The sequence below is a fragment of the Vitis vinifera genome, chromosome 16 (genome assembly GCF_030704535.1).
Source record: "Vitis vinifera cultivar Pinot Noir 40024 chromosome 16, ASM3070453v1".
In the NCBI taxonomy this organism is placed as follows: domain Eukaryota; kingdom Viridiplantae; phylum Streptophyta; class Magnoliopsida; order Vitales; family Vitaceae; genus Vitis; species Vitis vinifera.
In genome coordinates, this window is record NC_081820.1 from 16905094 (window position 1) to 16977182 (window position 72089).

Here is a 72089-nt window from a genome sequence, read left to right on the forward strand (position 1 = left end):
GATATGGGAAATGGCTTCTGCTGATATTCACCCTTACCCATTAGACCAACCATAATTCTTCCATCTCCATCCCATCGTAACCTATTTCATTGAGTTCCTCTACATTAGCTCCGTTTGGTTGCTGAGAAATCCCCCGAGTCCTGTGGCAACCAAACATGGTCTTGCATTATTTAATTCTTGCGGCAAGGCTGCCATATTCAATCCTTTGTCATGTCCTGGTGTGGTATTTATTCAAAAATTTTGAGATTTTTGCGAGAGGCAATGCGGCTGGTTGGTTGGAAACTTGGATAGCCTATTCCTTACCTGCCCAGAAGCTGAGTTTGCATTTCATTGGAGAAAAGCTATTTGGTATTATACTATTATGCATGTAGTATTTGATATGATCATTCTATTGCTTGTTCTACTTATGTAAACAATGTCATTTATGTAAAAAGAACAAATAATATTTCTTTTCATTACAATTTTTGCTAATATAATGTTTATTGTGTTGTTGCACTTAGGCTAAAATTTTCTAATGATTTGATGGAAAGAAAGAAAATCAAGGGACTTGTAAAAAATGTTCAATAACCCTAATTATGGTACATGTACTATCTAGATTTTTGACACTTTGGTGTCACATGAAAAAAAAAAAACGTGTCTTCAAGACATAATTTTAATATCAAAATAACAGTCACAAGAAAAATCAAGGCAATTTTTTCCTTTACATCGACTTGTAGAGTACCTTTGTTTCATCCTAATCCATATCAAAATTGTTGGGCTAAGTTTGTCAAGCCCATCAGCCCATGTATTATACTATTTTATATTTGGGAATTGCCTAAGTCCAAACATATATAGCATTAGGGTTTTGATTTGTTGGGAGAAAGGTGATTGAGAAAAGGGAAAAAAAAAATTAGGGTTGGTTTTTTCATGTTATAGATATATAGATATATTTTCAAGGTGAAGAAACCAATGAGAACTTAATTATTTGTATTCCCATTTTATTGAAGTGAAATTTTTTTTCTCCTTGATGTTTTACTTCCATTTGTAGGGGTTTTTCATGTTATATTTTGGTATCTTTTTGGATTATTAATGTTCATTTTTGTTAAGTTATTATTGTCGAGAGGTTGTTATTTTAATTAGATTTCCTCTTTTTACCATTTGCAAGCCTCTACTTGGTCTTATAGCCGTTCATTTGGACTTCCAAAATGAGTTTTGTAAACTGTTTTCATGGCAAAATATTTTGGGATGAAACAATTAATCTCTTTGATGGCTTGATCATGCATCGAATCAAGCAATCTCTTTCATGGGTTAATCTTGGGCCTTATTCATGTGTTTGACGGTTTTTCTAGAAAGCATTAGAAAGATTAGAAATACTTCATAAAATCATTACCAAATGCACTTTTAAAGAGGGATCCAAAGAGGATGGACCATTTTGGTAATCTTTGGTTAAAAGCCATGAGCACTACTTGGGTCATGTATTATTGTGATTTTCTTATTGCCGTGAAGGGCTGACCACTTATGGTTGGGTCAAGATCATTTCGAGTTAGCAACTTAGCTAAGCCCGGCACGCGATCCTTTCTTTAAGGTTGATCATTTGCATGAACCCTACTTCTCCTAGAGTTGTTCAAGATTACTATGATCAAAGGAAGGAAACCAACCAGTGCCTCAAACACTTCAAATGAGGCCCAAATGAAAAGTATTATAGTTTCTTCAAAACTTGGGTTGGTCTTGGCCCAAATGAGGCCCAAATTTAAATGTCTCAGCCCAATCAAATGAACCTTATTCTAAACATTTTTGACTTTTAAGAAATCCTAAATTTTGAACTCCCAACTTCAAATCTAATTGGCAATAAATGATATATTTCTGATTTTTTTTTTCAAATATCATGTCAAACTATTTCTCCAAGAATGTAGTGCAAACACCTCATTTATATTTTATCATCTTAAATCTTAAAAATTAGTAAAAGGAAAAAGTTATTTAGATTTGAAAATTATTAAAGAAAAGTTTACAACTATTCATAAATAATTTTTTAAGTTTTCTTATTAATGAGTTAATTATTATTTCATTTATTTTTACACTACGTTTGGTTTCAGAAAATCCGAAAGAAAATGTAATAAAAAGAAAATATAGAAGAAAAATAAAAATTAGATTAAAAATTAATAAATTATTTTATATATTACCTTTAATTTTTCATAATAAAACTAAATAAAAATAATTTTTTTTCTTTCATACTTTGACATAACCAAACATAACCTAACATTCATTCATTTTTAATAGTATGGGATTAATAATTCCACACCAGACCGATGACTTGACTTGAGGTCACGTATTCCACCTTGTAGTTTGAAGGTGACCGTTGGCCGTGTAGAAAATATTTGAATCTAAAATACACATTCCTTGGCGGTATCAATGCAGCCAATTGCTGCTTGATTTGTGGATGCCGGTCTTCTTTTACTTTTGTATATTATTTATATAGCTTGGGCTTCCTTGGGACAAGTATTTTTGGGTAACTTCTTTTGAATTCTTTATCAACGTATTTTGTCCTTTTGTGACACTTTCTTATCCATATAACTTTGTGATCAACTTTGAGTTTCACACTATGAAAAGAATCCAAGAACTCCAAATGGAGACTTTGTTTTAAAAAATATTTTTTTTGGTAATTATTTTAAAACATGTTATTTTTTAAAATAAATTTGATGTATTTCTAGTTATTTTTTTATAATATTTTGAATAAAAATTTAAAAAATAAGAAATAATTTAAAAACTTTTACATTGTTTTTATAAAAAATAAGTCAAAAAATTATTTTTCATATTTAAGTTTTTTTAAAAAAATTTATTTATAAAAATAAATAAGAACTATTTTTGACAACGTTTTTAAACATGGACCGATTAAAACTAGGCGAAAAGAACTAACATCTAATGGATAAATTAAAAATATATAAAGAAAAACAACAATTAAAGCAAAAAATGCGATTGACTTTAAGTTCGTAATTGAACAGATTGAGCATGTTCAAATTAATGTACTTATTAATCTAAAAACGTCATGAAGAGTAATAAAAGTCTACAGACCACCTAGTTGACATCAAAGAGTCAAATCTCGTTGTTAAGCCTCAAAACATGCCAAATTGTCAAAATCATATAAATATTTGTTTTGGCAAACATAACGCCATGTTTCCCTCTTTAATTATGTCACAATATTCATGTAGCACATGAATAAAAATGATAAAAAAAGAAGGCCAAAATCCAAAAACAACTGTCATATATATTAAAAACAGCCAAAAATTGAGAGTTTTTTTTTTAAAATAATTCAAAAATAATTTAGGAGAAGAGAATAGAAAAATGTAACACTAATTTTCCAACCGTCTAAAAAAAGTCAAGAGTTAGATGAAGAAATGAAAGTAGAGAGCATGTGAGGGTTGGTTGTGGCCTAGAGACGAGGAAACTGGAACATGACAGCTCTATAACGTTTCTATTTATATATAGTTACGAACTTACGACAGTTAATAAAGTGGTATAATGAGGTCGTCACTTAGGGGTTAGGGATAGCGGATAGGGTGGGTTTTTAAGGTCAAGAGCAGTTGCATATATACATATCCTGAATGAGAGCTCGTGATATACACCCTATAAAGTATGCCTAGAATCCCACTTCAATGTGCTCATCAATTAACCACTCAGATCATGCTTTGATTTTGGGAAGCAATCTCTTTGAAATTTAAGTTGACTACTCTTAATAATAATAATGGAAAATTCTTAATTTAAAGGTAAAAAAATTAGGGGATGAGTTGGGATGATGTTATCTTATTCACTATCTATTTTGAAGTAAAGAAAATAGAGGCTCTATTGTCGGTCTCATCCCAATCCCGTCCCGTTTATTCAAAATAATTCTCATCCCCGTTCTATTTAAAAAATTAAACGGGACGAGACAGGTATGATAAATTCTCATACCCGTCCTGCCTCGTCCCGTTTAATTTTTTTTTTAATTTAATTTTTTTAAAAAAATTACTTTTAAAATTTTTAATTACATTAAAATAAATATATTTTATAAATAATTAAATTATTATATTTTTTATAACTTATTTTATTAAAAATATTTTATTATTATCTATATATTAAAAATAGTAAAATAAAATTTAAATTAAATTAATTTTATATATAATTGGGATGAGACAGATAATATCGGAACCCGTCCCGAGTTTTGAAAAAAATTTCAAACCCGTTTATCAAAATTGAACCCCGTCTCATTAGGGGTGGGTACCCGAAAAAACCTGTCTCATTGCCATCCTTACTACTATTTTGGCGTTTTTCTTTCTATATTTGTGTCATTAGTTTTACATTAGATTGAAATAACTTTTATATAACAGGAAATAAAAATTTCACCAAAAATAATTTTTATATTAAACTATTTTTTAAATTAAAAGTTTGTTTTAACAATATATAGAGCAGTGAAAAAGACTAAAAAGAGCATATAAGGAGAGATTGAAGAGAGTGGCAGTGAAATCAACAAGAGATTTTCTTCAACTTTTATAACTTTTAAGTTTTGATAAAAATTGATTATTTAACGTGGTAAGAGAGCCTAATTTAATGTGCATGTTTATTTCTCCGATTTTTAGTGCTATGAAAGAATAACTCTCATAAACATTAATAGATTAATAATGATTTGAAAGCTTTTGAAAATTACATGTGTTATGAAAGCATAATGTCATTTTTTTTCTTTCTATTTCAATTAAGACACGTTAAATGAGTGTTAATCCCACTTCAATGAATTTTCAACTCTAGTCATCAAACAAAGACCCAAAGTACTTGATGTTGGGAAAGTCGGCTCAATCATAGAGATATGTCCAGTGTATTATAAACCCTTGAACTTTGATTCCAATTTGAGTAGACATGTTAGCATTGGGATGCTATTTCAGAGGTGACATCAATGAATAGGATTATTCTTCCTATAAGAGAAAACGAAACAATCAAAGTCTCTTTGATGCACATAATGTCATCTTAACTAAAAAATAGATAGACAGACATAAACCCTTCTCATCATCCAATACGAGTGGACATTTATATTATATGTGATAAATATTTAAACAACATAAGATCACATATAGATATTAAAGTATGCATAAAACGGGAATAAACGAAACGCTCACCTTAATTAATGTCGTGGAGAGCCATTTTCTCATTCCCCTACCTCCAAGATGAAGCTCAGTCCGTGATGGTATGTGAATTCGGGTTCAATGAGCTCTTCTCTTTCCTACACCCAAGATTCAGTCCAAGTGTGCTTTCTCCAACCAAAGAAGAAGAAGACAGAGAGATGGAGTGAGAGAGAGAGTTGTCTTTTTTCACTTATATATCACGTATTATACATATTATTTGGACTATTTGACTTAGTGGGTCAATCAAGTGAATTAGGATGAACCCATAAAAAATCAAGCAATAATATGTGTCCAACCCCATTATGGACCACAATGAAAAATTAAAATATTATTGATTTATGACATTATTATATTGATTATATAAGTCCACGCATAAAAAATTTCAACACTGTGAACATGGACTAAGTTGAAAATATATTTGGATATGTCTATGCCAAGACAATACAATGCTATCACATAAGAGCTATATAAAAAAAATACATGAATTAATTTGTCCCACCTCAAAGATTTAGTGCAAGAAGCATGTAGTACAATGTACTAAAAGAAGTGGCACTCATGATTGATCACATCATAACATAGATTAAACAAGTGGTACATTATGATTGGTACATGTAAACTTTGAAAAAAAGGATATAAAAAATATTAATAACTCAACCAATCAAATTTCCATTTAATTCAATGATATTCCAATTAGTGTCTTGTAGTAGCAAAAAGGGGGCAAAAGGACCCTTAAATTTTCTTATTTAATTTGTGATATCAAGAAAAATAAAATACAATAGAAAACACATTTAAAAACTTGTACATTTGAAATTCTCTATCCTCATTACAAAAGAACAAAAAAATTGGAAGATGTTAAAAAAAAATTATTAAAATCAAATTTAAATTTATTTTATATTTTTATTTCTATTTCTTCCTTTTTGCTTTCTATTTTATTTTTCCCCTTTATCATTCTTTTCAAACTTTTCATGGTGAAAATATATATATATATATATAGGTTGGAGAAGGTTCTAGAAACATCTTCTTGCCCAAGCAGCTTCAAACATTACCTACCAAAAAAAAAAAAGTCCACAAAATTGTCTCAAGATAGATTCATTGATGATTAAGTTATTTCCTTTCTGTTTAAAAAAAAAAACAATTTTAAATTCATAATAATAGGAGATTGTTACTATTTGTCTAGTAACCCTTTGCACATATATGATGGATCCAGTGGAAGGTAAATTTTCTATAGCCTTTACCAGGTCCTAATTTGCTTCAATTTGCTCCCTTAGTCATAGGGAATCATAAGAATTTTCCTTATTTCACTCCAAAGGGATATTTGCTTAAGTTTAGTTTCATATCATATCATGATGATATTTTATATTGCTTTCACTTGTTTTATGAAATTTATTTAAAAAATAATTATACTTTAGAATGAATAAAAATAAAACATTACATATAAAAATTATTTTTAAAACATATTTAAAAATATTTTAAATTTTCAAATAGACTTTTGTTTTACAAAACTTAAAAAAACTGTTATAAAAAATCGTTTTAGAACTATTTTAAAAAACAGTTATCAAATAGGCCTTGAATATCTATTATGGTTTAAAAGAGGGCATGACTTTATGCATGTTATTCCATGTCCCCTAATTAGGTGGATTTATAATAATGACTCTAATGACCCTATTCAACCTTTCTCTCTTACTAATTAAATATCGATTATGTATATAATAGAATTTTTGTAATGGAAATAAATTAACTTAATCATTCATGTCTTGGAGAAATTCCTTTGAAGAAAACATAATTTTGCTTCCAAGGTGAAGAATGTATTCTAAAACTAGTATAAAATTCTTTTGGATTAGTAATTTGCATTTTATTCCTTTTGTAATGATTGAGAAACATGATTTCACTTAGACAAAAAAGCATAGTTGATGATATTCAAACTTTTGGATATTTACTTTATGAATCTTGCTATAATAATTGTAACACAATCCCACCTACTACTCACCATTATCACTTCATTCATCCCCATTTTCCAGCCATCCAATTGCACTCTCATCACCACTCCACTTCCACTTCCACTTCCACTTCCATTTCCATTTCCATCATGCTTAGCCATTACTACCCCCACCCACTATTATAATCAAATATTATCATCCTCCCGTCACCAACTTGACTATTTTCAATACACTTTTAATGTCATTATTACTAATAAGGAAGTATCCATCTCATTCTCTTATATTCAAAAGAGGGTAAGAAAAGCATCCAAGTAGCTCCAAGTCAGTGCTCAAAATTTGAAAAGGTCATTAAAGCGATGTTACTTTGTTCCAAAATTGATGTGATGGTTGGGATACCCAAAAAATCTACAACTTCATTAATGCACCCAACGAATGGTCCGAGGATTCCAAATTGTGCATTTGGATTGCTGAATTTTAGCCAAAATAATAATTATATATTTTTTCTTTTCTTTTTCTTTTTAAAATTACATGGTCTGAACACCCATTACAACAATCCTTTTCTTGTGGTATGGTGTATGAGTATTCAATCTAAGCCTTTTCTTTTATTTCTTTAACTTTATTTGTCTTCAAAATTTTGTGGGACAAAAGAATTAGTTTTGGGTCTAAAAAAAAGAAAAGAAAATATTGTATGTGTAGTAAGATGATGTTGAAGGTTTCTTTTTCTTTTATTAAAGTCTCTTTTGTTTATGTTTAAGTCCTATTTTTATGATTAATTGGTTGAAAAAAATGAAATGATCCTCCTATTTATAAATTTAATCTTTTTCATATTTTTGTTTGAAAAGTAACCTCTATTTTTTTTATATATAAATATCCTTAACTATTTTAAGAATTTACATATATATATATATATATATGTTAAAAAGAGTTATTTTTTCAAGAAAAAATTGAGGACATTTTTTTTCAAAATATAGTAAAAAAAGGAAGGGTTAAATTTACAAAATTTTGTTTTCAATGGTCATTTTAATCAAATAACTCTATTTTTATATCTATTTAATGGTGGAAAATTAGACAACGATACTAAGGATTAGGATTTTAAAGTTTGTTTTGTAGTAATTATAAAAAGTGCTTTTAACTTAAAATATGTTTTAAAAAGAAAAATTAGGTATTTGGCAAATTTTGGAAACACTTTTAAAAATATTAAAAATCATATGTAGAGTTGAAACATCACTTATAATATTTTTTGGAATTGATGACTCTTCTAAAAACATTTTCAAAGGAAACACTTCTAAAAAAATTTGAATAAAAATATTGCCAAACACATCATGAAAGTTGTACGTGAAACTTGATATTATAATATCTAATATATATGAAATTTTTTTTTATGAGTTTAGTATATAGTATAATTTAGTAGATATTATTCAATGACATAGCATCATATTTTTTATTTATTCTAAAATATATTAATTATTGCTATTAATGATAAATAAAAAAGATTTATCATGGATATAATGTTTGACATGAAAGAGATTCTTTTTGTCTTCTGAATTAAGAAAACAAAAATGTTGGTGTTATGCTAACTGGATGTAGGTTCGTCTAGCTTAACTAGAGTCAAACGGACTTCTTCTTTGTACAAAAGAATGTCGGGACAGGTGGTTCGGGCACGCTCCTCCGAAGCTTAAGTCAGAATCTAGCGAGAGTGAATCCAACTTTTTTTGAATGACTATATGCGTGCGCACCTTTTTTGTGCTTCTTGAGGGGTTTTTGTAGAACATATGACACCGTTGTTGCAACGTCAATTGTGCATTCATGGCTTTCTTGTGTTGATGATCGCCGTCGTGGTGGATGATATGCCTTATTAAGGTAGTCAACGCTATTATCTTAGTGTAGATTGGACAATCATACCAAACAAGAGATGTTGATTGGTGCCATTTGTTGGCTATCGCGCAAGAATCTCAGACCATATTATTGATTGTGCATTTACGTTTGTCAATGCTGCTGATTGCGTGTAACAATTGATTGACATTAATTTTTGGGTGTAAATATTGTATTGATTGTCGCTCAGACATTAATGGTGATTAATGATCCGTCCAATGCCTAAAATTTTCAATTGACTTGGTTTGTCTGTTTGGAAGTTCCCAATCTGCTTGGTTTGTCAATTATGTTTGACATTGGGGAATAAGGAAATATGTCTTTCCTCTGATGCTAGACGGAACTTGTCTTGGTCCAAACGGATTGCTTCTAGATGAATTATCTCCTTACCTTGGATGACCGAAAGGTCTTGAGCCTATGAAGAACATATGGAGGGAAGCTCCCCACAAAAAATGCCATGTATTTCTTTGTTATTATTAATTTTTTAAATACCAAATATGATAATGAATTATGGTTCTCATGGAGAAAGAGAAGAAAGAAGACAAATATGAAACACACATTTTCAGAATTTGTATCAATTGCTAGAGACAGGAGTAGACCTTAGAGATCTTGTTGAGGACCAAATTTAGTATGATAGCTTAATTGCCATTTTCTTTTATAATGTGAGAGTTATTTTCAAAATCCTAACAATGGCTTGAAGATGATGAAACTAACAAGTTTGTGAAGATATTCACATAAAGCAAAACAAAGTTCTAAAGTTGAATGAGATGAAATTGATTTCCAATACTGCCTTTATTTAGGAGAAGATGACTTGAAGATGAAGAACCAACAAATCTATAAAGATATTCACATAGCATGTTATTTTTCATTTTTAGAACAATAGCAAAATCAAGGGAATACTCATTAAAGGTGTTATTTGAAAACATCGTGCTTTGGGAATAATTTCCTAGAAACTATTTTTAGAAAATTTTAGAGCCAACCGAGTTTTTTTCTATTCAAAAAGAGTGTTTCCTATTCTAAAAAATAAAAATAAAAAACTATTTTTGAGAATGAATATCAAATAAAGTCTAACTCTTCCATTAACTGGTCTCTTTGTTTTTATTAATTGACAACTTATTTTGGATTTTAAAATCACAAAATTAACTTTCAATGTCTAATGTAGAGAGAGATACGTTTCGATTTTTTTTTCTACAATTAAATATATTGGACTCAAATTATATGCATTGTCCTTAATCTAATTTTTGTGCAAAAGAGTAAAGAAAAAAGTTTTAAATATGTTATCCTACCTTTTACCCTATCTTATTTTTCGTTTAAAGATGGAATAAGATAAGACGTGAAATAATATATCCACATTCTTTCTCATATTCCTTATACATGAAATTTAATAATCTCATAGGGAGCGATGGGATGTATATCCCATGGATTATGAATTATTTTCTCTCATTTATTTTATTCATTTTGTCTTATACTAAGTATTATTGTGGCAAAATCGATACTTTTCGACAAAAAGTGAGACTAAATCAAAATAGATTGATGATCTAACATGTGGTGTGACAGAACAATTTCTATACAAGGAATTACTTATCATTCCCAAATATTCCAATTTTTTTTAGGCAAAGTGTAGTATACTTGGGAGGTTACTCTCATATCTTTCTTCCTACTAGGGCTCTTTATGTATACAAGGTCCTTTTCTATGAACTTTTAAGCCAATAAACATTCACTAAAACCAAAATTAAGAAAAAAAGAAGTTATTCATTAGAATTATTCATAAGAAATCAAATTGGCTAGTGGAGTAGGTTAGTTCAGTAAGAATTCTTATGAGTTTGACTCATTATAAACTAGACTTATAGAGATTGAATAAAATATAATATTAGACTTTTCATTAATTCAGTTGGAAAATTAGAATAAGAATACCGTATAATATTTATTAAACTACATTACACAAAACCATTTCTTCAGTGGTGATCACCCTAATGTGATGCCTTTAATATTACTCTTACAATATCCTAATTATAACCTCTCTATTATGAAGCTTTATAACGAGCTTTGGAACCAATTATTATGTTATTGATCAATCTGTAACTTATGGCTAGTGAGTGTAGGATACGTTCGCTGATCCACTAGTCGCTCCATTGATATATGTATTGGATAATGTTGTAGTGGTAGTTTATTGGAGTGATGTAGTGTGACTGACCGAAATTTCTCTATTGTACCAAAATACTTAGCCTTTTTACGTAGTAACTCTGGTCAAGAAAAACTAGAGAAAGAGTCACTACGGCTTTTGTAGTATTCCGGGTATCGTTCTCAAGGACTGGCTTATGAAAATTGTCAATACTAGAATAAATGAATTGTTTTTGTTTAAATCCTTAAGTGAAAAAACAATATGTGAATAATGTGAAACTAAGTAAAAGAAATTGGATTAATAAGAGAAAATGAATATTGATTTTTAAATTCAATTGATTCAAGTTTGGGGTTTTCCACAATCCAACCTAGGGTATAGAAATTATAGAAAACAAGGGTATTTTAAGTAATATGATCTTAGGGTTTTGGGATCCTTGGCCACTCGCGATCAAGTTGGGTTCTATAACTCAAAATTGCATCCGAAACCTAATTTTTCCTTTTTCAAACAGATCCCTAAAACCATCAAATGAATGAGATTGATTATCAATTTAAGATTTGGCTTTTTAACCCTTCCTACTCCTTATAGCTTTGTTTAGGGGCAAATAACGGTAGGGAAAACGAGGATAACTAATGATCAAGAATTACCAAGAATCACTAGTATCAAGTAATAACCTATCGTATCATTCCCTAAACGAACTCACAAGGATAGGATAAAAAATATAATAAATTGTCACCCAACCAATAATTAATCTCATTGTTATAGTAATTTACCCATTGTCCCTATAGGTTTCCTAGCCCTTAAGTTTTCATGCTTCAAGCCCCAAGTTGGCTCTTAGCCTCTCATGGGGGTGATGTCACATTCACAATCCATAGTAGGGTAAAAATCCATAATTTAAATCAAAAGAAACTAAAAACAATATATTCAATAAAGAAGAAAAAGAAAACAAACCAAAGTTCTCGTCTTCTTCCTCCTTCAATGTCAAAAACTCCAGAAAAAAATCCAAGATTCAAGATCCCTAAAACCTAGAATTGAGAGAGTTTATATAATATCCTCACTTACCTAACATGTGGCACACTCTCATTGGCCACTTATTACAAAATAATTTCCTAAAAATGATTAAAAAATAATAAAATTGTAATTTCTAGTCGTGTGGGGTCCACCTAGGGCGGATGGAGTGCTTTAGATGCAATTCCCGAGGTAGAGAAGGCGGAACATCAAAGTGGCAGTGGGTGAATTCGGAATTGGTGTCATTTCGAAGTGGATTTCGAATTCATAAGTTGAATTTCGAAATCATTTCGAAATGATCCTCCAGCTTGGTGCAGTTGTCTTCAAATGGCCATAACTTCTTCATTTCAGCTCTGATTTGCAAACCGTTTGAAGTGTTGGACTCATAACTTCCCGAGCTTCGAAACGATATATAGTATGTATATAATGGACTCCAGAAAGTGCTCCAAATTTGTCCTCAAAGTCAAAGTATATAATGCCATCAGATTTTTGAGTTCTAAATTTCCATGCAACTAAATCTTGCTTCATGCCTCATTTCCCATTCTTTCTTGCCTTCTTTCTTACTCCATAATGGTCATTTATCATCCTCCAACCTCATGATATCCTTGTTTTGCCTTTCCTTGCATTCGATGAATCTTGACTCGCTTATTTCCTCATTTAGCCCTTTCTTGATCTTTCAAAATCTAAAGTCATTCAATTTGCACAATTTTCTTCCCTTGAACCTGAGATAAATCTCCAAAGAATAGATTAAACCCATGGCTAGGGCCTTAGCATTGATTTAGGTCAAGTTGGGTGATTTGAATGTCCTTTGGTGCACAAATCATATCGAATATGTGCCATTAGAGCACATATTTTGGCTCCAATCAGTGACCCATGCTAGAGAAATCTTCTTACCGAATTCCTAAACAATGATGCTAAATTAATGATTGAACATTGAGTGGACTCTTTTCCTTGAAGTCGAGTCATGACTAGATTCTTTTCTTTGATTCATTTTATTGATTTAAACTTAGGAAATAAGAATATACATTGGGATATTCCTTCATTGATGCAACTATAATTGATCTATTGTTACTCTACTCTTACTTAGAAGATAGAAGATTGTCATGATTGATAATGAAAATAAGATTTTTATGGGTTATGTATGTTGTGTGTTATTAGAGGTAATTTTAGGTGTCAACCAAGATTACCTCCCTCTTAGGTGTAGAAAGTGAATCTCATTATAATTATCATTTACCTTACTTAGCCTAACCATTTACCTTATTTAGCTTAGCTAATTTTGTACACATACGTAATGTTTCTTACCAAGATAATAAGAACAATATACTCATTCACTAAATTTAACATGGTATTAGAGCAAAACGGTTGAAGCGATTTTGAAAACTTACCATGATTGAAAAACAACCCGTTCTTGATGTCACCAAGGCTCTCATAGATGCCTCCTCCTCATACTTCCTACACTCCTCCGATTAGCCCAACCACTCCCTTGTTGACACACCCTTGAATGGTGACAATTACACTGCCTATCGGGAAGCCATCTCTTGTGCTCTCAATGCCAAGAACAAGTTGGGTTTTGTCATCGGCTCTCTTTCCAAACCCAAAGACGACACCGCTGCTGCCCTTTAGAGTCGGTGTTGCGACATGATTATGTCATGGCTCCTTTACTCCATTGACAAACAACTTGTTAGCAGCATGGTTTATCATGCCACTCCTGCTAACCTCTAAATCGAACTGGAAACAAGATTCCAACAAAACAATCAGACACAGATTTTCCGCATCAAGTGGGATCTTGCAACCTTGACCCAAGACAACCTCTCGATCACCCAATATTATGGTTGACGGAAGACCCTCTTGGAGGAATTGGTTTTTCTTCCGTCTGTTAACCTGTGCACCTACGTAGCCACAATCAAATACTTAGAAATCCAATCCGCTGATCAGGTATATCAATTCTTATTGAGTCTTAATGAAACTTACCATCAACTACACTCACAAATCTTGGCCATCGACCTTATACCACCTCTGGCTCATTGTTACTCCATCATACACCAAGAGAAGACCCAACTCTTGGTAAGTATCTCCACAGCCAAAACCGACACAATGACTTTCCTTTCCCAAGCGCCCAATCACAAATCCACTTTGAAACAACAACAGAAGAGAGTCTGGCCTTTGGGTTCACCAATCTACTCCGATTGTAAGAAATCGGGACATACCCGCGATTGTTGCCTCGTGGAGATCGACTATCCCGAATGGTGGCCAACCAAACCCAAGGAATTGTTGACAAGCTCGACTCCAATGGTGCATAATGTGACGGCTAGCTCAATGGTCTCCTCCACGAGCCCTAGGCTCTCACATGAGCAATATGGCCATTTGCTCGAACTTCTGCAGCCCCCCACACTTGTCTTCTCAGGTCTATCACCATGTGCACTCAACCAATTACATCTTTCCCTTGGATAATAGATAGTGGGATCACCTACCATATTACCACGTCCAATTTTATTTCAACTTTACACCCTATCACTCACCCTCTCTCTATCAGTGTTCTTACAGGAAATACAGTTAATGTCACCTCCACGGGTGATGTTAAATTGTCCTCCTCCTTTACTTTACATAATATCCTTTTTGTTCCTGAGTTCAAATTTAATTTAATGTCTATTAGTCAATTGACTAAATCATTAAATTTTGTTGTTTTCATTTATCTTAAGTTTTTTTTTTTTCAAGACCTAACCATGAAGACACTGATTGGAATGGGTGAAGAGCGCGATGATCTCTACTACTTCAAACCTGTTACAACCATTTTTTTTTTTACAAACTTTGGGGTCCGTTTCTCTTGAGGTGTGGCATAAGGTCTTGGTCACCCCTCCATTAATAATGTTCCTAATTTTATTTCTCGCCCTTAAACCTTGGATATTTGTGATAGTTGTGCTCATGGGAAGCATACTCGTTTACCTTTTAAATTGGTTTTAAATAAAAGTTATATGCCTTTTGAACGATTATATTGTGATATTTGGGGTGGATACCATATTGCTTCTTTATGTGGTGCACATTATTTTTTGACAATTGTGGATGAATATTCTAGGGTTACTTGGCTTTACCTAATGTGTTTCAAATAATAAACCTTGGCTTGTCTTAAATCTTTTGTCGCTATGGTTCAAACCTAATTTAATGCAAAAATTCTCCATATTCGCATAGATAATGGTCAAGAGTTCTTTGCACACTCCACACAAATTTTTTTTTTCAAACATGACATTTTACATAAACGTACTTGTGTGGAGACACCTTAACAAAATGGTGTAGCTGAACAAAAAGATCGACACATCCTCAATGTGGTTTGATGTCTCCGTTTTCAAGCTCATCTACCCCGATACAATCACTTGTGAGTTTTTGGTTGTCTCTATTTGCTCAAAATATTACTTCGCATTGAGATAAATTCCAACCACGTGCTGATCCATGCATATTTTTTGGATACCCTCCCAATCATCATGGTTATCGTCTTTATAATCTTAAACTCAAAACCATTACCATATCTTATGATGTGACTTTTGTTAAGTATATTTTTCCTTTCCGATCACATGCACCACCTACTCATCCTTCACTCGTCTTACATCTCCCTATTTTAGATACAATCTCATCATTTTACCCTCATATTACTTCCGAACCTTACCTACCACATTCTACCTCACCACTACCTCTCCTCCACCCTCGTCGTACCATAAACAGACCCTCTCACTTACGTGATTACTTATGTCCTACCTTACCTTCATCCACTGCGCTCTATACTCATTTTGACACGTCTTTCGATATGGCTCATCCTTTGTATCATTTTGTTTCCTATTCTAAATTTTCACTTGCTCATTACGCTTTTTTATCCATGTTATCACAATCAATTGACCCATCCAGTTATTCTCAAGCTATTCACATTGGTGTGATGCTATGCAGACTGAAATCTAAGCCCTTGAGGCTAATAACACATGGACTCTTACTTCTCTTCCCTCTGGAAAGAAACCCATTGGTTGCAAATGGGTGTTCAAAAACAAATTTCATGCAAATGGTTCGATTAAACGCCATAAAGCTCAATTAATTGCCAAGGGATACACTCAAGTTGAGGGCTTCGACTACTATGACACTTTCGCCCCCGTTGCCAAGCTTATTATAGTTCGTTGTGTTCTTGCCATTGTTGCAGCTCGTCATTGGCACCTTCATCAACTCGATGTCAACAATGCCTTCCTTCATGGTGACATGGATGAGGAAGTCTACATGACCTTACCACTTGGATATGGTCAAAAGTGGGAGTCCCGTGTGTGTCGCTTACTCAAGTCTCTATACGGACTTAAGCAAGCCTCATGCAACTAGTACTCCAAATTATCATTTGTGCTCCTTTTGGTCGATTACTCTCAATTCGATGTTGATCATTCTTTATTTATAAGGACTCAGGGTTCCTCATTCACTGTAGTTTTAGTATATGTTGATGATATTTTAATTACAGGAAATAATCTTACTGTTATCACTAACCTCAAGAATTTTCTAGCTGACCGGTTCAAGCTTAAAGATTTGGGGATCCTCAAATACTTTCTGAGTCTTGAGGTGGCACGTTCTCCTTCTGGGATTTTTCTCTCTCAACACAAATATGTTCTAGGCATTCTAGTCGACTTTGGTAAGTTAGGATCTCGCCCAGCTTCTTTTCCCATGGAACAAGACCTGAAGCTCACTTCAGAAGATGGGGTCTTACTCTCTGATCCTAACCCTTATCGAATATTGGTGGGTCGTCTCATTTATTTGACCATCACTCACCTGGACATATCTTTTTATATTAACATATTAAGCCAATTCATGCAAGCTCCATGAGAACCGCATTATTAGGTTGCCTTACATGTGCTTCGCTATTTGAAGAGCTCACTAGGCCATGGACTATTTTTTCCATCCACTTGTGACTTTCAACTTTCTGCATACTCTGACTCTAATTGGGCCAGTTGTCCTACCACTCGCTCTTCTACTACAGGCTTTTTCATCACACTTGGGACCAACCCTTTTTCTTGGCAAACAAAGAAACAAACATTATTTCGTAGAGGCCGAATATTGTGCTATGGCCACCGCTACATGTGAACTTGTTTCACTCAAGACTGCTATCTGATCTCATGGTATTACATCTCAAGCGCATCATCCTTTATTATGATAATCAAGTTGCACTCCACATTACACGCAATCCAGTCTTCCATGAGCGTACAAAAATCAAGAGATTGATTGTCATTATTTACGTGAAAAATTCCGCTTCGGCCTTCTTATGCCGATCTATATCTCCACGTAGCACCAGATCACTGACATCTTCACTAAAGCCCTTGGAGAAGACCTGTTTCATCATTTTGTTTGCAATTTGGGCATTACGGACTTTCATGCTCCAACTTGAGGGGAAGTATTAAAGGTAATCTTAGGTGTCAACCAAGATTACCTCCCTCTTAGGTGTAGAACGTGAATCCTTCCTTGTAATTACCATTTACCTTATTTAGCTTAGCTAATTTTGTACATATACGTAATGTTTCTTACTAAGATAATAAAAACAATATACTCATTCACTAAATTTAACATGTGTGTTCATTTGAAAGCCTCTTATACTGTTATACCCAAATATCCATGATTTCCTATTGTCGTGGTTGTAAAACCCTTTACTCTTCTTATTTTTCTCTTGGCCCTAATGTACTTTTAACTTACTTTATTTGGCATGTCTCTCACTAAGTACAATTTGGCTTGGGATACTTAGACTTCTAATGCATTTGGGATATGACAACTAATATTTGCCACCCTTTTTCCATGTCATGCCACATCACTCTTTTTTCTACCATTTGAGTCCAAAGAGTAACTTTGCAAAACAAAAAATTTTAATTTAAAAACTAACTACTCATTGGAATACATTTCTTATTTCTATTTTTAGAAGTAGAAATTAGTAGCAATTTGTATATGAAATATAGTAATTTTTATATAAAAAGTATGAACTCGCCTTATTTACTTAAAAAATACTTTAATTTTTTTTTAAATTTGAGGTTGTAAAAATTTTTAATACCTCAAAATTTTAAATAACTTTTAAAAATTCTTGTCTCTTTAAGATAAGTTTCAAAGAGTTTTTACTTTTTATATTGGAATTAATATCATTTTTTGTTTTAAAAATAGAAACAAGAAGTCCACCAACCACATCCAAATCTTTGGTTCCAAAATTTTAAATATTTTAATTATTAATATTATTATTAAATAAATAAGTTACCAATTGAAAAATAAACTATAGAGATATTTCCAAATAACGTTAAATATGAGAGTGATTTAAACACAAGAACATTGATTGTATTTTCTATTTGTCAAATAACTTAATATTAAAAAATATGTTTTCCATTTTTCTTTTATTCATTTGATAGAATAAAAACTAATATGATATAATATATCCCACTAAATATAATATTCTAAAATTTTATTATCCATTAGATATAATATTAAAATGTTAATCTAAGGGTTTTCTTAATTATGTTTTGATGATAACCGAACAAAGTTAAGTGCCTCTAACATGTTTAAATCAAGTGAAATTTTCAGATTTTATCATTAAATTCAAAAGAAAGCTCAAGTATGCTTATAAGAGATTTAAATATCATGAAGAAACATATCCTTGAAGATTCAAGTGCCTAGATATCTATGTAAGATGAATCTCATAGGTGCACTTAGTATAAAATAATTTTTTTATGCACTTTCCTATGCATTTAATTCATTCTTACGCTTAAAAGTAACCTTTTGATTTTAACCTTAGGAAGCATTCTTTAAAAAATATCTTAGAAAAGTTATACAATGAAATGCTCAAGTTACTAGAAGAATGAAAATGAAAATGAAAGTTTTTTTAGCTTATTTTTGCCCAATAGGTCAAGGGACCTTGAATTGGTCAAATCGGTTGAGGCATGGGTTCAATAAAATTGAAGATGGAAGCCTTTTGGGCTCATTTTTTCCTAACCAATCAATGGTGCCCTAAACCAATTTAATTGGTTGGAGAACCAATTCAACTAGTTAAGCTTTTCAAGTTAAGGACCAATCAAGCTTGCGTAAAGTTCTCTCTCTCTTTCAATAGTTGATGTCTAGTTTATCGAGGTCTAGTTAAGGTTCGATTAAGACCTAATTGAGCATTAAAAACTCCAACAATCACCTACAGTGCATTAATTACCTTAATAGTTATCCAATTGGTTGAATTGGAGTGTGCCCAATTGAAACTCTCTTGTGCTATATATTTTGGATGCCCAAGCTTGTTTTATGAAAATTGGAGAGTTCCTTTGCATTTATCAACAAGATAACACCTACATTGAATTGTTTTACAATTACTTTCTCTCATTCAAAACTCTTCACTTAAGTGCATTGAATTTGCTACTTGCAAATCCTGTAATACACTAATTAAAATTATCCTAGTTCTTTCTTTCTATTAAGTCATATTTTTACTATGATTGAGAGCATTACATCATCACTTTATTATTCAAGGTTGAGTGTTTGAGACTTAAAGTTGGTTGAGAACTTGAAGGGAGTGATGTAGTACTAATCGGAGTCATGAATCTAAGTGTAAAGTATTAAAGGCTTGGGTTTAAGCCTCGATAAGTGAAACCCTCAATTAAGAAGGAGATTAAGGAGAGTAGTGTAGGCGAGAGTGTTGAACCACTATAAAAGTATTTGCATTTCTTTTCCTTCTACCATTTAATTACTTGCTCTATGAATTTATTGTTTTGTTGTCTTAATCATACAATTTTGAAAAGTTTTTAATCACTTAATTCATCTTCCCCCTCTTGGGTGTTTTTGTTAATTAGCTTTGTTTCACACATAGGATATTATATCCTATCGAAAATATTATAAGAGGATATGTAAATACTATCTTATTTTATCTTATCCATTTAATCAAATTAGACATATATGTTATACCATAACAATGTTTGATTTTTAAGGTATAAAAATGGAATGAAACCATATTTTATCCTAAGATTTAATATTTTTAAATAAAAATATATTACTTGCCAATGATTACTATGAAAAGAAAGTATAAAATCTCTCATATTTATTATTATTTGAATATCTTTTTACAATTTACTTTTAATAGGTAATTTTTATTTTTTTATTAATAATATTAATGAGTAAAATATTTAAAATTTTAAAAATAAAAATCCTACATTTTCAAACAAAAAGAATTTATTTCTAAATAATATTTTTGTTTTGTAAAGTGACTAATATAACAAAAAGAAAATGAAGAAAAAATAAAATAAAATGGAAGAGGATATATGAGACAATGGAATTTATGGTCAAGGAGATACATATCCTATCATTATTAAATCATCTATGTATACTATATGAGAAAAAAAAATTATCCTACACTTATTATTTTATCTTATAAACAAAAGATAAGATAAGAGGTGAAATAACATATCTTATTTTCTAAATATAAGATAAGACATTTTATCTTACTTTTAGCCGTATATAAGGTCATATCAAGTAAATAAAACATGATTTTAATTAAATTAGTTTAAGAGTTAAAATAACCATAATTTTTAGATTAAAAATATTAAGGATGTAAATAGGGTAGATTTGGGATCACCTCATAAGACCAATTCCATACCCATCCCACCCCCTTTAACTCTATTTGAAAAAAATTTCAATTATTTTTCTAATTTTCTAATTTTTAATTATAAGAAGTAAACTTATATTTTTATTTTATTTATATTCAAAGGGGAAAAGGAACAGGAAGAAAGGAATAAATTAAATTAAAATTTTATTTTATTTTATTTAAAATATAATTAGGGAGGGGACAACAATGGAAGTTGTCCAAGTTGTTTAAAAACTTTCCAAACCCCATCTATACTCCAATTGGACCTTATCAAAGGAGTGGGAGAGGTTGTCTTTCTTAGATCATGATTTGTAGCATTGCTTTTATCACTTTTTTTTAAAGGAAAAATTATAGACAAGGTGTACAAATTCTTCTCAAGGATATGAGTTATTCTAAGAAAATTTGATCAACTACAATTTCAATTATATCATTTATTTGTCTTTTCCTTCATTACTATTTAAATTTACTTAACTTTTTTTTTTTTAATTTTTGTTTTTGTTTTTATGCTATATTTACTATATTAAAACGAACTGTATCATTATTAATATTCTTATTTATGTTATTAGCATTATATTTTATTTTTATTTATGAAAACCAATCATTAATTTTTTATTTACTCTTCACTTTTTTCATTTAAAAAATGTCCTAAAGTTATAAATTTCAATCTCTTTACAACCACACAATTAATATAATTAATACTATAAAATATTATCATTAAAAGTTCGAAAACATTTCAAATTTCTCATCCATTATAAATTTTATTCTCTTTAAAGCTCGATTTTTTTTTTCTTCTCATTTTCTATTCCTTTCAAAATTTTCACTTCAACTCTTCCAATGAGTTTTGTCTCACAATGCTATCGGTTTGAGATTATTATTTTTTTAAATATTTATTTTAATCTATAGATTTCTTACTCAAATTAATTCGTTTTTGTTCTTATTTTTATTAAAAAGCTCTTATATAAAAGGGAAAAAGTATTTAAACATATATAAAATAATTAACACAACACTTTTTTTTTTTTTTTTTTACAAATTTAGTGTAAAAGAAATAAGTAATATGTTTAAATTAAAATTAGTAAATGTTATGACCAAGGACCAAGGTGGAATTTTTTTTTAATATAACAAAATTGGTTAAAAAATAATTTAGTATCATAAAATTTGATGTCAAAAAGTGTAATCTTATTTATATCTAATCTCAAGTATTATTATTTTTAATTTGGTTTATTTTTTAATTCAATTATTTGATTTTGAATCTCTACTTGATTTATATAGAAGTCTTGAAAAAATAAATTCATTGATGCACTTACTAGTATATTAAAAGTACGAACATTATAACATACGGCCTAATTTCTTTCTTTTTAGAATTATTAAATATTATTTATTATTATTATTATTATTATTATTGTTATAATATTTTTAATTAAAAATTATGAAATTAATGAAATTTTGTCATTTAATTATAAAAATTGCATAATAATTTATAAAAAGAAAAAAGTTACATGCCACTCATTCAAATAATTTTCCCTTTCTTAGGGTGTGCTAAGTAAAGGTAAAGAATATAGTTTAAGTATAATTTTTCTTAATGTAGAAAAATTGCATATACTTTTTTAACTTTTTTGAAAGACCTTGCGTTTGATCCAAAAAGGAATCATGGGCAGCAAGCAGAGAAAGGAAACATTTTCTTTCTGGATAAGAAAACCCCTTGCAGTTGCAGAGAGGCAGGCCCACACAATCGGAAGAGGAAGGAAAGTACAAGTGGGGACACCAAGATAAGAATATCCTTGTGGGCCCATCTGTAGTGGGGCCATTGGCTCTTTCTCATGTAACGTTCAGAATCAGAATAAGAAGAAGAAGAAGAAGAGGAGCCCGTTGAGAACGCCGAGGCGCCGAAACTTGTGTAAGGTTCGACTCACCGTCTGCTGTCAGTTTTCATTATTCCTTTAATAATTTTAAATTATTTTTGGAATTTAAACTTTGTTATCAATTTATCATATATTTTCAATTTGGAAACTATAGAAATTATCGGAATCAATAATCAGGCCATGTAAATTAGAAATATTTTTTTTGAATAAAAGAACAAATTACTCAATCTATTTTTATATCGCTTATGATATATTTAATGACTCATATATCTATTTCAAATACATATCCTATTTTTATATAATAAGATTATAAAAATTCACGATAACAATTGAATATATCATATGTATTAATTATCATTTATGACCGATAAATAGTATTTGAACAATTGATCGAATTTCTTATGATGCACAATTGAAACGAGTTCTTACTAATGGTAAAAGAAAAGCTTTAAATGTCGGGAAGCATACGAAATATTAAAATCAAATTTATGAAGAAAAATTTATATTATTAAAAGTTACCGTTAATGTTTATGATGGTGCATGGTGGCATAATTAATTGTGGTTACTCATTTGGTATGAAATCGAAAAGATTCGCATGGATTCATCCACGTGAAATTGAGTTGTAAACAACTAGGAATTAAGATTTATTAATTTATTTTTTATTTTTAACTTTCTTGGAAAACAAGCAAAATTAGTATAGGATTAAAAAATATGTGTACATATATGGGTGACCGGCTGAAGGAGTTGCAGGTGATTGGGGGGCGGGTCTTTTCCAAAGCCGTTTCTAGGGCAACAGGGTGTGTATAGTCTGCGTTTTTTATTATTACAAATTACAAACGAGGACTCCACAAAAAAAAGAGCCGTTTTCTCTCTCTACGCGTCTTCTCTCTTTCTTCCAGACTCTTCCCCTTTCTATACTGCCTCTTCGATCATATGTAAACCCTTCTAAAATCTCTGAAAATTGGGTTCATTATTCACTTTGATACAGTGATACACGCCCACAGTAACCCATTTCATGGAGTTTCTTGGGCACTCAACGTGGGTTCTTGTGCACATTGCGCTCTTCTCTGGCCTCTGTTTCGCTGCAGACCCATTTGTGAATTTCGAGCTGACCTACTCTTTTATCACTGCTTCTCCTTTGGGTGTTCCCCAGCAGGTTTGGGTTTTCGACCTTTTCTGCGTTTTTGTCTTTATTTTTTCATGTGGGTTTGTTTCAGTTTCTTGACAGAGTGATGAACTGGTTGGATTTTCTTTGTTTCCCTTCTCCCCTTTTTTCTTGTGTGGATTTAGTTGTTTTTTGGATTTTTTTTTGGACTGTTATCTATCGGCAATGAGATTCTGATGATTTTTCTTAATGGTTTTTGTGTTTTTTTTTTCTGCATAATCTGATGTTTATGTTCTGGATGCGTTTGCATCGTCTAGTGGGATTTAATATCGCCGGAGTAGATCGGGGTCCCAAATTTTCAGTATAAATAATTTTTTTTGCTCTTTTTTTTATTTTTTTATTTTTTTATTTTTGAATCAGATACAGGGGATTTTTTCCTGTTGGTGAAGCAGATTGGGAGATGTGTAATTGTTGATTATTACGGTTTTTTTTTTTAAATTTTTTTTTTCCGAGTGCTTAATGTTCTACTGGTAGTTAACTGAGAATCTGGGTTTTGGTTATAAGTAGATGAGAGTCCGAAGATAGAATTACGGTTGTTTTTCTTTAATTACCTGGTTTGTGTTTTTTCATTTTTTTTTCCCAGTCATTTATATAGTTGAATCTGATGATGGGGTTTGTGTGTCAATGAGGTTGACTATGGCCTAAATGTCTTCATTAAAGATGTTTTTTCATATGGATTAAGTGAGCTCTCATGATTTTTGATATAGGATGTCTAGTTCCTAATGGACAGAGGAAAAGGGAAAAGTTCTATATGTAGTAAATTGAGGGATGGGGTTTAAGCAATGTTGAAGTCAATCGGGTTCAAGCTTGTGCCTTGGCTTTGTGTTTTTTCCATGTTTTTAAAGTAATTTGTGGCTAATATTGCATATTTAGTCAATTTACGAAGTCTGGTTTTGAAGTTACATTGAGGCAGATAACGATTCAGTCATTTATTCATTTGTGTTACTTTTGTTGCAGGTTATAGCAGTTAATGGAAATTTTCCAGGTCATCCTTTGAATGTTACAACAAATAACAATGTTGTTGTTAATGTGACAAACAAATTGAATGAAGACCTCTTGATCACTTGGTAGGTTTCAACATATTATCTATTCCATACATTGTTTATTTCCTTTAATTAATCTTAGAATTTGCGGAGAAGTAATAATTGTAGTGGATTTGGGGTTGATAATTTTGCAGGCCAGGGGTACAAATGCGCCGTAATTCTTGGCAAGATGGTGTTCTAGGCACAAATTGCCCTATACCATCTAACAGGAAGTGGGATTACCAGTTTCAGGTTAAGGATCAGATTGGCAGTTTCTTCTACTTCCCATCTCTCAATTTTCAGAGAGCAGCTGGTGGCTTTGGGTCATTTATTATTACTAACAGACCAGTTATCTCACTGCCTTTCGCAGCCCCAGATGGGGATATCATACTCCTCATTGGTGACTGGTACACACAAAACCATACGGTGAGTACCCATTTTAGGTAGTGAGTCAAAGGGGAAATTTGATCATAGAATTCAAAGTATAATGTGTGTCTGTGCTTGAATTTTAGGCTCTGCGGCAGACCCTTAATGCTGGAAAAGACCTTGGGATGCCAGATGGAGTTCTCATCAATGGGAAGGGACCTTACAGATACAACACTACTCTTGTACCAGATGGAATAGCATATGAAACAGTTTCAGTTGAGCCAGGTAATACTTTTAGGTTTCATAGAGAAACTCATCTGGTCTAGTAGTCTTTACTCTTTACCATTTAATAAGCATGGAAAAAAGTAATGTCAAGTATTTTATTCTGTTTTTCCTTATTACGAATGACTGAATTTCCTTGGCACTTACGATATCAGGTCCTTAGTTAATTTACATTTGGTGAATACACAATGATCCATTGATTTGATCTGCTATGTGGATGCATTTTTTCATTCAAACCTAGAATCATTCACACATCTATATTGTTTCATGAGGTCCTCAAAATGTCTCACTCTGGGCCTTTAGACTATTGGCATGCTGATACTCAGAGGCTAGAAAATAGTGCCCATTCAGCCATTCAAGAGGACAGTCATCTAACTATCTTTGAGAGCCAACTATTCCTTGATTTTTGTAGCTGTTATGAAATAGTCTCTGATCTTCTTTTGTTTGATTGTGTGTCTTTGAGTTTGCATTTTGTGTGGATAGTTGTTTGATTCTGTTATTTACTTCTGAATAGTAAATATTTTACCTGTGGTTTAGTAGAAAGAGGTGATGTTATTGATTTGATGACACCAAATAATCTGTACCTATCAAAAAAATGACACCAAATAATCTGTGATATGCTTTTGTTTTTTTATATACTTTAAGTTTAGACTTTGTACCATGAGTTAGTATCTACTATTTTGTATGTAATGGTAAACCCATTATCCGTGGTCTGCTAGAAAGATGCCATAAGTTTGATGGTTAGACCAATTAAATTTGGTTGAATTCATTTCTGCATACACAATGGATTGGACATCGCTGATGGTATAGACTCAATATAGCAGGATTATTATGCATTCAAATCTGAGCTTTATCATACTTGCACCATTTGCCTTCTAAAATTGTGCTCTTGCTTTGACACATAGTTTGAACTGTTTGAAATCTTAACCAGTGAGGACATGACATTTTGCAGGAAAAACTTATCGAGTTCGGGTTCACAATGTTGGAATCTCCACTAGTCTGAACTTCAGAATTCAGAACCATAATATGCTTCTAGTGGAAACAGAGGGACATTACACATCACAACAAAACTATAGTAACTTAGATATTCATGTTGGGCAGTCTTACACCTTTTTAGTTACCATGGATCAAAATGCAAGTACCGATTACTACATTGTGGCCAGTGCCAGGTTTGTGAATGAGTCACTTTGGCAAAGAGTTACTGGTGTCGCTGTGTTGCAGTACTCCAATTCTAAAGGAGCTGCAACTGGTCCTCTCCCTCCTGGGCCAGATGACTTGTATGACAAGACATTTTCAATGAACCAAGCAAGATCTATCAGGTTTGTTCTTATACTGCATGGTGTTTAAGAGTTAATTCCTACCATAGGTACATATTTTATTTTCACCTTTTTATTGGAATCCTGATATTGAACTCCCCTTTTGTAGTTAGCCTCCTATAGCTGACCTTTTTATTTTTTTCTTTCAAAGTACATTTACTTTAACCATACCCCTACTAGGTACAGGGCAGTTAGATGTACAGCTGTTCTACTGGTCCCCTCTTTTCTTTTTCATTTTTCGCTTGAGATCAAATTTTGCAGAAAATCTGGTTATCGTTTAATTAACCATTTACATTAAGGCATTTTCTATTCCCCTGCTCCCCTTTAATTGTTTTTCTTGTTTCCTTCTTTTTCTTTTTTTCTTTTTCCTAAAACTTTTTCTATTCCCTTTATTCTTTTTGGTTCTTCCCTTTATATCTAATTTACAGTAGAACTGGTTTTATTTAATCTAACATTCATCATCTCAATTTTTGTTGATCAGGCAAAATGTATCTGCAAGTGGAGCTCGTCCTAACCCACAGGGGTCTTTTCACTATGGTTCAATCAATGTGACTGATACATATGTGTTAAGGAGCATGCCACTAGTGACAATTAACAACACACTTAGGGCTACATTTAATGGGATCTCATTTGTCAATCCCGAGACACCAATCAGGCTGGCTGACCAGCATAAAGTTAAGGGAGCTTACAAGCTTGATTACCCGAAAAAGCCTCTTACAGGAGCACCAAAACTTGATATATCTGTTATCAATGGTACATATAAGGGGTTTATAGAAGTTATATTGCAGAACAATGATACAATAATGCAGAGCTTCCACATGGATGGTTATTCATTTTTTGTGGTCGGGTAGGAGCTCTCTTCTTCTTGTTTACACGATTTTCATCCAAGTTTCATGGGTGTTGACCCTTTGATTTCTACAGGATGGATTATGGTAACTGGACAGAAAGCAGTAGGGGCACATACAATAAGTGGGATGCGATTGCTCGCTGCACAGCACAGGTGTGGTTTTGTCATTTTTATTTATTTATTTTTTATTTAGAGCCATGTTATCTTCTGTTTATTGGAAGAACAGAAAGCTGGAGTTAGTCTTCTGCTTGAAGCTCTCCTTAGGATGAAGTTGTTTAATTTTCAATATTGCCATAGAGACCTTGTCCTCAGGAGATACTTCATTGGTCAGTACTGCAATGTTGACTGCATTTTCCCATTTAGACAAAACTATTACCTGATGATCTGACGAGTGAGTCGAACTGCTTGACCTGTGGATCATAAGAATCTGATGACCGAATAGTGTGTTGCAATAGCTACTGTTGGAAGGATCTAGGGCTAATGATGATATGAACATTTTTTTTTTGAGGATCTGGTGATTAAACGAGTGTTATAGTGTTCGATCATTATGCTTACTATATATGTGTTTTATCAGAGATGCTGTGCAACAGTTAGAATCTTTAAGGATGAATCCTGAAATTCATGTAGGTTTTCCCTGGGGCATGGACAGCAGTGTTAATCTCTCTTGACAATGCTGGAGCATGGAATCTTAGAGTAGAAAACCTTGACAGATGGTATCTGGGCCAAGAAACATACATGAGAATCGTCAATCCTGAGGAAAATGGTGAAACAGAGTTTTCTGCTCCCAGTAATATTTTGTATTGTGGCGCTCTTAAGAATTTGCAAGGGTATATATCTCGAACCTTGTTACATTGACCTCTCTCTCTCTCTCTCTCTCTCTCTCTCTCTCTCTCCCTCTCCCTCTCCCTCTCCCTCTCTCTCTCTTACATTAATGACTTGTACTTCTGTTGTTTTTGTCTTCAGAAGCCAGAATTCAAGTAATGCTCCAATGTTGATCACCGGGTGGAAACTGAAGCTGTTTTTCACACTACTGCTGACACTATCTGCTGCCATTTCCATATCCTGCTAATCCGCAGCAACCTTTCAATGTGTAGGCACCATGGCTATCCTAGTATTGGTTGTTGGAGTTGGGCTTGCTTTGGTTACAGTTTTAGTTTAGGTCAAAACAAGAGTCCTGACTGCAAATTTTCGTGGTGTTATAGACATGTTTTCATTGTCATGTGATTCACCCCATTCCTTGTAATACAGGCAATTGGGAATCCATCATTCTTTGGGTACCTTAGAGTTACACAGATGATAATATCATTTGCAATATGAATTAATTTGATACCCATGTTTCAATGTATTTTCTTTGATGATTCGCTGTCCCTGTTTGCTTTGGAATCAATCAGTTTTGTTGTTCAACATATCACATATTTTTTTTGGTCATTAATCTGGTGATGATTCAACTTTGAACATTTTTTCTTGACGGGTCTAGAAACAGCTTCAGGAGGCATAATCTTGATAAAGAATCAATCAACATCCGATTAAAGGGACATAGCACATTGTTTGATGTTACTAAAACTTATTTTGAGAATTTTATCTTGTAAATCTCTTCTCGTTTCTTCATCTTCTACTAGAATCCATTTCAATGGATGCTGCATTTTCTGGGTTTTTGAGGCTAAGACATTTCTTTTTGGCTCAATGCGAAAGATTTCATTTGAATGAACTTTGTTGATGTATCATTAGTCTTACAAAGTTTCTGTTAAATATTTATCAACAGTAGAGCCCATGTAGGACAAGAGGGAGGAAATTAGCTTAAGGCTTGAAGGATTCATGGGTTTGCCAAATTGTTTGAAAGCTAACTGCTAAGGCCAAGACTTCCGTTATACATGCTGCTTCTTTCTTGTGCATTCCTTCACTTGTGGCTTGTTTATACCATTGTACCTTTCAATTTTGTCAACCAAAACACGCGTACACATAGAATGCACCAACACTCGAGAATCCATTAATAAAAGGGAATGAGATGGTGAAACTCTAAAAAAACCTCTCAATGTGACTACTTCAAAAATAAAACCCGAAAACATATTAATATATAATGATGGCAAATTCGTCATTCATAATATTAAAAAATTACTTAAGGGGCAACTCGACCACTGGAATCCATAAAGAATTTTTATATATAATATAGAGATTTCTATTTGCCATGTAAAAAAAATCTAAATTCCTAATCCTTCTTTTGAAAGTTTTTCAATGAATGCATTACACCTTCACTATACCCCAGAAGAACTTTTCAACCTATATATATATATATATATATATAAAGGGCCTTAACTCCCAACTTCATTAGTAGGGAATTCAAATCTCAAACCTCTTACAGCTTAAAATGCATCAAATTGGAAGCCTTAGTTAGAAATAAATAAAATATTAAACTCTTTAAAAATCAGAACAGCTTTTGGGGAGTGGAAGGGCTGGGCAGAATAAGGGGCTGACCCATTCTATTTTACTCTATCTTGGAAGAGCACTCAAGGTTTTGGGCATGTGCTTGTCTGAACATCGCTAGGTATTGAAGTTAATGAAAGTGTTTTGCCTGTTCTTTTTTAGAAACTCAACAAGTTCAACCTTGAAGATCAAGGAAACATCAATCAGTAAATAAATTAATGGCTGTCTCCTTTTTGGCTTTCCTTTACTTGCAGTGAAAGCTCTCTCTTTACACATGAGAAGGAGCTACATCAGAACAGGGTTTTAGTCACGTGAGTTCTGAGAAATCTCTCTCTCTCTCTCTCTCTCTCTCTCTCTCTCTTTCTCTCTCTCTCTCTCTCATAACTATATAGATGATTAAAAAATTTATGATTTATTCTCTGTTGGGTCCAGGAAATTAACAACATAAACTTGCATATTTTGAACTTCAAATCCAAAACTAATCCACCCTCAGTAGCTAAATTTCTTAATTATTATGCTAGAAGATAATGGTCAATCACCCACTAACAGATTCAATGACATGGGCATGCAAATTTATGCAAAATAAAGAACATCTTATATAGAATATATTTGAAAAAGCGGTTTATTGTGCCAGTTTGATAGTTGTAGGATCAATTTATGCTAGAATGGAACTCCACACCTACTTAGCTGTAGTCTGTTAAGAAAGTGGAATACTAGGAAAGAGCCTATTGTTGAAGATATGTGGTGTTTGGATTTCTAATTAAATTGCAGCCTAAAATGAAGAATCCCCTTTCTCAAATTAGAATCGTGGAATCCTTAGCCTCGAAGATTTATAGGAATTGGATGTGTTGGGAAAAGTGGGGAAGAACATGATATGTAACAACCAAAGACAAGCAATCAAATAGGTATATTCTTCTATCCTTCTGTTTGTAACTGGCTTTTCAACATATAAGCCTCCTGTCTCCCAAGTTAAAAAAGCCTGCAGATATATAGAAAAGGGACGCCATTTTCCAAAGCAAAAGGAGGTTGAGTACAGTCCTTACTTATGTGGAAACCCCTATATCAATGAGAAACTAGGGTTTCGATTTTGACACAAAAAGTAATGTAAACTTAAAGATTGGTGGGGCACAAGTGTTTGGATTTTGTGTGTGGAAAGAAGAACATAATAGCAGTCACATGGAGTTGTTTGAGGGTGTCAATGATGGTGTCTTCCCATACAAACAACATATTCATAAAACCCTAATTATTCAGTCACCCCCCAAGTGCCCTTCTTCATGCCACATTGCCATGCGTATGGCTATCCTTTTGACTCTCCTTTACAGACAACAAAACCCAAATTGGAAGGAAGTAAACTCCACCTCAATTTTAGTCAGCATTGACTCCAAAATCCCTTTTCCTCCTAAAGAAGCATTGACTCTTCGATCCTTTCTTCCTAGGATTCCTTCTATTCATGATCTCTCTCTCTCTCTCACTCACTCACTCACTCAATGAGTATGTCAAATCTTATTCCTTAAAGGGACTTCCAAGCATGACTTTGCGACAGTAAACCAGCTCTCCTTTCACATTAATAGCATCACTGCATGCTCTATATTTTCATACTCTTACACAAGTTTCGTTCGTAGTGTACTTCTCCTAGTAAAACCATCTAGGCTTCTTGGTTCAAATTCTATCTGAATTGTTCGTCTTTTGTATCCTTCAAATTTGCTATCACTTTCTTCCCCTAACCTCGCAGTTTAGGAATTCGTTCTTGTTGCTGTTCTCTTTTTCTTCCTTGCATGAATGGTTGAAGCTGAGTGCTTTCATATAAAGCTTATCTTGGCTTGTCATTTGCTTATCTTTCCTAACTGTACTTGTCATTTGCCTCTGAGCATAGCTTCAGCAATGCAAGTAAAAAGCTTTGGAGTCCTGGAGTCCGATAAGCAAAGATAAGTTCAATGTTATTCTCAATGTCTTACACCTAATGAGCTCTGCATTTTGTTTCTGTTTGATTCATACTCTTTGCAATGGAACACAGTCGGTCTTTTATAATTTTCTAAAGCTTAACCTAAAGGATTAGCTTTTGCTCTTCCATTTTTCTTTTAGTATGTCCACAGCTTTTGCTCTTCCATTTTTCCTTTAGTATGTCCACGAAACAGAAAGCTGTCTTAGGAAACCAGCACTACATACTCTTTCTTCCCTATTTAGTTGTCATCCAAGTGAATAGTCATACTAAGAGTGCGTTTGTAAGTGATTTTAGAAAGCATTTTTAATCTTTCTAACACTTGAATGATAAAAAATTTCAAGTATTAGAAATATTAAAAGCACTTTCTATAATCACCACCAAACGGGCTCTAATTCATTCTATACTCTTTTGGTGTCTGGCGCCTGCTATCCCACTTATATTTTCAGTTCTTGACTGATCTGTCTTTTAGGCTTTTTTGCAAACTTAGTTTAGTTTTTTCACTACAAATGTAACTATTTTTGAACTATTATTTCATATGTAATACATAACTTGATCATTACGATGAGGTAGAGCCCATTTTGCCAGGTATAAGCGGATTCCATCAAAACAATTAGTGTTGTTTTGATGGATTGATGAGTAAGCAATACCACTTTGCTTAGCAGCCCTTCTATTTGTCTTAGTAAAATGAAGTCCTGGCCATGATTTGTCTAATCGAGTAACATATCCTCAAGAAGCAACTTTCTGTTATTTTACTTGCTTGGCGTGCACTCCTGCATCTTCCTCTCTATGATAGGTACAATAAGCTACAAAATCCCTACTTTAACAAGATATAATACTTAAGACCCTTGTTTACTAATAAATTTGGTGGCTTTCATTCAAGCATGCGTCCTCGAAGTTACATGTCATATTGCAGATATAGAAGTCATTTTCATGAAAGGATATAAGTTCTCCAAGCAACTAAAAATTTTGTCTTCTTGTAGTGAATGCCAATTTTCATGCACAATTTTCTGATTCAATTGGCCTTATGTGCCTTCTAAGAAACGAATACTCTGTGTGCCTTATTTGTCATATTTGCTAAGAAGCGATTCAGTTAGCGTTTCTTTGTCTAACAATACATATCATAGTTGAATTGCATATTTTCCTTCTTTTTTGCTAGAGTGTCTTCAATGTTGGAACTCTAGTTCTTTTAGCTCGTACATCTTTTCACTAATCAAATGAATTTCATACCATAAATTGAGCAATTCTATATTTCATTTCTTTTCCTCTAAATTGAATCTTTGCATTGAAATAGAGAATAGAGGGAGAAAAAAAAGGCCAATAACTGCAGATATTTATCTATAGAGCTAGTGCGGCAGAATTTCATGGACTAAATATATGTATATATACAAAAGAAGAAAGACAATATTCTTCTATTTCAAGTTCAACCAGCGTACAAACATATCGGTGAGCGACCACAGGTCCACTCTATAAAGTATAAACAGCACAGTCGGCTGCTAGACCAGGCTATGTAATAGAGCCCATTACATGCATGCAAACAATGCTACAAGTACTCCATGCCTTTCACAGCAACACTCAGCTCTGCAGGCCTAGCAATACTTATATACTACTAGAAATATGGTTTTTGACTCACTAGTTTCATAGCATTAATTACTTAATACCGAGGTTTTTCTAGCCAGATGATCAACAGCTAGAGTTATATTGTTATAGTTTTATTATGTACAGGAAGAGGAACCATACGTATGATATCATATCGATCCCTTTTTCTTCTGCCTGAACTTCCTATGATCAGTATATACCACCGAATCTCTATCGCAGGGTTTCATTTCCACAGCTCAATTTGACAACTTGAAGTCGATGTTGAGGCATTCTCAGGCACTGCTTCTTCTTTGTTCAGATGTTGGACAAGCAAATTTGGGTGTTCAGCTGCATGAAAGAGAGTGGCTGCATTCGATGAGTAGTTATTTTCCTTGGAAACATCTTCATGGCTGAGCTGAGAAGCAACAAACTTGTGGAGAACTCGCCAATCTGTGACTTGATCCACCGCCAGCTCGTTATTATTGTATACATAGATGGGGTGCAAGTTTTGTTCATGGGCTTGTTGGCGAATATGTTCATCCTGGGTAAGTGAAGGGGACTGCAAAGTGGTTCCATGGTTTATGTCAATACCGTATGCAACCATAGAGTTGCAGCTTACAGTGGTTGCTGCTGTTTGCAAAAGTTTTGGGCTCTCTAGGAGAGGGAGCTGGAGGAATTGCTCGTGTGGAATCTGGTACTGCAGGTCTATCTCTTTCTTGCAGGAATAAGGGAGATGGTAAGCCATATTAGAGTGAGAGTTCTGTTTTGGTGATTCCAACTCCGGCATGAACGAGACTTGATCATCATACCAACATGGTGACTCATGCTCGCTCATTTTCCTCACCGTTGCTATTCTCTTCTTGAACACTCTGCACACAACCCAACCTTCTTCCTGCTTCAATATCACTAAATTCATATCAGTTGACATGATAAGTAGTTTCATTAGTTTCAGGGGAAAAAAAAAGCCGAAAAAGGAGTGAAGTAGGAAAAAAAAAAGTCAATCACTAAGTTTATTAGGGGGGCATTTAGATGCGTCTTGATGCTTAAACAATTCACTGTGGTTTACGTGGGATTTATAAGTCCATCTTGTTCTTTCCTAGGATGTCACAAAACCCTTTTTCTCCTTATTCTTTAGACATTATCTCTACTTTGTTCTCATGATTTTTTGTCTCTATGTCACATTACCAACTTGGGTGTCAAAGGCATTGTTAAGCATTTGGACTCACTGGATTTTCATAATAAGTTTCATCTTATAATTCATTCTTTCTGGATCTTTAAGTTACATTTCTTTCTCTTACTGGATCTTTAAGCATAACATGATTTCATGATAATTTATGATCCTGGAAATCATTATTAATTTCATGATTCCATTCCTGACAATTTGAAAAGTTGTACAAGGAGCTTCAGAGCATGCAATCCTATACATCTGTCTTGAACATGATAAAAAGTTTCAGATTAAAATAGCTTGCATATGGCTATGATTTGTATCTTGAAGATGATAAAAACAACTTAGCTCATCATCTTCAGCTTCCCACTAGGTTTCACTGAGTGAGTGAGTGAGTGAGTGTGTGTGTGTGTGTGCGCGCGCGTGAGAGAGAGAGAGAGAGAGATAGTTTCCTACCAAAAGTGCTAATGCTCAAGTGCTCGATAAGATTACTGGGATCTTATTTGTTTGGAAAAGGAAATGAATGAGACGAGCTGGCCATGTATGAATAAGAAAACTTTTTTTTCATAGGAAAGAAATAAGCTTTTGAAGTTAAATGATTGAGAAAACTTGCCTGAGGAGTCCCATTCTCATCTGTTTCAAGTCGGTATTCATGCATAATCCAATCTGATTTTTGACCATTCGGGGCTCGACCTTTGTAAAAGACTAAGGTCTTCCTCATGCCAATCAAGTCATGCTTAGAGTAAATAGCTTTGTCTCTTCCTGTTGCTTTCCAAAATCCAGCCGCTGTAGCCCTATTTGTTCGAGTCCCAGTCGGATACTTCTTATCTTTATGGCTAAAAAAGTACCATTCATTTTGCTCATCCGTTCCTATTCTGCAAAGTTCTGTTCAAATTTACAAAGTCAACTTAGTTCGGTTAACAATACATTTGTTAATTTGGGTAGTTTAATTCTAAGGATAGAGTTCATTCTATTGATGGGAATGATTGTAAAATCATGGAATACCTTGAAGATCCCATGGCTCTATTTTATAGAGATCAACATCCTTAATGACATCTAGGTCAATTCTTCTTGAAGTAACCTTTTTTCTGAGGTAGTAATCTACGAGCTCTTCATCAGTTGGATGGAACCGAAAACCAGGGGGAACATGTGCAAAGGTATTCATATCCTCCAATGTACGTAGTCCTGCTATTCATTTAGCATAATACATAAGCATATTATCATTCCAAATTCAAATAGCAAGCAGTGGCTAATTAACCATGCCTATTATACAAATAGAAAGTATTATTTCATGTAGTGGATCATGGAAGGACTTAAGTTATTTACTAATTGAACTTTCCCATCTCTAAGTAGATACAATTGATCTAAGTAGAACAATTAAATATAATGTAAACCGCAAAAACATAGGTAGATGTCTAAGCAAGAAGATTATTGATCACTTCCTAAAAATTTGATCTGATTTTCGTACCATCTCAAGGAATTTCAATCTTACAAGGTCGGGACTAGCTTTCTCCCTTCTTATATTTCATGGGAAAATCGAAGACCATAACGACCCACCATTTGGGTCCAAAGTAAACAATATCTACAGAGTTAGGAGCGGGTCATTACTAAGACAGTTGGAAATATTTTATTTTGCTTTGAATGGAAATTAAGTTCATTCACAAGAAATTAGTTTTCCTATATTTCTAATAGTATGGTGGAAATATAGGAAGAATCACTAGGTTATGATGTTTGCTCTTTGAACAAATGCATATTGCTTGAATATTCAAAGTGTGTGTATATATACATAGGGCTAGAACTCAAGCTTATGTTGCAGAACTTTTCCCTTGGCAATAAGTAATTAATAATTATAAATAAATAAGACATGGAAATTAAACTTGAAAAATTTTACATTTGAGTTATGTATTCTATATTTTTGGATAGGCTTTGGAAGAACATAGTGTTAATAATTTTCAGTTGGTTTTCACTTCATCCAATACAAAAAGGAACATAAATATTTGGTCACTGAAAACACATGGAAACATGGGATTAATTCTTAATTAAGGAGCACTTACTTACTTCGAATCACTCCTTCGAGAGTATATTAATCAAAATAAAAATTGCTTTATATAGAAAAGCTTTATCAATACCATCTAAACTTCTAATGTATGCACATGAATTTTGTTTATTCATGTAAAGCAAGGATTCTAAGTAGTAATTTTCATTTGGGATTTTAAGGCTAATTCATTTCCAACTTTCTGATCCATGTATTTCCGAAAGAATGAATGCAGATGAGATCAGCTTTCCATGTAACCAAAATGAAACCATGCATGATGAGTAAACAAGAAATAAAAATGCATGGTTGAATCAATTACTGGACATTCAATATATACAAGAAATTTAAATAAGCACTAATTGTTTTGTTGATCGCCTGAAGTCAAGAGGGTTGAAGTACATATTCTATAACACAAACAAGTTCAAGACCTCTCCTAATTATGAATTTACTTGCTTCAAATGCCTGTATGGGCATGAAGGACCTAATCATTATGTTCGACGAAATTTCTTAAGCAAGGAGATAACATAACATCGCATGTAAACATAGGCATGTATGCAAAAAACTTCAGAAGCACACTCTAGCTTTAATTCATGTGTACTTATTACAATGTGAGTATGTCGATTCAGTGGCTTATAATTGTTTTCCAAGTTGATATGCAATTCAATGACATTATAAAGATGAGTGAAAAATAAACAAATAAAGAATAGTGTTTCTCATGTTATATGATAATTAAGCATCATTTCAGAATTCAGAAATGAATTCTGAGATATGTGATAATTAAAAAGGGACATGTAATCATGAAATATTCAATTGGGTGAATGAAGAATAAGCGTTGACAATCCTATGTTTCTCTTTGTTGGATCATCATTCTCTAGTTAGTGCTATATTTACATTAAAGAAATGATTCATAGAGCAAAAAGATCAAATGGTTGGATGTGAACTAAATTTTAAAATCACATGAATTCTTTTCTTTAACATGAAAGCTAGACAGTACTTGTGAATTCTTATGATATTCAAGAGAAACTGATCCAAAGAGTAGAAGATCAAATGGTTGGATATGAACTAAATTGAATTCACTTGAATTTCTTCTTCAACATAGAATAGCTGTGAGTTCTTATGACATTCAACAGAAACTATTGATCCTAATCGATTATATGGTCCTGGTGCAGCCATATGTGGTAAGCTAACATGCGGTATCATTTCGACCATACCAAAAGAGAAAGAAAAAGGAAAAAAACAAACATTAGATATCACCAGCATGACAAGAAAAATGCAAATGACCTCCCATCGTAAGTGTCACTCATAGTAACTCTTCAGTGCAAGATCATCAAAATACCTAGAGGTATGGGGGAAAAAAGGAACATTCATCTTCTGAAGTAGAAGAAGCATAAAACCAAAGATAAAGACTAACGAGATTATAATAGCTGGCTAGAAATTATTTTCATAAGCATTTTTGTTGTCACAAGACTAGTTGAGATTATAGATCTGCTATAAAGGAGGCCTCCACTCCAACCCACCTTGTAACCTCAATATCTTCATCCAAACAGATGATCCATAATATCAAATCACTACCCATGTAAGAAAAAAAAAAAACCCCAACAAAGAAAAAAAAACATTGTGATCCAAGAAGAGAAGAAAATAAAGCTCACAGATCAGGTAAGAAAGACCTTTAGCGCTTGAAACCCACAAAGCACAGATCCGAGGAAGAGAATTGAGCTGGGGTTTTAGGCTTTTACAGGTTCCAACTTTAGTGGAGAGGCTTCCCAACCAGACAAGATTGAGAGACAAAAAAGAACAAGCAAAGGAGGAAAGGAAAAGAAAAAGAGAATAAAGCAGATATCCTCGGGAATTGCAGCCCTAAACACTAGTGATGATCCCAGGAACAGTGGTCCAGGGATGTGGAAGGAGAGAGTGGGCTGGGATCCCGAGGACTGTGTTTATGTTCTGTGTTTCCGAAAAAAGGAAAGGGCTGAGGAATGGGAGAAAGGGGAAGGAGTAGGGTTAAATAGGAAAAAGAAAAATGTAGAGATATGAAAGTTGAAAGTGATGATGAAAGAATACTAGAAAGAAAGCAGAGTCATCTGGGGTTTCACTGTCATGTGGGGAGGGGTGAATTGGTGGGAAAGCGTCGGGCGGGAAAAAAGGTGGCGGAAATGAAGCTGAAGGGTGTGCCACCTCCACCACCCGCCACTGATGTAGACTTGATATGAGAAGAGGCGAAGTGAGTGTGCTGTGGCTCTTGTAATTGTAAGCAGAGAGATCACTTGAGAGAGAAGGTCAAGACAAGTGAGAGGGATGACCCCATTGTCAAGGTCTCAAGGTTGTTGTTTAGCGGTGTTTAGAAGACCCCGAAAAGGTTGAATAGAATATTGCGGGGGTGCATATTGGTGGGTGATGTAATGGAACAGCGTCTGGCCAAAAGTTTTGTATGCCCCATTTCCTGGCGTGGCCCCCTCTTCCAATTCCCATTTCCTACCATCAATCCTACCCAATCCCCAAATCCATGTAATCCCCATTCGAATCATACTTTTTCAATTTATCCCACTTTTTTTAAACATTGAAGTGCTTCCTAGTTATACCCTAAAGTCTTCTTACATCCTCTTATTTTACACGTATCTTTCAAATTTGTATTTCACCCTTCAACTTAATTGTTTATTTTATCAATTAAGATATCGTCTACAACAAGATTTAAGTCTTGTTTAGATAATCTATTTCTAGCTTTAATTAAAATATGAAATTAAAATAAAAATTACAATTTCGATGGAGATAATATCAGTATTATTGTACAAGAAAAATCTTTTTATATAATTCAAAATAGAATTCTTACCATAAGTAATAATTTCTTTGAATCAAATTAGCCAAATAGACTTCAAAAAATCTTATTAAACTTAAAAAGGAAAAAAAAAGTTTAAGTCAATCCAGACAGCCTTAATACTCTTATAAATGATAAAAGGAGTAAAAATTAGAAAGCATTTTTAAGTGACTTTTTGAATTTATTATGGAAGATATATCCAACTTGAATAATCTCATGTAGTAGCATTGGGTGTAACTTCTCCTCCAAACAAATTTTGCTTCAAAAGGAAAAAAAAGAAAAATGAAAAACGCATACACACTAATCAACTTATATTGGCTTTTTAGTTTTCTTGTTGATGTTGTAAGAGAATATCTTAACCAAGGGGTTAACAATCAAGATTGGTGTTCTTTTGAAAAGCAACAAATGTTTTTTTTCCACTAATTCTTCAACAAACCTTATAATATAAATGAAACATACTCCTACTTCATTGAAAAGTTTGGTAGCGACTAATAATTAAGCCACACAACCCACTACTACGACCCTCCACTTGCTCATTTACATCAAAGAACCACATTCACAAGCCAATAGCTTAAAATTAGAATCATTCATGGGCCTCGTCAACCCAAGGAGCATCGCTCAGTATTTTCTCGACAGCCAATCAGAAAAATCTGAAGTAAGCCTAATGTGTATTAGAGAGAGATTTCCAAAATTGTCCTTCCCAATAAACATATAAATATATTAGAGATGGACATCATTGAACGTACCGGCTTTGCTCGTGACCGATACGTTACACCCTCCACTCCCCACTCTCATTATTACACTCCATTATACAAATTTTCTCCGTCTCTCAGCTCGCTCCTCAGCCCAAGCCCCGTTTCAACTCCCGTTCTGTACTCCCTCTTTTCCGCTCTTTTCCATTTACAAAGGGGCATTTTCGGTAATTTGAGCAATAAGATCTCCGGCATTAAAGGTGGCAATCTCCCATTGGTTTGTTACTTTGATAGCCTCATCCGCACTGCCACATAGCCTTCACGTGCTGCCTTATTACGTGGGCCCACTACTATGAACATCGTGAGAGCGACATTTCTCCAAATTTCAAACTTCGAATGATTGCGGGCCGCCAGCCGAATGAGCCGTGTCCCAGACGTGCCGAGCCAGGGTTAGTGTGGTGGATGGCGGGGCCCACAGCGGTGAATGGGAATGATGCGCCTTTGAACACAAGTACGTGGCGGCTTGCGGTCCGGCGTGGGCTAGCCATTATGATTGAGCTCGCAACTTGGCGTGGGTCCCCTCACTGTCACGTGCCATAACAAGCTTGCACGTGTAACTAGCCCAAGAACGAGCATTGATTTTGATGTGACCGATTCCATCGTTAAGTGTTGTGTCGTAGGTTATAAGCCGTCGATCGAATCTACATGACATTTGGAGTGGCGTATAGTTCTATTGAGTGGGACCCAGTATAATTTATACGATATATTACAAGATCATAGCCGTCGATTAGGGGACTATACAAATACAATATATAAATAGAAAGTAATGAAGTGAAGCAAAAGTCTCACACGTGATCGGACGGTCATCTTTCATCACCACCTTCCTATTCCGTATTTACCACGTGTTCATATTAAAATCAAATTATTATTTTGTTAGAGCCCTAAAATAAATAAAAAATCACATACCTTTCAAGTCAGTCAAAAAGATAAATCAATAAAAAAAAATACCATATTTCCAACAAGTAGCCTAAATAATAATAAAAGAAGTACTATTTTTGGTAGAATATTTATATATAAATTCATAATCATGAAAGAAATTAAGTGAATAAAAAATAAATTTGAATATTCGTTTTTAGGCTGAAAGCAAACTTGTCTTTGTGTAAATGAATTATAATAAATAATAAATACCAAAAAGATGGAAAATAAAATAATATGATGTGGGGCGGAGATGAAATCATGTGGGCCCAACTTTACAATCATGACGACTATAGCACATCATTGCTTCCGTCCTAACGCTTCTTTTGGGTGTCCAGTGAATGCCCGTCGTATGATTACGTGGCACACTTTGGATGGCTGTACTTCACCGCAACCAATAAGGATGCGGCTTCTCCAATATACCTTGGGTCCCACCACTTTATAGCTACGGCCCCAGGTTCTAGCACCTATAGCTTGCATCGGGAGTTCCCATATGAATGTCCACGTGGAAATCTATCATTGGTCCGTGCCCATCGAGAAGCATGTGACAGACCAGATTGCCCTTGATTGCCTTTAAGGCTTCCAAATAATTAATGTTATAATTAGAGGCAGATCATCTGCCTGGTTTAGTAGTCAAACAATGGGCTTACGCCCTCTAATGTCCTTTTTCTTGTCATTCTGTACTTGTCGTAGTCTCTCTCTCTCTCTTTTTAAAGAATAATATTCCAATTTATGAATATGTAACATTTTTTTTTATAAGATTATGAGATATTTACTCTAAATCTCTTCCATAATCCTGGCCAAATTAAGAAAATAATTACATTTTTGACCCACTCAAATTATTTTTATTTTAATAAATAGATTTTTTTTTTTGAAGTATATTAGAAGTTTAGAATTATTTATATTCTCCTAATTAACTCAAAGAGTTATTAGAAAAAGCAGTAATACTCGTATATAAGAAAACCACTTCATAAATAAAAAAATCGGTTATTCAACATTTTTTTTATGATCAAAATTCCTAAATAGCTAAAATTAAAAAATAATTTTAAATTGTTAGGTGGTGTTTTTTTTTTACTTAATTTTAAATAGAGCCTTAATGTTTAATAGTGTTAAATATTTTGTTGTTTGTTTTTATAGTATTTTATTTTTATTAAGTATTAAAAAGTAAAGAAAAACCAATATATTGTTTTTTTATTTAGAAAAAATTACATATTTTAGATTTTTTTTATTTAATAAAAAATTTATAATAAGTCATAAAAAAACAAAAAATCAAACAACTTAAATTATGAAAACAAATTACTTTTACCAAAAAAACAAACACCCCTTAGTTTTAGAATCTAACTTAAAATTTAGAATCAATTGATTAAACTATCGACCAAAAAGTAACGTCTAATCCAATTTTAAGACGACACAAAGTAAATTGATGAATCCAACCCAGTTTCAACAATGCACTTCTCAAACTAGAAAACAAAATTACTTAACGTTACTTATTAAAACTTATTAAAACTCATTAAAACCCGATGCACATCATTATGCTTAATAAAAGGATTAAAAAGAAAAACTACTTTGAAGATGAACATCTTTATATATAGAATTATGTAATTGATATCACATAAATTAAAAAGTAATTCAAAATTTTTTCACTTGTATCCTATTACTACTTTCCATATAATCAAATGCAAAGTAGTTATAAAAGTAATGCTTCATGTAGCACCATCTATATAAATTCATAAGGTTTTATGGGTATTATAATTTGGGTATGGTTAACCCTGAGGGGTAGCTCAGTTGGTCAGGCCTTGGGTTTGCTCCCCAATGGTCACCAGTTCGAGTCCCCTCAGGGCCACTGGAGGTTTACCCGGTTGTTAACTTCAGGGCCCCGTGGGATTAGTCGAGGTGCGCGTAAGTTGGCCCGGACATCCACGGTTATCAAAAAAAAAAAAAAAAAAAAAAAAAAAAAATTTGGGTATGGTTGAACCAATGGTCCCCTTGGTTACCTACAATTCTGCAACTTTTCTAATTTAATGATCAATTTTATTGGGAAAATGTTGATGCATGAAATAGGCATAATTTTGACAAATGATAATAATCAAAAGTAGATATAATGCGACATAGGAAAAGTGTAATTAAGCTTTAAAAAGTAACAAACCAAGCTTTACCCTTCAACTACTGATCATGACCAAAAAACATGCACACATGAACCTACTAGAATTCTTTTGCCTTCCCTGCTCAATCCAAAGCATTGAAAAATAAAAATAAAAATAAAAATCAAGAATGAAATAAAAAAAAAAGAAATTAATTATTTTTGTTGTGAGATCATGCTGAGGAGAGGGTGAAGAAATATCTATGGAGTATAATGTGGTAGGGCCAACGAGTGGAAAATACTCAAAGCTCAAAGTGTATGAATACATGTAGGCCATAGAAGAGGTAGAGATATTATACTCACCCCATCATTTTGTTTTTGTTGGGTACCCTAAATTTATGGACTATGACATTTTTTTTTAAAAATTTATTTAAATTAATGCAAATAGAAACAAAAAGCACAAGTATGGTTCTCAAGTGCCTCTCCCAAAACTTTGCCCATTGTTTCCTCAAATTCATCCAAGGAGACCACTGAGATATTGCACAACAACAACACTGTTGGTTATACCTTTGAATAGATCATTATTATTTCCTCCTCAAGGGTTACAAAAATAAAAAAATAATAATAAAAAAGAAGAAGAAAAAGATCTAAAAAGGGTAAGATATAGCACAAAAGATTAAATATATGCAAATGTTAGTTGTTTCTTAGTTAAAAACTTAAAATTAAGGTTACATTTGGTTGATGGGAGGGTAGGTAGGAGGTGTGGAAAGAATATTTACATTATGAGATATTATTTTCATAAAATGTAATACCCTATAAATGTTTGGTCTGACTGTGACAAAACATTGGTCATTAATATTAGATTTTATAAAAATATAGAAAATAAAAAAAAATATTGGACATAAATTTTCGAGAACAATTTTACATGAAGTGATAAAACATTAGTAGTATAGATATTAAATTAGGTTTTCTAAGAAATTAATATAAGTATAATATACTAAACAATAAAAAATGTATATTATGAAAGTATTTGTTTAGATAACCTTTTAAGAAATTAAAAAATGTTTTTTATAAAAAGAATAATAATAATAATTTTATGTCTTAATAAAAAATCTTAATTAAATACCATGAAAATGCTATTTTTTAAGGGTATGTTTGGTTCTCGGAAATTTTGAGGAAAAGTGAAAGGAAAATAAAATGAAGGAAAATAAAAGTAAATTTAAAATCAATAAATTATTTTCATATGCTATTTCAAAATTATTTTACTTATTTTAATTTTTTGATATAAAAATTAAATAATTTAAAAATATATAAAAATTTAATTAATCTTAATTATATTTGATTTTCTTTGGTATTTTTTGTATAACAATCAAATATAAGAAAATCATTTCTTAAACATTTGTTTCTTTAATATTTTTTAGGAACCAAACATAAATTAAAAGTTTTATTATGTTTTATGTAAGAAGTTTTTTTATATTTAACAAATTTTTATAACATTATGAAAATTATGATTTTGACTTTAAGTTTATTTTTGAACTGAAGACCAAAATAAAAATCTTTCCCACATAATTATGGAATAAAGCTTGTATACACAACATTTTGATTTCTTCCCATAACTTATCATGAATTGGAATGGGCTTTTTTTTTTTTTTTTTTTTTAATTTCCTTTTAATTATATTTGAAATTTCATATGACATTTGTGAAGAAAGATAATAAATATCTATACTTTTCTCTTCATATTGGATGGAAATATTGAATATGACATAAATATTTGCATCATGCTTACCTGTTCATTTTGTTATTTAATATTGTATTATGAAAAATTATAAGAAAAAAACAATTGAGCCAAAGAAAACAAAAGTAAAGGAGCTAGGCAAAAGAGAATGGGAAAACAAAAAGTTTGACTTCAATAAAAGTTTTTTCACCATCATAGAAGTTTGATTTCAATAAAAATTTTCCACCATCATTCTTTGACTCTTATTTTTATTTTATATAAAAATTCAAAATCTTAAAACATATAAATATTTAAATATTATTTATTTTATATTTATTACTTTTTATATTTTACATGAAAAATCAAATAAACAAGCTGATATTAAACCCTCCCTTTTGGTCACTTTTGATATCCACAAGGGCTCAAATTAGAGGAGTGTAAGAAAAAGGTGAAACCAATAAATCCAAAGAATTAAACCAAATTGAAACAATTTAATTTGATTTATTTTATTTTTTAAAATTTATTGGTTGAATCTTTTGAAAAAGCAAAGTGATAGGCTTGGTTTATGAGGAAAATTTTTTGTTAGTCCGTTTGAATTGAGGACAAAATCATAATAAGTTACCTTTTTCTTTTAGTTTTTTCCCTAAAAGTAATATTGATCAACTCAATTCTTTCATCTTCCTTCTTATTTTATTTACCATATTTTTGGGTTGTATTAGATAACTTATATTTAGTCATCAAGCATGGAAATATGCATTTTTAGACCATTAATTTTCAAGAAAATATATGAGCCTAATTTTTAACCATATTGAATCAATCAAATCAAATGTGGTACGTGTTTTTTTAACTTAATATTGAATGTAATATATATTTAGGTGGTGTTTGTTTTTTGGCTGAATAGAAAAAGTCAAAATATTTAGCTTTTTCTATTAAGTTAAAAGTAACTTGTTGACATCATCCAACATAACTAAAATGAACTTGTTATCAATAGGTTCAGTTTAGTTATATTAGATGATGTCAACATGTTACTTTTAGCTAAATAAAAAAAGTCAAATATTTTGACTTTTTCTATTCAACCAAAAAACAAACACTACCTTAAACTTTAGATGATTTGTTTTTTAATTTTTTTTATTTACTTATTACTTTTTTAAAAAAAAAAAATTCATTGAATAAAAAGAGGTAAAATATTTGACTTTTTGTTAAATACTATTTTTTTTTTAAAAAAAAAAAATTAAAACATTGACTTTCATTTTTTTAATAATTAATACTTAATAGAAATAAAATCATAAAAAATAAACAACTTAATACTATTAAATTTCATTTAGAATTAAATTAAATTAAGTTATATTTAGATTTAAGTAAGAAAATAAATACCAACTTATCTTAATTCAACAATTTAATCTACTGTTGTTGTTTCCAATTAAATCAAAATTAATCAATTTAGTTTGGTTCTTGGCCAGCTAAGAATGCATATGAATCCAATGGTTTACACCTCACCTCTAAGTTCTCTAACTCAAATTCATCAAGACAAGAAGAATCCATTACTTTGTGTTCATGATTTGACATATATGCCTTAAAAAATGAGAAAAGAAAGAAAAATAAAGGAGCATGGAAATTATTTAAGTGGGTACACAATTTAACTTTTGTGGAGCAAAAAGATATCAAAAACAAACTTTTAGACAAGTGCATGAAGCATGGATTATTGATATCTTGCAAGTTAATTTTGTCAACTACAAGTATCATTGGCCTTTTCCAAGTGCACACGAGATTCATCTTTAATGATCTTGGATTGTGGTAAATATGGCTAATAATTGTGCTTTTCTTAGTGTCAATCACAATTGGCCCTTTTCAGAAAATGGAAACCCTTACCTAATATCAAATAATAACATAAACAATAGATATTATGATTGTATTTTGGTTTATATGTCCCCCTCGAATAATAATGTCAATTATTACTATAATGATATGAATAAGAGGTAAGAACAAATAAAGTGCGAAATAGTGGAATTTTGAATTATTAGGATTACACACTTATTACCCATTCTAAAAATGAATTATATGGTGTTAGTTTAAATTGATAATTTAGCTTCGAAGAGGGTTGGTTTGGAGAAACTACAATTAAAGCTCAAGCATTTATATCAAGATAATAATGATGTATTAGAATACATATTTTAATAGTAATGGATGCTTGAAAGCATGCATATAAGATAATTGAGTGGATAGTAACATGCAAAAAGATGAAATTGGGTTGGACACATGAATGTCCAATAGGGAGCGGTTAGGTGCTCAGGTGCACCATCTTAAAGGACATTCAAATACCTCGCACTTTTAAGTTTGGAAAAATGTTTTCATACTTATGAAAAATTTCCTACTTTAAAAAAAATTAGTGTTTCCATAGTATGAAATGACTAACAACCTAACCATTATTTTGCCATAAAAATAAATTAGAAAACTTATTTTACACACAAAAAGAGAGAACCCTAAAAATTGTCTAATAAGGTCTTTATCCTATTGAGGCTCGTAAACCCTCAAAAAGAAAGAGAAAAGGCATAGATGAGGATTCAAGATGTCAAGCCTCACTATTGTTTTGAGGTGATCTAATTAAGGAGCATGACGGTGTGTCGAATTATAGGTATAAAGAAGTGTGGATGATTATAGGTATAAAGAAGTGTGGATGATGGTCTTATAAGTCTTATGCTACCGTGTATATATATATATATATATAACTTCTAGATAGATAAAATTATGTGCTCATATTTCATATTTAATGAATTTTATTGTGATCAATAGATCCATGGTTTTTGTATCTATAGAAATGGTGAGTAACGATCTTTGTAGGTTTTTTTCCATGTATATTTGGAATCATTGTGTATAGTTTTATTATTAATTTATCTAGATTATCATTAAATATCTATGAGATTACTAAAAAGAGATTAATTAATTAAATTGAACTTATTTAAAATAGTGATTTAAGAAAATAAAGCACTTCAACGTTTAAGATTTGGGATATAAGAAAAAAAATTTATTGAGGACCATCTAGATATTAACCTCTTACATTTACTGATTTACATTTTCATAGAACAAATGGGCTTAGTGGGCTAAAAAATGTGTGGCATGATCTTTTCAAATGGCCCAAAGCATTCAAAGATTGGTGTATAAGGATTTAATGGGCCAGGATGCTTTAATTAGTTTTAGTTTAGAGTGAGATTTCAAGCTCAAAAGGCCCAGCCCAGCTTGAGATATCATCATTTAGGGCTCCAAATCCAACCAGGTTGGGTAATAATGTTTACAAATCATAAATACAAGAACAAATAAACCAATAAAAACATAAATAAATAAGATAATATTGCAACAAAAATATAAATAACATAAGCTTAAATTGTGCCTTTGGGCACTTGAAATTCAAACTTGCGACTGTAAAAAAATGAATTTACATTGTTTGGTATGGTGAAAATTAAAACAATTTTTTTGAAGACAATATTCTCTAAAAGATTTTTTTTTCTTCTTCCAAATAATGACAATTGATAGTTGTGGCTCAACATGTATTTAAAATTTTCTTTCTCAACCATTTATGTGCAAGATCACCCATTCTTTTCACTCTAGAAACTTACCATTGGAGTGTATATTATTAACTTAAGTCTTAAACTAATTATTAAGTATCATGAGCTCTAGTGAATAAAACTTTTGTGGATTAGTATGAACGAGATGGATTAGGTTATTTTTGTATGTCTAAGTAAATAATAAATTGTTAGAATTGAGGCAAGCCACATAAACAAGTAGTTTAGGGCTTGTTTGACCATGTTTTTTGAAAATTGATTTTAAAAACGGTTTAAAAGTTAAAGAATAAAAAATATTTTTATAATATTTTATAAAAATAAGGGTGTTTGGTAAGTTATTTTTAAAAGCAGTTTTTAAAAATAAAAAATAAAAAATTTGTTTGGATAAGTTGTTATTGAAATTAATTTTTTTGTTTTGGTTTTGTAAAAACATTGTGAATTCAATTTATATAATATAAATTAAATTAAATTTAAGTCTTATTAAAATTTAAAATAGTTTTATAATTATAAATAAATTATTAAAAAATAAATATTTTTTAGTTAAATATGAAAAATAATATTATAATAAAACCATAAATTATATATTTTCTAAAAAATATATTATTTTAGTATATGTGAGAAACATAAGGATAATAACATCTTTATAATTTTTTTTTATTAAAAATGAATAATATTAATTTAAAATAATAATTTTTAACAATATTTTATTTATAATGAAAAATTAATGAAGTTTAACTTTTTTTTTTTAATGTGTAAAGGAGTCAAGTTTTTCATTTCATATACACATTTAGTACTATATTACAAATATAATATTTTAAAATGTTTTGATTTGATCCATAATTAATTAGATTAGTCTTTCGAATTCAAAATTATTCTTATAAATTGTAAAAATTAGTAAAGAAATTAAATTATTAATTATGTCTTACTTAAATTATCATTTGTTTACCTAAATTCAAAAAATATATTTGTTGTATAGGAGAAATAGTAAAATCATGACTCATAATATATCAATTTTGATTTTTTTTATTGATTTGATTTTTTTTTTTGAGTTCCAAATTATTTTTAAAAATTGTTAAAAACATTATTAAATTCAATACAAAGAGTCACTTGATTTGAAGATCATTTTTATAGTATGAAATTTATAAAAATATAATTATGTGTAAAAAAAATAATAGAGCCATTATAAATCGATTTTTATTCATAATTTTTTTGGTATGAATGAGTTTATTATTTGAGTTTTAAATTATTTTTAAAAATTACTAAACTTGTTAATGAATCTAACATATTAACTTTTATTTAATTTGAAGTTTATTTGTCTGGATAAAAAAATTTAGAAAATAATAATTCTATGTAGAAGAGAAACAATGAAGTCATTCTAAACCACTTAAGTTTTGTCCATAAATTTATGGTATTAATTGGTTTATTATTTAAGTTTTAAATTATTTTTAAAACAATTGTCTTATATATGTATATGCGACTAATTCATTGTTTATCTTATAAAATAAAAATATCCAAAAACTAAATAATTTTGTTTTAAATCATTAACAAATGTTAGAGGCATGGGTTGGAGGAGTGTTAGTTACTGGGTCTAAAAGTTGGAGTTATGAAGGAGTGATAACTTTTAGGAATCATCAACATGTTTTACATCTATGTCTATTGAAATACTGATTAGTCTATATAAAGATAAGAATTTTTCAAATAATAAAGTGCAAGATTCTAAGAAAAAATAGAAGAAATAAATAGCATAATGAATGTATTAGAGAATTTTGAAAGGACCCTCAATAAATGTTTGCATGAAGATTTTGAGAAGACTCTTAAATTATGAGGGTTCATTGTATTACGTAACAACTAATGTGTTTTGCAAGAAAAAAGAGTAGAGACTTGTTGATGGATATGGAAAAGTAACTAAGAGTGGGTGGGACATATGTAAAATGACTTTAAATATTTTGTTTGGACTTGTGTAATGAATATGATATATTGCTTATATGATGATTGTAATGTGGTATATTTGGTTTGTTTATTTTGGACATTTGATACATTTAAACTTTTGCAATTATAAGACTTTCTCTTTATATTTTGTTGAATAGACTCGTTCCCATATTATTCTCTCTACTTTGATAATCTAAAAAGGGTGTATTATTATAAGTTGCTAGTCTTTCATGGTAATGGAAGCATAACGCAATGAATAGAATCATGCATGTAAAAATAGAAGCATTACTTATATATTGTTATAAACTATTTGATTATATTGTTATGCTTTTATATTATAAATACTATTTTTTTAATAAATATTCTTATGGAGAATCCTTCACATCACTCAAGTAGTTTAAGTTCATCATCATCAACTGAAGAGGAAGATATAAAGTTAGAAATTAAAAGAGTTTTAAAAAATAAAGATTGGCTATGTTATTATTTCAATTATTAAGTGACTCATCCATTAATAAGCAACAAATCTCTACATCATCATTTATATGTTCACTTTTCATTTAAGACCTTTTAAACGGTTCATCTAGCATATATTATGAACTAATGCAACTAGAAAACCATGGATTTATTTCTCTAGGTCATAAGTTTTAGGAAAAATGGTGGTTTGTTAATAGTAAACATTTAAATGTTGAAGAGAAAATGATCATGTTTTTAATGATTATTAGTCATAATCTTTGAAATCAATTAATTAAGAATAGATTCTAACACTCCATTCAAATAATTCACAAATACTTCCATGAGATTTTAGTGGCTATGGTGAAGTTCTCAAAAGAGATGATTACTCTTCCATCATTCAATGATAGTTCAAATAGTATCTCTAATAGTTAACTAAGGCAAAATTTTAAGGTATATTATTTTTTATTAGTAATTATTCATATCATATTTTTATTATCCTCATATAAAAATAATTATTTATATTTTAAAAAAGTATTGCCATGTAGGGTGGTGGTGCAATTGATGGAACTCTTATCCATGCATGGATTCCTTATGATCAACAAGATTGAGGTTGTGGGAAAAGAACATGTTTTTATAATGTTATGACACGTTGTAATTTTGATATGATCTTTAGGTATGATGTTGTTGGAAGGGAAGAAATAGTCCATAATTCAAGGATTTTGACTAAAACTATTCACAACCCATAACATAATTTTCCAATACCTCTACCAAGTAATTTTTTTTATATTCATTTTATTTAACATGATTTGTATTTATTCACAACACTAATAAACTCAATGCATATTTTTTTTAGATAAATAATATTTTGTAGAAGCAATATACACACAAACTTGGGGTTTCATGGCACCGTATTGTAATATACATTATTGGTTGAATGATTTTTGTATATAGCAGTACTGGTCGAGCCATAAAAAAAAGAGGAGACATTCAACCAATATTATGTATAATTAAGAAATGTCATTGAATGTGCTTTCAGTGTTCTTGAAGCATGTTTCCCAATATTGAAGAGAATAACACCGTATTCATTTACTAATCAAATAAAAATTGTCATAACATGTTTTTCCATTCACAATTTTCTTTGGAAAATTTTAGTTGCTAGTAGATTACTTTTTGAATATGACAATGAAGTGGTTGAATTGGAAAGTGACAATAACTTTTTTCTAACATCTAATCAAGTATTCATGCAACAACTTGACCAAATTGCAAATGAACTTTTTCAAATATTTAATTAATTAATTTGTCATTTTGTAGTTTTTCCCATAGTAAGAAATATGATTTTTATTTGGATATCAGCACAAAATACATTGTATTTGAATATTTGAAAATATGTAATGTCTTTAATATGATTTAGGTTTTATCAATCTATTTTATTTATTTATTTATTTATTCCAAATTATTAGCTTTAAAAAAATTATTGTCAAATTGAAATATGTTAAATTACTTTTTGATCAAATGAGAATTAATATAAAACTCAATTTTCTTAATACTTTTGGAATATAACAAACAAACAACTTAATACTTAAAAAAAATTAAATAATTAATTTAATACTTAATACTATTAATTTGTGTTTAGAATCAAATTAAATTATATTCCACTTATACTTAAGTCAAAAAAACAAATGTGGCCTTAGTCAAGAGCGTGGATAACCTCACAGCAGTGTGTTCCTTTACCTATAGGGTTCTTTCCTGTTCAAAAATCAAGCTAATCCTCGAAGTCAGCTGCTAATTAATGTGTGGTTTTGTGAATAGTGATTCAACTAATAATTTGAAGATTGATACATTCTAGTAATGGTCAGTTCCCTCAGAAACATGGGAATTATTATAATTAATTCTTATTACAAGTTAATGATTGTGAAAATCCCATTTCCAGTTCCCATGAAGGTCTTACAAGAATATAGAACAAACGAAAGAAATAAACAAGCAGCAAATTGGACTTCATACATGCGGTGTTGGACATCATCATAGACCAGACCTGAACGGGACACCAGTGGCCGGTAACCATGACTGGCCAGCTATAAAGTTGGCGACACTGAACTTGGAAGCTTCAGTTGCACTGGTTATAACCCGATAGCCTCGCCACTTCACCCTCCCACTGGTCGATGAACCAGGCCCGAAATTCTTATACTCGCCATAGTACAAAGTATTCAGGGCAAAGTTTCCATCCCATTCCAACCATCCTGCAGAGTCCACCAAGGTATCAAGGTAAGTTCCAAGGTAAACAGTCCGTGAGTACTCCTTCCATGGCCGTCCCAAGTAGGTCTTGAAGGAACTCAGCACCGGTTTAAGGTCGGTTGCAGCCATGACACGGCTGTTATGGATGGATATCCCGGTGTTTTGGTTTGGATCAGTTCTGCCTTGTGCTGTGACTACATTTTTTTGTTTATCCATAGGCCTCCTGGCATAGATCATGCAGTTTTGGAGGACCACTGCTGCGTTGCCAAATATGAAGTCTACTGTTCCATAGATGTAGCATTCTTTGTAGAATTGTCGCTGCGAGTGGACATAGAGGGTGTCTTGGTATCCTTCAAAGGAGCATTGGTAGAAGACAGAGAGGTCGGAGCCTGACCGGAGCGCCACTGCTTGGTGATTCTGTGGACCGGCCGTGTTGCGGAATGTGATGCCACGGGCTATGAAACCTTCACCAGTCACAGCTGAAATAAAAAACCAAGTAATGAAATTAGTGAAGACTCGTATGGCTTTGTTAGGGATGTGCCAAAAAAACTGATAAAGCGATCAATCGGTAAATATCGGATCAAACCATATCAGATTAAGTCAGTTTTATCAAAATTTTAAATTATTCCCACATATTATTGCTTCGATTGTTTGTATTTTTATTCTTAAACATAATAATGCGATCATGCTGATCATTTGCATTCATGATAAATGTGAAGAGAAAATGTATGACCCAACTTGCCCCATATGGAATTAACTGAACTGAATCAAATCCAGTCCAAATTAAGTCTTTAATTTGGTCAAAAAATTAGTTAGTTCTAATAAATTCCAATTTAATTAAAACCGACCAAAAGAAAAATTGTCACTTCAAGGTAAGACTATTTGCATACCATGTGTATTCAAAGAGGTAGTATATATGACAAGAAAATGTTAGTGTTCTTTTTGAGTTGTAGACCTTTAGGGGGTTTACAAGCATGTTAGACTAAGCTAAAGCATCTACAGGCATTGAATATCATGGGCAACATCTTTGCTTCAAATTTCAACCGAGTTTTAATTGTATATAGATAGAGGGAGAAAAAAGGCAAAGCTTCCATTGATTAGGTTGTCCATTTTTTCCTCTAGACATTCACACCTGATATTGATTGCTTGGAAAATTCATGCAATTCTTTTGTCAAGATAATAAAGGTCGCCTTAATTAGTAATCTAGAACGCTTGACCTTTTGGGCATTTGACCATTTGAAAAAGCGATGGGATTCATAACACTCGAATCCACCATGTGAAGTAATACAGAGAAAATAACATGATGCTTTTCCAAAAAACCTGAAAACAAGATTTACAGTCACTATTTTTTTTAATCCTACTATATGATAATAATAATTGAATGTTAGAGACTTGCATTTTACTCTTGAAATGTGAAGGGAAATTTAAAAAGACTGAAAAGAAGAGAGGTGTCTTACCAACTGTGGCAGAGTTGAAGGTGGTGAAGCCTCCTCCAACGCTGCGGCTGCCAGTAATAATGGTGTTCCTCAGCCCATCACCCACTAGCATTATATTCTTCATTTTGTTCCCAATCTCTATATTCTCCTTGTACACACCTTTCTTCACATGTATCACATACCTCCCACTCCCACTCCTCTTCGCCGCTGCTTCAATCGCCGCCTTTATGGTCTTATAATTCCCTGATCCATCCTGGGCCACCACTAGGTTTGCCTTTGCCGCCGTCGACGTTGACTGCAAAAGCCTCCTATCCCCAGCTTTAACCCAACTGGGAAACCCTTCTTTGTATGTATGTTTCTCGGGAATATCATTTTTCATAGCTAAACTGTTGCTGATCAGCTTTGACACATTGTTGGACATGAGAGGCAACACGAAGTCTGAAACGCCGAGCTCCACGAAACCTGCCCGACATGTGTCGAGGTTTGTCAAGGCTGTGCTGAGCCAAGTTTGCTGGTCAAAGTCTGTGCACTTGGTTGCAGGGTCCAGGGTTTGGTTGAGTTGTTGAATGGTGTCTTGATACTGCTTCAAGCAATCAGCCCATGCAGCCTTCTCGCGCTCGTTGCGGCACTTGGACCCCAGCCACTTGTTGTGGCTCTGCGCGGTGAGGGCTCTCTCCATGGCCACTTGCATAGCCATCTTTTGGAACTCAGACTTTTTCTTGGGCGCATTGTACTTGTGCCCACCATGGCTCATGAAGTACTTGCATGGTGCCGGATATGGCGTTTTGTCGCACCACCAGTTGACGTCGCCGGAGTCAGAAGCCAATATGGTGGAAGAGAAAAATGACAAAGAGAGCATAAAAATTGCGAATAACTCGAGCTTTATCGCCATTACAGGGGTTGTATTTCTCTAGGTTGTAGTGGCTGTGGCTCTGGTGACGGGCTTGTTTATATAGGATAGTGAAGTGATGGGATACAGGTTGGCTTGTTTTGAATATGACTATGAGGAATATGCAAATAAAAAAATCATGGAGATATAGAACCCTTGTACAGGAATGAGGAATCATTGTTCGGTCCTCTGTTTATGACTTTTTATATTCAGTTGTATTCAAAAGCGTGTACATACATCTACACATCAATCATGATAATTTAATGTAATAAAATAATATTAAATTTATTAAATAACTCTTTAATACATATGTATATATACTTCTTTGACTAAATATTATCATAAATTAGATGAAAAATACTAAGATATCTATTTGATAATGTAGGATAAATTTGATAACGTTTATCCGCGTTTGACAAAAGGTAGCAGGGAAAAGCAGCATGAAACAGTTTGGTGAGGCTGCCAGTTGTGGAGCGTAGGATATGTTGGACTTTTTCAAATAGTTGACTTTGGACTTTGATGGGCGGCTCCAAACGCGTCGCCCTAACAACTGTTGATTGATTGATTGATATTCAAACGTGCACGGTGTTCCAATCAAAGGCGGTGATCACTTGAAAAGTTCTACGGTGAAGTTTCCATGCACCCATACATTATTCTCCATCTTATACACTCACCACCTTCTTCTTCCATCCTTGAATATTTCAAGCTTTGTTGCGGCTACGACATTTGGCTATAGAGAAAAACAGAGAAAGGAGAAAACAAAAATGTAATAGTTCTCTTCTATTTTCTGCATTAAAGAAAAAAGTAGATTATATTATTTAGGGATACAATTGCTCTTTATATAGAGCTTTGGAAAGAGTGGAATAGAAAGTTATTAAACTCTACAAGATTCACATTGTATTAAGAGATTTTTTTGGTTCGGATTAAATAAACAATATCACTCAATCATTATCAAATTGACTGTTAAACAACTTAATTTTTCCATTAGTTTATTCTAACAACTTAATCTCTATAATTACTTAGAATCCGTTTGGTAGTAATTTTAAAAAATATTTTTAATATTTAAATTTTTTTATCATTTAAATGTTACAAATATTAGAAACATTTTATAAAATCACTTTCAAACGCACTCTTAATCTCTAACTACTATCATAAATCAATCAAAGAATAATATAAATGTATAATGAAATTCTGATTTGAAATGTTTTGAATCAAGCAATTAGTCTTTATGTTAATTAACTTTACAGAAAAGAATTTTGAGCCTCAATTTTTTTATTTTTTCGTACAATTGCTTTATGACCTTATGATGTATCAAAAATATTAATGATATTAATGTTAAAAGCAAGGTGAAAGACATTTTGAACATCGCTTTCATACATGAATTTTTAAAGTCAAGGTTTAGAAATTATGGTTACATCTGTATAGAATCCCTAAGTGTTAGAATATTATTACTAAAATAAAAATATATATGACTAGTGGGATTTATAAATAACACTTCTCACCATTTTTATCATAAAATCTATTCGGTAGAAGAAAAAAATTAAGAAATGTTTAAAATTTTAATTAATTTTTATTTTTCATCCTGCAATCATCATTCATCACCTACCACTGTCGCCATTAATAAAATGACTAAAATTCATGAAATTAAAATACGAATTATAAAAATATTTATTTATTTAAATATAAATTATTTTAAGGAAGTCAACTCTCACCCACTTCATCTAATCAATCAAAATATAAAAATGTTATTATCATCAACACTAATTATGAATCCCATTATTAACTTCCGCTGTGGGCCAATCTATGGATTGCTACTTCTTTGAACTCCATGATATAGGATTAGACCTAAGAAATACTACATATTTATACAATTGTACATGTACAATCATCGGAATTCACTATGTAAAACAAATTTGATTTTCTGCCACAAACCTAATTTTGTCTCCAAAGATCATTTTGGAAGATGAAATCTCTATTTGTTGCTAAAAAGTTGCATGAATTTGTGCTCTATATGACAACAAATTTTGCACAATGAAAAATCATTTTGTTGTGTAAAATATTTAGGGAGACCATATATTATAGTTTCCTCGGGAGAAATAAAACAGTGGGCTACACAATACATTTTTGTTGCACAATATTTGTTGAGATGAAAGTTTGACAATCGGAGGCAAACTGCTTTTCATCTTGAAAAAATTTCCTCTACTTTGAACAACAAAATCCTATTTTGTTATAGAAAACTAACTAATGGACAATGAAATATTTTTATTACAAAAAAGATATGGAGACGAAAATTTGACAATGGGAGACACAATAAATTAATACCTGAAAAAATGCTTTTATTTTTTGAAATAAAAAAATCATTTTACCAAGAAATGAAACTTTGACAACAGTACTATACAAATATATATATATAATTTAATTTAGATTGCATTAAATATTTGAAATCCAAAAAAAGGTTATTATGATAGAACTAAAATATTAATTACCATATTTATGTTTTTCAATAAGAAAACATCTTTTTTTAAATTTTAAAAAAAATTGAAACCCGGGTCAACATATAATGAAATACTATGTTTTATCAAATTTGTATAAAATTACATGATTTTGTAAAATTTATAACATTTTTCCATTGCAAATTTTTTTTAAAAATATAGAAATTTTTTTTTTATGAAATCAATGTTTTTTATTTGCAATAGAATTTTATTCTTTTATTAAAATAATGTTTTATATATGTATTTCAATCATTTTCTAATTTAATTTTTTGATAACTCAACTTTGAAACTTCTTGTTTATTTAAATTAAAAGGACTAGATATAATTAATTTGTACAATTAATTTCTTTTATTTAAAAACAAATTATGATTTTCTTTTTTTTCTTAAAATTGAATATTTGTGTAATTTATGAAATTTATTTTCTTTGTAAATTTCAAAATATTTAATAAGAAATAAGTATAATGTTTCTAATTTGGTAGTTTTTGGCATTACAAGTCATTTTTTTAGTAAATCAATTTTTTCAAATTATTTCATGCTTTTCGATTGCCTCATTCTTCTATTGTGGTGTGCACTCCTATTAGGTCACATGTTTGTATTACAATTGTTTGTTTATTTTAGTTTTCGTTACATACTACATTATTCACGATTTAAAAAAGATCATTGTTTTTTATTGTTGATGTAAAATGAGAAGCTAAACCTTAATTATTTCTATCCACACAAATAGCTAATCACAACTCAAAATTCAAAGTAAGCAATGATAGCCTTAAGGTTTCCATCTAATATTATGTTGTTAAAGGCTATCATTGCTAACTTTGAATTTTGATTTGGTGTGATTCTTACTAAGCTTCTAATAGGAGAAAAGGCTATTTGTGTGGATAGAAATGAACAAGATTTAGCTTCTCTTATTACATCAATAATGAAAAACATTGGTTTTTTCAAAATCGTAGATCATAATGTAGGTGGCGTTTGTTTTTTTAGCTTTTTGCTGAAAGCAATTTGCTTTCAGAATTTAAGTTATTTTTTTTTCTAGTTTTTAATGATTTAGTACTGAAATTTTTAAATTTTTGGGTAAATAGAAAAAGAAAGCTTTTTAAACCTCCCCCAAATCACGATTGCAACCTGATGCCCGACGCCCAACCCTAGCCCATCCCTTGCCCCTCTAGTCTCAATTGCAACCGACTATCCCCAACCCTCACCTCATCCTTGTGTAGCTCATTGGTTCCACGACCATCACCAAGCTTTCTCAAGGTAATTTCTTCCCCATTTTCTCTCTCTATTTAGGTTTCAACTTTCGTTCTTACTCTTTCTCAGCAATGGGGTTAAACCATAGGTAGAATGGTTGTTTTTTGTTTGGAAATGGTTTATTAATATCTTCTCTGGTACGATTCTTTATGATTCTCATGCCAATGGTTTATTTTGGGGTTTTGTGGGGAATTTTGATTTTGTGGGAATGGGTTTGATGGGTTTACAAGTTCGCCGAATTTTGTAGAAATGCTCATGGGTTTTCTGGATGCATTTGTGTGATTCGGTGTTGTCATGCTCAAGGAAAATGATAGTGTTGATTTAATTCCCTTTTTTGGTTTGTAAAATAATCATTTGGTTTTGTTTTGTTTTTTTCTTGAATCATCCATTTCTTGTCTGTGTGTGCTTTTGATTTAAAATTGAATAAGGAAATGTCAACTTGCTACTTTTTTCACCATCTTAAAATTTATACGATGTTAAGTGAGCTTTTAGGACCGCATGCTGTTTTTCATAATCCCATAATTTATATGATGTGAAATAAGCTCAACTATATGTGTCTTGTTGAATTTGAGTTGTGACAAATTGTGAGCTTCTAGTGTTGTCAATAGTGCGAGAAACTCACAATGTATATGTATTCCTTAGTGGTAGTGGGAGAAATATCATGAACTGGTTTTGGTACACCTTCTTCAGCGATCAGCATGTTAAAAATAGTCATACGTAGCGTTAAGACTGCTTTTTATGCACTTAAGAAATATGATTGCATTACATATTGTTGGTACAATTGTCAAGAGTGGTGCTTAGTGATGATTCACTTGATCTTTGTGTCATGAGAATCTATTATGTTAGCCTTAAACCTACAACTTTAATTGTTTTACTAGGGAAACCTGATTATTGAACTTATTGAGATCAAATTGTTCTTTTGTTTGGAATACTACCTCAGCTTAAGGAATAAAGAGTTTTCAAAAAAGTAAGTGAATGCATTTCTATTAACATTTCCAAAGCAATGGTACTCAGAGTACATGTTATTGACGATTGAGCCACATCTCTCTTTTTGTGCATTGAGCCATATTTCTTTTTTGTGCATTGAGATATATCCTGTTTTTGTGTCTGTGATGGTTACCTAATAGAGAAGATTTTAAATTTTGAATTCCATATTTGGTGAGAGAATCATGTTGAAAGTGGGGGAAGATTTTCTTTATTCTTATGACTTCTCTCCATTATAACACCCCCTCAATATTTTGGGTGAGAGGGAATTGGGTCAGGGTTTGTTTTTATTGTAATAGCCCTAACAAAATCAGTGGATGGTTGATCAACCAATTGGCAAAGCTCCAAGTCTTGTATGAAAAATTTTTGTGTTGTCCAGGGAGTTCCATTGTCTTTAGGCCTCTACAGATGCCTATGTGGTCCCTTGCAAGCCATTTAGGATTTGCTTAAATTCTGATTTGCACCTTTAGGCATGCATGACCCCTCAATTGGGCCTTGGGAAAGCTTGAAGGATCGTGGAGTCTTTCATTTGAAGGAAAATGGACAAGATGAAAATTCCATAGGAATTTCTCAATCTTTTGGTGATTTCTTGTCATCAAGGTTTAAATTTGGGAGTCTGAGTTCTACAGGGTAATGAATTAGACCACTCCAAAGATGATTAACACATTTGGATTTTCTGGGAATGGAGCGAATGGTTTGAGACAATCCTTAATTCCATTTTCCATATAGTAAGGTGGTGCTTGTTTTTTTGGCTTTTTGTTGAAAGCAATTTGCTTTCAGAATTTAGGTTGTTTATTTTTCTAGTTTTAATGATTAATTAATGAATTTTAATTTTTTTTTTTGCTAAATAAAAAAAAAAGCTTTTTAAACCTCCCTGTGGACCCTCACCCGATCCACTCGGATGGCGTGACTCGCTATTTTTTTTTAAAAAAAAAGTAGTGTGGAATGGAATGGAAAAGTGGTTTTCGAGTTTTGAAAAATCCGTCCCCAATGAGGAACGGTTTTGTTTGGAGTCACCACTCACTTCTTATTTTTATTTTTAAAGGGGAAAAATTACATAAGAACAAAAACCCCTGATGACTCCAGTATGGAAAAAGCGGTCTACAAAACTTGAGTCTGGGTCAGAGGATTAGGTTACCTATCGAGAAGGTACCTCATGTAAGGTAGCACCCCTCTAGGCCCGAAACTTGGTCTCTACTATTGAATTGGGCATGTGAGAGTATATGAGTCAAGGATCAAATAGCCTCTTAGGCTAATCATAGACAACACGAATCACACAAACCTACTCGATATCTAGCATGTATAGGCACTCAATAAATCAACAAATGGAATACCTAAGGTCCCTAGCCATGCGCTGCAGAAAAGATTAGTCAATAAGCATCAATGCACAACAAGCATCGCAATCCAAATGCCATGTGGGCATACTAACACAAAAACCAATAATCAAACACATACCTGTGGTCCCTAGCCAAGCGTTGCATAAATGATTAGCCAATAGGAATAAATACTCAACAAACATGTATGGCAATCACATGTCAAAACATCAATCACTAGATACCAAGGCCCACAAATGAGCTCAAACCATGGGTCAAAGTACGTACCTTGGGTCCCTAGCCAAGCGCTGCAATGAGGGGTTAGTCAACACGTGGCAAGCATTTTGTGCCCAAGCCAAACATTCACAATAAACCCTCCTCCCCCTCCCCCCCTCCCCCGACCTTCCTATCCAATAATACCCTTAACTCATAGGTGGGCCCACATTAATTCAAACCAAATCTGGATTCAAACCCTAAAGGTGGCCTACAAGTGCCTTGGAGCCTAAGTGCCCAAACCATAACAAAAATGAGGGTCAAAACACGCTGAAATTGGAATTACCTAGCAGAACCAGTTCCAAATGGCTCAACTAGTTGAGAAAAAATCTGAAACTTTAGCAGAATATTCCTCAGATAATAAGGAATCCAACAAAACAAATGGCACTCAATTCCGAGCCTGGATGAGGGAGAACCGACCGAAACAATGCAAAGCATTTATAAAATAGGGCTGCCACCAAGCCACCTATTGAACCGGTTCCCAACTGGTCCATCCGATTGATAAAAAATTTGAAACTTTACCAGAATATTTCCCAGAGAATAAGGAATCCAACAAAATAAATGGCACTCAATTCCGAGCCCGGATGAGGGAGAACCGGCCGAAACAATGCGATGTGTTCCATAAAAGGCCAAACCCGAGCCACCCAAAAGGCATTGTTTTCTTTAAAATTCGCCACTTAAGCCAATGCTTTAGTAGATGCAATTTTTTCATAAGCTTTTAGCAACATGCCTAAAAGGGCAAGGCCACAAATGAAAGGGCCTACTTCCCAAACAAATTAACCTTATTTCCTACAATCAAAGGAAATGAACACCATGTCCACTCTCTTGCCAAATCTAGGACCAACGAGGCCCCAATGGCTGAATGATGAGCACAGTGGCTCAACCAATATGCCATAACCTCTAATCCTAATTGAAATACCGAAATGGTCTACCCCAAATTCCAAACAAAATAGTCCAAAGAGACTTCTTCTCAACTCAAAACTAAAGGGAATGGTTCCCTAAACTAAAAGTGCAAGCCCCTTTTTAGTATTTTGGAACTTAGCATAAAAGCCCAATGGCAACACACAAGAGATCAATTTAATTCTGAAACCCAGAACCTTACCCACAAATGGGCACCCAAACCCCAAAGGTCCTCTAGATGCAATGACAAGGGGAACCACGAAGGACTTATGAAGGAAGCAAAACAAACCTAAATTGAGGGCTAAGGAACCCTCATTCCAAACCTGAATCCGAGCACTAGAGACCTTTGCTTACTCAAAGCAAATCAAAACTGGTTGCTAATGAGAGAAATACTTGCTTTGTTCACAAAACAAATCACACCATACATGGGAGCTTAGGCATGCAATAATGAAAATGCAAGGATCCCAGCCTTATCTTTCATATACCTCCAATGACCGTTTCGAATGCTAAAAAAATAACAGACTCACTCTCAGTTGAATCAGACATGCATAGTCTCAGACAACTTACAAACTTGACCCAAAGACTAATCAACAAAGGCCCTCATTTTCTTGTCTAAACAGATTATTGCAACAAACCTCAGAAAGAATGAGAATATAAAATAGTAGAAAGCAGGATCAAAGAGTTACCTATGCATGCGTTGATGATGCCGAGGTAGAAATGAAGTCACTGGGGTAGCAAACGTCCAAGTTCTGCTTCCAGAAATCAAGGCCTTCCCCTTCAACAACACGAACAAGAAACTACTCCCTCTACAACCAGAAAATCTCTCAAAACCTCCGTCTCCTTCACTCTTTTCTCTGTTTTTTTTTTCTATTTTTTTTCCTCTCTTATTTCTTTTCCTTTCTCTCCCAACACACAGAACTTTCTCAGGTCCAGAACTCTTCCCCCACTCTTTCTCACTTTTTTAAGCTTTCACCCTCTTCTCTTTTGGCTTTCACCATTTTGACAGAGTTTCCTCCTAGAATCTAGAGAGAAGTCCACCTCTTCTTCCCCTCCTTTGGCTTTTATATCAAATCCCTTTGTTCCTCCAGCTTCCATTCATTTTCCCATGCATTCAGCTCTGGAAAACAACCCTTTAACCTCGAAACCACACTACCCAATAACTCTTCTCACCAATTCTCCATGCAAGCTGACTCCTTTAAGTTTTCAGCTTGTTTCACCACCAAGGATCCATATGGGTTCATGGTGGGCTGCAAGGAACCCAAAACAAGGCCCAAAATGGACCCACAATATAGCCCAAGACCGATCTGGATCTTATGGGCCCAAGCCATGTAGGAATTGGGCTTCAAAATCATCAAAACCAGTGCTCCATACAAGTTAGCTCGATGAACCGATTGAACCGGATGCCAACTGGTTGAACCGGTTGACAAAAATTATGAAAATTTGATTTTCCTTGAAGAATAAGGAGGCCATGAAAAAAAACGGTGCACGATTACGAGGTCGGATGAAGGAGATATGGCCAAAACAAGCCCGAGTGCTCCGAATTTGAACTTGCTCCCATGCATTCTGCCTAAACTGAAACTTTGGGGACTGGTCGATCCGATTGAGAAAAATTATGAAATTTTGACCGAATTTTCCCTGAAGAAAAAAGAGTCCATGAAAAAAAGCGGTGCATGATTCGAAGATCGGATGAGGGAGATATGGCCAAAACAAGCTCGAGTGCTCCGAATTCAGACACACTCCGATAAACTCCAACTGAGCTAAAACTTCGGGATGACCCCACTTCCTTCCTATGGCATGATGCCAACAACTAGGAAAATGGCCATGATGGCACTCCAAAATGAACCATACTCGCACCACAATGAACCACATATGAACCTAAACAATGCTAAAAAAAACCGATTAAGCCCAAAAAGAGGCCCTAGTGGTGCAATATGAAAACATGGGTGCATGTGACACTCATAGGATAAATGCAAGAGTCAAGGGACAAAATTGAGGGTCTATACTCCCCCAAATCATGATTGCAACCCGACGCCCGACGCCCAACCCTAGCCCATCTCTTGTAGCTCTTTAGTCTCAATTGCAACCGGCGATTCCCAACCCTCACCTCATCCCTGTGTAGCTCATTGCTTCCATGACCATCACCAAGCTTTCTCAAGGTAATTTATTCCCTATTTTCTCTCTCTATTTAGGTTTCAGCTTTTGTTCTTACTCTTTCTCAGCAATGGGGCTAAACCATAGGTAGAATGGATGTTTTTTGTTTGGAAATGGTTTATTAATATCTTCTCTGGTACGATTCTTTATGATTCTCATTCCAATGGTTTATTTTGGGGTTTTGTGGGGAATTTTGACTTTGTGGGAGTAGGTTTGATGGGTTTACAAGTTCGATGAATTTTGTAGAAATGTTCATGGGTTTTGTGGATGCATTTGTGTGATTCGGTGTTGTCATGCTCAAGGAAAATGATAGTGTTGATTTAATTCCCTTTTTTGGTTTGTAAAATAATCATTTGGTTTTGTTTTTTTTTTTTTCTTGAATCATTCATTTCTTGTCTGTGTGTGCTTTTGATTTAAAATTGAATAAGGAAATGTTAGCCTGCTACTTTTTTGGCCATCTTAAAATTTATAAGATGTTAAGTGAGCTTTTAGGACCACATGCTATTTTTCATAATCTCATAATTTATATGATGTGAAATAAGCTCAACTATCTATGTCTTGTTGAATTTGAGTTGTGACAAATTGTGAGCTTCTAGTGTTGTCAACAGTGTGAGGAACTCACAATGTATATGTATTCCTTAGTGGTAGTGGGAGAAATATCATGAATTGGTTTTGCTACACCTTCTTTAGAGAGTTTTTGATATAATTGAAGTATTCATGACGGTTGTGGAAGGTGTTTTAAGATCGTAATCTTGTGTAAAATGCATTTATATACATAATAATCTAGTTAGTTGTGTCTAAAATTTAGCTTGTATTAAATGAATCAAACGTAGAGACAATTGTACAGGGTGTACAGATGGTTATCCAAGGCTGTGAATTTATTGTATATAATGGCAATAAAGTTAAATGAGCTAGTTCTCCATATCTGCATGCAATTATTAGCATGTTAAATATAGTCATACGTAGCGTTAAGACTGCTTTTTGCGCACTTAAGAAATATGATTGCATTACATATTGTTGGTATAGTTGTCAAGAGTGGTGCTTAGTGATGATTCACTTGATCTTTGTGTCATAAGAATATATTCTATTAGCCTTAAACCTACAACTTTAATTGTTTTACTAGGGAAACCTGATTATTGAACTTATTGAGATCAAATTGTTCTTTTGTTTGGAAGACTACCTCAGTTTAAGGAGTAAAGAGTTTTCAAAAAAGTAAGTGAATGCATTTCTATTAACATTTCCAAAGCAAGAGTACTCAAAGTACATGTTATTGACTATTGAGCCACATCTCTTTTTTGTGCATTGAGCCACATCCGGTTTTTGTGTCTATGGTGGTTACCTAATAGAGAAGATTTTAAATTTTGAATTCCCTATTTGATGGGAGAATCATGTTGAAAGTAGGAGAAAATTTTCTTTATTCTTGGGGCTTCTCTCCATTATAGCACCCCCTCAATATTTTAGGCTAGAGGGAATTGGGCCATGGTTTGTTTTTATTGTAATAGCCCCAACAAAAATTAGCAGATGGTTGATCAGCCAGTTGGAAAAGCTCTAGGTGTTGTATGAAAACTTCTTGTGTTGTCCAAGGAGTTTCATTGTCTTTAGGCCTTTGTAGATGCCTGTGTGGTTCCTTGTAGGCCATTTATGATCTGCCTAAATTCTTATTTGTACCTTTAGGCTTGCATGGCCCCTCAATTAGGCCTTGGGAAAGCCTGAAGGATCATTGTGGAGTCTTTCCTTTGAAGAAAAGAGGAAAATGGACAAGATGAAAATTCCATAGGAATTTCTCAATCTTTTGGTGATTTCTTGTCAGCAGGGTTTAAATTTGTGAGTCTGAGTTCTACAGGGTTATGAATTAGACCTCTCTAAAGATGATTAACATATTCATATTTTCTAGGAATGGAGCAAATGGTTTGAGACAACCCTTAATTCCATTTTTCATATAGTAAGATGTCAGTAGAAATATTATTAATCTGAAATGAATGGCCTTGGCTGAAGAGATACTGCCTATACTTGGAAAACTGATCAATCTACCTCTGTATGATACCCTTATGGTACTACCATTTGTTATCTGTGACTGCTAAATTACAGAGCAATTCTACTACAAAGAGTTAGTAATGAAGTTTTCTATGATCATTGAGGGCAACTGGCTGTAATTTTTCATTCATTGGCTTCATTTAAAACAATCTACCATCTCTAACACCCAAGCCAATAGGATGAACTTAAAAACCTCACAATCTACATTAGCCAGGAGCACATGGACAGAAATAACGTTTCAATTCTCCCATAAAAAATGATTCAGTTGTGAGTGAATAGGAAATATTAACAACTACAAGGTTGGTCATGGGAGACATTTGCTTTGAAAACTAGCAGACATGGAACTTTTAGATTAGAAACTGCCATTTGAACTCAATTGTTCAACCTCTAGGATTACAAAAAAACTAGGTAATGATTAAAGAAGATAATATCTTCTTTTGTCACTTGCAATGAAAGTAGATATGGTGGACCCATGCATCCCAAATTTGCCATCGTAGAAAACAACTGTCAATCTGGCCCAACAACATCCATATCATGAGGCATACATTTTACTTGAAAGTAGATAATATCTTCTTTTGTCACTTGTAATGATTAATCAACATTTTACTTGTTCCCTAATTTACTTGAGCTTGAAATATATTAGTTCAGGAAATGCCTCAATGTTGAATTTATTGAACACATTGATTTGGACTAATTTAACCATACAAAATAAAATCTCATGCATTACGAAAAAAAAAAACATATGTTAAAATTAGGTAAAAAGAAAACCAAAAAATAACCCCCACCCCCTGAAAAAATAGAAAAAAAATTCAATAATCTAAACCTCTTATCCTATAGATTTCACTTTATCAATTATTTTATTCAAGATTTTAGAACTAGGATCAAATAGTTCATTTTGCTATTTTTAAATTCACCTCATTTTAAAGAAATAAATGATTTAACTTCAAAGTAATTTTCTACATATTAGTAAATTCTAATATGAAAAATATAATAAATTTAAAGTAAGAGAGACATTAACATATGATCAAATATTTAAATTCAAACTCTATATACTAATATTCGTCAAATATTTAAACTCAAACTCTATATATTAATATTTGTCACTTATGTGCACTTCATGTGCAACAATGCACGTGACATTTCACTAGTAATAAAAGAGATGCATGATTAAAAAATAATGTGATTTAAATGAAGTATTCATTAATTAAAAGGTTGTAGTAGTTAAAGATGAATGTTTTCCCATTTCTTTTACCTCATTTAATTTTTTCTTAATCTAAACCATTTAAATGTAATTTGTGGACTTATTACTAATAAGCTTTGTTTAAACCTAAAATGTCAACATTACTAATGTGAATAAAAAAGTACATGGGTTAAGTTTCCCCTCTAGTTTCTTAATTTTTCTTTAGTTCATTTAAATAAAATTAGAAATTTTCATGGGTTGTCTTTCACTCATACTGATATTATAATACAACTATTCATTTTTAGTTAAATAATAATTAAAAATCAAATATGCATTAATTTTATAATGTAATACACATAATTATTAGACATTTTATGTATTAATTATACTATAATACATAGTATATTATAAATTACAACTTAGAAAAAAAGATCATTCAAATATCACATGTAACTAAACGTGTTTCAATTCAATGTAAATTGATATATATTATTACAATTTAATCTAATAGCACAATCAAACTATGTCATCTAACTATAACCATTAAAGTCCTGATGACAAAGTGCATGGTAAGAATGAGGGTTCACCATGGTGCAATGTATGAAGGTAATAAGATATGTTTGCAAATATGAACAATCATAATGTCATCCTCGTCTCCAAACTTATCATAACATATACAAGAAATAAGAAATATTTCATTGCTTTTATTTGACCACTTAAAATCACACTAACTCTTAATGGGACATGTAGAAATAAGAAATAATTCTATTTGAACTATACTAAGTTCTATACTTCCTACTTCTACTTGATTTTGATGTTCATCCTCATTTTGTAACGCCCAAGTTTTTTTTAGAAGTAATTTAGGAAAATATTAATAATAATTAAATTAATTAATTAAATAAAATGAAAGAGGAGGTAAAAATGTAATTTTATGAATAAATACCATAGGTATAAATTAAAAATTATATTCTTCTTGTTCTTTTCTGAATAACATTTATGTTCATAGAATTCAAAAGAACGTAAGGTTGGAGTCAGATTTCAGGGTTTGAATAACAGATCTCTATAGGTAATATTCTAATCCCTAGATTAATATTTTGGATTCATTAGTTAATTTCAAACATATTAGATATTTATTGGAAAATCCAAATCTAGATTAGGGTTTGTTTATTTATTTTTAATTCATTTTAATGTCAAAATATTGAAAATTTAAGATTTTGATTTATTGTTGGAAATTGGGAAATCTTAAGTTTTTAGATGAAAAAAAAAAAAAGATTCTTTGGAAGATTTCGATTTTAGGCTAGGGTTAATTTATTTAAAAAAAATTAGGTCAAAATATTGAAATTAGGAATATAGGTTGTTCAATTGATGAAAATAAGGAAATTCAAAATTTCTTAAATGGAAGAATGGTGAGAAAAAAAAAAGTTGCATGTGTGTGGAACTAGAAGATAGAGGAATGAGGAAAATAATAATATTAATAATAATAAAAGACATGCATGTGGAGTGTGTGAGTGTGTGGATGAAAATAATAATATTAATAATAATAAGAGACATGGAGTGTGAGTGGGTGGATGGTATGTACATATTTATATATATTACAATGATAGTTGTGTGAGTGTCATGGTAGTTGTGTTTGGAAAATATGAAAGTGGTAGAATAAACTATGTATAAATAAATAAGGTGAAATACAAATTAGTTAAATTTATAGTATTATAATTAGATTAATGATAAATATTAAGTTAATAAGTAGCATAAAATTTAATTAGTGAAATAAATTGTAGTTTAATTAAATTAAGTTGTGTCCCAAGAAATAAATTGAAAATAAAATTAAGTTTTATATAAACTAGAAATTTATTAATTTTTCTAAAATAGGAACAGATTAAATTATCTTTCATAATTAAAAACATTAATTTGAATACCTAAAATTTTAGGATTGTCAAACCTATAATTTTCGATAAATAGTAATGATTATTTCTCTTATATTTTGTTAGGTGAAGAGTACATTTTCAAGATTATTTTTCTCCAAAGTTTTTGAGGACTTTTTTTGAGGTAAGGGAAATTAATACAGTTGTTTTTTTTTTTTTTTTTGGTTTTTTTTTAGAAACAAATTTTTATATACATCATTTGGAAATGTTTTGAGTTATTATTCGTTTTATGCATGGATTAAATATGTTTGCATGAAAAATATGTTAGAACCTTACATTTTGTTTACAACAAAGGAATGTTGAGATATTATGTTTTGCAAATTTGAATAATTGAAATAAGTGTTTGACTTTGGTTTGTTTGACCCTTATCAATGGGATATAATAGTTGAATTTTAACTTTTTAGCCCTTGTCAACGAGATATAATAGTTGACCTTTACATTTCTTGGTGGGAAATGTAATTGATTTGGACTCCAGCCTCTAGGGGTTTGGTTAGAGGTTACTAGTACTAGTAGTGTTTGCTTTCGTCCACCTTAAAAGAACAATTTGAGGCTAGCCACCTATTTGAAAAGTCCCACCTAACTGGGCACCGTTTGATGTTTGATGACCAGAGTAAATAAATAATTTGAATGTTTTGATTGAATTTGATATGAAAATGTTTGAATAAGAAATGAAAGTGTACAGTTAAAAATTTTGAATGTATTGGCAAAACTGACTCAAAGGTTTATGAAAATAATTAGTTATAATATGTCATATTTTGCAAGTGAACTTGAAATATTTGATCTATGGAATGCATTAATGTTCCTTATTGGGTTTTGAGCTCATTCCTATTTGTTGATAATTTTTCAGGTACCCTTAGTTCGGGCGAGAAATGATGGCTAGGTCGGGGAATGGTCATCATTAGGATTTTGCTTAGGATGTTATGTTTGGACATTGTTAGCTTATAAGTTTATGTTCATTTGGATTATTTGGTTTTTGGAAGCTATTTAGATTTGGACTTACAATTTTTTTTATGATAGTTTGAAATTGAGATTTGGAGATTATGAAAATTTGTTAGCACTTGATTCGTTTAAGTTTGCAATCCATTTGGATAATGGATTTTGGTTGATGGATTCTTAGTTTTAAAGTTAAGTTTGAAGATTTTAGAATTTTGTTCCACTACTCTAAATAGATATTTGGTAATTGGTTACTTCCAGTTACAATATGATTGTTTGGGTCAGGTTACACTTTAAGCCTTCGGGTTTGAGGTGTGAAATGACCATCACACCCTTGGAGTGGGTCTTGGGGCGTGACAGAGTGGTATCAGAGCGCTAGGTTGTGATCTTGATGGGAACTTGTTTAGTTTACCTTTGGGAATAGATGAGTGACACATTAGTTTAAGTTTCAACTTCATCTACTTCGATTCCTTTTATTCTTTACAATTTTAACTTGATTATTTGGCTTCTTAGTGACTAATTTAGTTATATTTGTTGCTTTATAGGACACCATGCCACAAAGGAGACCTGCATTTTCCCAAAACAGTCAGGCTAATGCTGATATACCTCCTCCATCTGAGGTTTTGCCCCCTATGTGTACTGAAGGGCTTTATAGGTACTTAGGGACTTTGGTTGGTTTGGTTGAGTGTCAAGCTAGAGCTACTGGAAGTAATGGTCAAGGACAATCCTCATCTACTAGGGGTAGCTCATTTGACGATTTTAAGAAGTTGGGTCCCCCTTGCTTTTCTGGTACTTCAGAACCAACAGAGGCAAAGGCTTAGATTATGAAAATAGAGAAATTCTTTGATGTCATTGATTGTTCTGAGGAGCAAAAAACCTCTTATGCAGCGTTTATGTTAGACAAAGAGGTAGACCATTGGTGGCGCATGACTAAGAGGCTTTTGGAGGATCAGAGGCCTATTGTTTGGAGTTAGTTTAGGGAGGCTTTTTATAAGTACTTTCCTAACAGTGTTTGACGACAAAAGGTATGAGAGTTTGTCCATTTGGAACATGGGAATTTGATTGTGGCCCAAAATGAGGCTAAGTTTACCGAACTATCACGTTTTGCCCCATAGTTGATTGCTACAGAGAAGGAAAAATCATTAAAGTTTCAGGATGGATTGAAGCCTTATCTGAAGAATAAGATATCGATTTTGAAGCTTAGTGTTTATTCAGAGGTGGTAGATAGAGCCCTTATTGCAGA

The 72089-nt window shown here is 32.2% G+C and overlaps 4 protein-coding genes across 5 annotated transcripts in view; 2 read left to right on the forward strand and 2 right to left on the reverse strand.

Annotated features, from left to right (window-relative positions):
- The window catches only part of LOC100256970 (beta-fructofuranosidase, soluble isoenzyme I), a 4651-nt gene extending 4190 nt beyond the window's left edge, over nucleotides 1-461 (forward strand). For both annotated transcript variants that reach the window (XM_002265498.4, XM_019226162.2), the window contains one exon: nucleotides 1-461. This exon is cut by the window's left edge and continues 146 nt beyond it. In XM_002265498.4, coding sequence (XP_002265534.1) covers nucleotides 1-55 — 55 coding nt within the window. In that variant the 3' untranslated portion in view covers nucleotides 56-461.
- Nucleotides 462-23325: 22864 nt separating this feature from the next.
- On the forward strand, nucleotides 23326-28870 carry LOC100253642 (monocopper oxidase-like protein SKU5). The gene is made up of 9 exons (XM_010664107.3): nucleotides 23326-23673; nucleotides 24640-24749; nucleotides 24860-25130; nucleotides 25217-25355; nucleotides 26305-26671; nucleotides 27150-27515; nucleotides 27590-27668; nucleotides 28143-28342; nucleotides 28479-28870. The coding sequence occupies exons 1-9, from the start codon at nucleotides 23533-23535 to the stop codon at nucleotides 28582-28584; spliced, it is 1779 nt and encodes a 592-aa protein (XP_010662409.1). The 5' UTR covers nucleotides 23326-23532; the 3' UTR covers nucleotides 28585-28870.
- Nucleotides 28871-33259: 4389 nt separating this feature from the next.
- Nucleotides 33260-38913, reverse strand: LOC100258785 (NAC domain-containing protein 7). Its single transcript, XM_002264950.5, has 4 exons — nucleotides 38321-38913; nucleotides 35624-35803; nucleotides 35232-35503; nucleotides 33260-34345 (listed from the first exon to the last, which is right to left on the reverse strand). Exons 2-4 carry the CDS (start codon nucleotides 35781-35783, stop codon nucleotides 33698-33700), a joined length of 1080 nt encoding a protein of 359 aa, XP_002264986.2. The 5' UTR covers nucleotides 35784-35803; nucleotides 38321-38913; the 3' UTR covers nucleotides 33260-33697.
- Nucleotides 38914-52711: 13798 nt separating this feature from the next.
- LOC100262077 (pectinesterase 2) lies at nucleotides 52712-55531 on the reverse strand. The gene is made up of 2 exons (XM_003634000.4): nucleotides 54555-55531; nucleotides 52712-53576 (listed from the first exon to the last, which is right to left on the reverse strand). Exons 1-2 carry the CDS (start codon nucleotides 55423-55425, stop codon nucleotides 52885-52887), a joined length of 1563 nt encoding a protein of 520 aa, XP_003634048.1. The 5' UTR covers nucleotides 55426-55531; the 3' UTR covers nucleotides 52712-52884.
- Between the last annotated feature and the right edge of the window lie 16558 nt (nucleotides 55532-72089).

Bases quoted from the DNA above. Each gene is read 5' to 3' on its own strand.
- LOC100253642 (XM_010664107.3), top strand. From the start codon at position 23,533: ATGGAGTTTCTTGGGCACTCAACGTGGGTTCTTGTGCACATTGCGCTC. The intron at 24,750-24,859 runs GTAGGTTTCAAC...ATAATTTTGCAG, and splicing joins GAAGACCTCTTGATCACTTG to GCCAGGGGTACAAATGCGCC. The intron at 25,131-25,216 runs GTGAGTACCCAT...CTTGAATTTTAG, and splicing joins GGTACACACAAAACCATACG to GCTCTGCGGCAGACCCTTAA.
- LOC100258785 (XM_002264950.5), bottom strand. From the start codon at position 35,783: ATGAATACCTTTGCACATGTTCCCCCTGGTTTTCGGTTCCATCCAACT. The intron at 35,504-35,623 runs GTATTCCATGAT...AAATTTGAACAG, and splicing joins AGAGCCATGGGATCTTCAAG to AACTTTGCAGAATAGGAACG. The intron at 34,346-35,231 runs GCAAGTTTTCTC...ATATTGAAGCAG, and splicing joins ATGAGAATGGGACTCCTCAG to GAAGAAGGTTGGGTTGTGTG.
- LOC100262077 (XM_003634000.4), bottom strand. From the start codon at position 55,425: ATGGCGATAAAGCTCGAGTTATTCGCAATTTTTATGCTCTCTTTGTCA. The intron at 53,577-54,554 runs GTAAGACACCTC...TTTTTATTTCAG, and splicing joins CTTCAACTCTGCCACAGTTG to CTGTGACTGGTGAAGGTTTC.